Below are 72,089 nucleotides of genomic sequence, written 5' to 3'. Positions count from 1 at the left end.
CGCGACTCTACCCAACAATGAGGCCCGAAGTGTTGTTGCGTTTCTCAAGAAGAGCATTTTTACAAGGTTTGGCACTCCTCGTGCAATCATAAATGATGGGGGGTCTCATTTTTGTAATAGAGCTTTTGACACTTTGCTTGCAAAGTATGGTGTTGATAACTGCGATTTCTGCATGTTTTTTATACCCATTCTTACCTAAGCTTTGTGCATTTATTGCCATATAATAGTCCCAAAATGCTTACAAATGACACTTGATTGCAGGTTTGAGCGACAAGATGACAAATACTAAAGATCGGTTCAAAAAAGGAGTGAAATCTGCCGAGTGTCAAGAGACAACTGAAAGGGGGGATCAAAAGGCCCTGCGCGGTCCGCACTGTTCTGCCACGCGACCATGCAAGAGAGTTCAGAAGCTGGGCATATCCAAGTTCAACCTGCGCGGACCGCACTGTTTTGCCACGCGGCCGCGCAGGAAAGTTCAGAGGCCATGATATTTTTAAGATAAGCTGCGTGGTCCGCGCCTCTTCTCGCGTGGTCCGCACCCAGTTCAAACGCGGTCCGCGTCCCTTTTTGTACGGTCCGCACCTAAGAGAATCAGAGAAGCAATCACTCGAGACAAAAGCTCATGCGACCGCGTACCTAATCAGTGCGGTCCGCGTGGATGAAGTTCATGCGGCCGCACGTCACTTTTGTGCGGTCCGCGCCCCCCAGTACCAGATGCAAGTAATGAAGACCCAGAGCCCTACGCGGCCGCGCGTCATTTGTGCGCGGTCCGCGCCAGACCCTCAGGGGTATTTTTGTCCGGTTTTTCCTGTGAAGTATAAATAGAACATTTTACTTTTTAGCACGGAGTTTTTGAGGAAGGCGGTTCGAGAGTAGAGAGCAGTTGAACTCGTGTTACCCTATTATTAGCCTATTTTGGGCCATTTCTTCTAGTTTTAAAGGGGAATCAAGTAGATTAACATTGTAGTTAACTATTATGTCAATTTCATCTATTATTTCTTTGATTTTTGTTACTACTATGTCTAGCTAAACCCATTAGCTAGGGTTGTGGCTCAACTCTAGTGTGAGAAATTGATGGGTGTGATTGTTTAGTGCAAGAATGATGTTGGGTATTTGCTATTTGGATTAATTTTAAGTTTTCACTAAGATTTGGTGGTTGCAAACACTAAGTCTAGCTTAGTGGGTCTTGACTATTCTTGAGAAAGAGAGTCTATGTCCTCAAGATTAACTCCAACAAGGAATCGGGATGGACCCATGAGAATGGTAGTCCTAATTAACGGGTTAAACCTCGAGAGAGTAATTACCCAACTTGAACCATAAGTTGCTTGGGCAAATTAGCCTACCCAATTGGTCTCGAGAGAGTCAATTGGGAAAAATCACTCTCTCTACCGAGAGGTGTGAGAGTGGGTGTAAAAGGTGCAACGGTTATAGCATAAGCCCCATATTTGTCATTCTTGCATTAGGAATTTCTACCCGTTAGTGGACCACCTAGGTAAATGCTGCATCCCTAGTGCTTTTATCTATCTTGCATACAATTTAGAATCCTAATTTTAGCATAACCTAGCTTTACAACTGTAGTTGATAAATTGTAGCTCTTAAACAAAAGAAAACCAAAAATGTTAGAAGATCAATTATGAGCTAAAACACTATCCTAGACCATACAAATACTCGACTCCAATTTGAAGTTCCCTGTGGAAAATCGACCCCGATATCGCTATTGGGTAAAAGTATTAGCGCCCACTCATCCTTAGGTTGAGTCTGCTGCGATCACTTTTTGGCGCCGTTGCCGGGGAACTTTACGGTGTTGACTATCTGTGTAGCTAGTATTGTGTTTTGCTTCTCTTTCCTTCTTATTCACTAATTTTGTGTGTTGATCAATCAGGTACCATGGCTCTTAATGCAAATGACCCTCTCGGCAATGTGATAGCGGGGGAGGAGGTAGAAGATCTAGAACAAGATGAGGTCTTACCTCAACTTCCACGAAGAGGCCGGAATGTCAATATAAATGCAAATGAGAACAACAACATTCCAAACCCTCCTCCGCAACCGCCGAGAGTGGCTCCCAGAGTTCTACCAAATCAAGGATACGCTAGTGCTATTGTTCCTCCCCGAATTCGGGCGGGGAACTTTCAAATCACAAATGTTATGCTGACCTTGCTCGAGCAACGAGGTTATTTCATGGGTGCCTCCGATCAAAATGCCTACAAGCACTTGAAGGGGTTCGTGGATACTTGTTGGGGTAGCAAGCAGACAAACGTGTCCGAGGACGTGTTGAGATTGAGGCTTTTCCCATTCTCTCTTCGGGGTAAAGCATTGGATTGGTTAGAAAGGCTCCCCAATCATTCTATCATAACATGGGATGAATTGGCGGACAAATTTATTGCCAAGTTCTTCTCTCCAAGTCATATGGCGGCTCTTTGGGATGAAATTCTAGCTTTCAAGCAGGAGCCAACAGAACCTTTGCATGCAATATGGGAAAGATATAGAACAATGGTGAAGGAGTGCCCTAATAACGACATGACCGAGGCTATGATTCAACAAACTTTTTATCGGGGCATCAACACCACAAATCAATGCATTGTGAACCAATTGGCCGGAGGGAATTTTATGAAACTTTCTTACCAAGAGGCATGTGATGTACTTGATAAAATGGCCGACACCTATTCGGCATGGCAAAGCCGAGAAAACGTGCCACAAGGTGACCCCACGGTCATCCATTTGCACAAGGAATTGCACGATCATGGCCAAGCGATAGCCGAACTTACAACAACTATGAATCAATTAGCAAAGGCACAATTGCAACAAGTCCAAAACCCGCGCCAAGTCAATGCAATGGAAGGTGTTTCTATGTTGAAAAGGAGGCAAAGAGGACAACAACCTCAAGGTAATTGTGAACAATATGACAACAACAATGATGGTGGTGGGTATTCGAATGAAGGTTTTGATGACCAAAGTGAGGAAGTCCAATATGTCAACAACTACCAAGGGAATAGAGGCAACCAAGGGAATCAACAATGGAGACCCCAAGGTAATTGGGGCAATCAACAAGGCGACAATTGGAATTACAACAACAATCAAGGAGGCAATTGGGGGAACAATAATTCTGGGAATCAAGGAAATTGGAGCGGGAACAACAATTGGAACAACAACAATGGTGGTCAAGGTAATAGGGGGCAAGGCTATCAAAGGTCCCCAATGTATCAACAGCCCAATAACCCGCCTCCGTTCCAATCTCAAGGGTCGAGTTCGTCGGGCAATGACATGAGTCGAATAGAGAGAATGTTCGAACAAATAATGAAAAAAAGTCAAGATTCTGAGGCCCAATTAGCTTCGCATAACACATCTATCAGGAACTTGGAAGTGCAATTAGGCCAAATCTCTCAATCTTTAAATACTCGCCCAAAGGGTGCTTTACCAAGTGACACGGTAGTAAACCCCAAGGGAGGGTACAAAAATCATGTGATGGCAGTGACAACACGAAGTGGAAGAGGCAGTGATGTGCATGCCTCAAGAGATAACCGAGTTCCGGTAGATGAACATGAGTTGCAAAATGATGAGATTCCGTTGGTAGTTGAGGATGTTGTCGAACCAAGTGCAAATGATGATGGGAGAATTGCAATTGATGAGGGTGAGGAGGAGACTCAAGAGGCCATGAACCCGTCTAGGGAACACGTCATTGATATGCCCGAACCGGTGGTGCCAAAAGCCAAGGCACCCTTGCCTAGACCTCCCCCGCCCTACCCTTAACGGTTGGCCAAGAAAAAGGGTGACAACCAATTTAAGAAATTTATTGAAATGATGAAGAGTTTGACTATCAATGTGCCGTTGGTGGAGGCACTCGAGCAAATGCCGGGATACGCAAAGTTCATGAAAGATTTGGTTACAAAAAAGAGATCAATGGAGTGTGAGACAATCAAGATGACCCATCAAGTAAGAACAATTGTGCATTCTATGGCTTCAAAACTTGAGGATCCCGGCGCATTCACTATCCCATATACCATTGGAAGTGCCGACTTTGCAAAAGCCCTTTGCGACTTGGGGGCAAGTATCAATTTAATGCCATATTAGGTCTTCAAGACCTTGGGAATCGGACAACCTCGTCCAACTTCTATGAGGCTTCAAATGGCGGACCGATCAATGAAGCGGCCTTTGGGAATTATTGATGATGTCCTTGTTCATGTTGATAAGTTCATATTGCCAGCCGATTTCATGATCTTGGATTGTGAAGTTGATTTTGAGGTGCCTATCATTCTTGGGAGGCCCTTTCTAGCTACGGGAAAGGTCTTGGTTGATGTGGAAGCAGGAGAATTGACCTTCCGTGTTGGTGATGAAAATGTGGTGTTTCACGTATGCAAATCAATGAGGCAACCAAATAGCAACGAGGTGTGCTCGTTTGTTGACATTGTCACGGCAGTGATAGTGGATGGCAAAAGCGCTATGGCTAATGTTGAGGACCCACTTGAGGCCGTGCTATTGAAAATGGATGTTGATGATGATGCTAGATGGGTGGAGTGTGTGAATGCATTACATGGCATGGGCTCATATTCTTATGAACCGAGGAAGTTATCTCTTGATCTTGAAAATCGCAAAACTCCTCCCACCAAGCCATCTATTGAGGAGCCACCGGTGTTGGAGTTGAAACCACTTCCTCATCACCTCAGGTATGAATTTCTTGGTCCTAATTTTACTTTGTCGGTTATACTTTCTTCTTGCTTGACTAACGTGCAGGTTGAAGCCACTTTGGCGGTTCTTCAAAAGCGCAAGCGGGCAATTGGATGGACCTTGGCGGATATTCGGGGTATTAGCCCCGCGTTTTGCATGCACAAGATAATATTGGAGGATGATGCTAGGACGTCTCTTGAACATCAAAGGAGACTCAATGAATCCATGCAAGAGGTGGTTAAAAAGGAAGTTATCAAGTGGCTTGACGCCGGTGTGGTGTACCCAATTTCTGATAGTTCGTGGACTTCTCCAGTGCAATGTGTGCCAAAGAAGGGAGGAATGATTGTGGTGACTAATGACAATAATGAACTTATTTCGACTCGCACTGTGACGGGTTGGAAGGTATGCATGGACTACCGGAAGTTGAACAAGGTGACTAGAAAGGATCATTTCCCACTGCCGTTCTTGGACCAAATGCTTGATCGTCTTGCAGGCCGGGCTTTCTATTGTTTTCTGGATGGGTATTCAGGCTATAACCAAATTCTCATTGCCCCGGAAGACCAAGAAAAGACAACTTTCACATGTCCTTATGGCACATTCGCCTTCTCTCGAATGCCATTTGGGTTATGTAATGCACCGACGACTTTCCAACGATGTATGATGGCAATCTTCACCGATATGGTGGAAGACATTTTGGAGGTCTTCATGGATGATTTTAGTGTGGTCGGGGACTCTTTCGGTGATTGCTTGCAAAACTTGGATCGTGTATTGGTCCGATGCGAAGATACAAACTTGGTTCTCAATTGGGAGAAATGCCATTTTATGGTAGAAGAAGGCATTGTGTTGGGTCACAAAATTTCAAAAAGAGGGATTGAGGTTGATAAAGCGAAAATTGAGGTTATCTCGAAGCTCCCTCCCCCTACTTCTATCAAAGGGGTGAGGAGTTTTCTTGGACACGTGACTTTCTACCGAAGATTCATCAAATACTTCTCTAAGGTAGTTAACCCGTTGTGTAAATTGCTTGAGAAAGATGCCAAATATGTGTTTGATGAGAAATGTATGGAGGCTTTCGAGCTTCTAAAGCAAAAGTTTATGACTACCCCCATTATTACGCACCAAATTGGAGCTTGCCCTTTGAGCTCATGTGCGACGCTAGTGATGTTGCGATGGGGGCGGTTTTGGGCCAAAGAATCAACAAGATGTTCCATCCGGTGTACTACGCAAGTAAGACAATGAATGAAGCTCAAAGGAACTATACGGTCACCGAAAAGGAATTGCTTGCCATTGTTTTTGCCATGGAGAAGTTTCGCCCATACCTTATGGGGGCCAAAGTGATTATTCATACCGATCACGCCGCCCTTAGGTATTTGATGACGAAGAAAGATTCTAAAGCGAGGTTAATGAGATGGGTGCTTCTTCTTCAAGAATTTTATTTGGAGATCATTGATAGAAAAGGTAGTGAAAACCAAGTGGCGGACCACTTGTCTCGATTGGAGGAGGAAGGGAGGCCTTTGGACGACCTTGAGATAAATGATGCTTTTCCGGATGAACAACTCCTCTCGGTCTCAATGCTAGACATGCCATGGTTTGCCGACATTGCCAATTACCTTGTTACCGGTGTGGTTCCGTGTGAGCTCTCTTCTAACCAAAGGAAGAAGCTCAAGCGGGATTGCTTGGATTACTATTAGGATGAGCCGTATCTTTTTAAAATCTGCACCGATGGTGTAATTCGCCGGTGTGTTCCTGAAGATGAGCAACTGAGTATTGTGGAAGCTTGTCACTCTTCGCCCTATGGTGGCCATCATGGCGGGGCAAGGACGACGTCTAAAGTGTTGAGCTGTGGTTTCTATTGGCCTTCGTTGTTCAAGGATACCGGTGACTTTGTGAAAAGATGTGATGAATGCCAACGTGCCGGAGGGATTTCGAAAAAAGATGAGATGCCCCTTAACACAATTCTAGAGGTTGACATCTTTGATGTTTGGGGGATAGACTTTATGGTACCATTTGTAAGTTCCTGTGGCAACACTTACATCTTGGTAGCAGTTGACTATGTGTCGAAATGGGTTGAGGCCATAGCTTTGCCAAATAATGAAGCTCGAAGTGTGGTGGCATTTTTGAAAAAGAGTATCTTCAGGAGGTTTGGCACTCCACGTGCCATAATTAGTGACGGGGGTTCTCATTTTTGCAACCGGGATTTTGACTCTCTGCTAGCCAAGTATGGGGTAAATCACAAGGTAACCACTCCTTATCATCCTCAAGCGAGTGGCCAAGTTGAGGTGTCCAACCGTGAGATTAAGAGTATTCTATCCAAAACTGTCAATGCAAATAGGACTGACTGGTCGAAGAAGTTGGATGATGCTCTTTGGGCTTATCGTACAGCTTTCAAGATGCCGATTGGTATGTCACCGTATCGGTTGGTGTTTGGGAAGGCTTGTCATCTTCCGGTAGAATTGGAACATAAAGCTATGTGGGCGCTGAAAAAGTTGAACTTAGAATGGGATGTAGCTGCAAACCTTCGGGTGGAGCAATTGAATGAACTTGATGAGTTTAGGTTTCATGCTTACTCCAGCTCGTCCTTGTATAAGGATAAGATGAAGTACCTTCATGACAAGTATGCCAGAGGGAAGGAATTCAAAATGGGTGATATGGTTCTTCTTTTCAATTCCCGGTTGAGGTTATTTCCGGGCAAGTTGAAGTCCAAGTGGAGCGGCCCTTTTGAAGTGGTTGGGATAACTCCCTTTGGTGCCATTGATCTCAAAAATAAAAATGGTGAAGTCTTCCGAGTCAATGGGCATCGCATCAAGCATTATTTGGGAAAGATTGATGACAGCCACGTGGTGGCGCGCATTCATTTGAAATGACTGTGATGGTAACATGCATCGTGTCGCGACGTTAAATCAGGTGCTTCGTGGGAGGCAACCCATGTCTTTTTCCTTTTATTTGTTTTTCTGTTGTAGAGTAGGATTTTTGAGCTGATAATTTGTGAAGTGTTGCAGGGATTTTGTTGAACCAGTGCAAGGAAGAAGTACAAAAAAATGATCAATCCATAGAAATTGCCCCACGCGGCCGCGCATCAAAGCAGTGCGGTCCGCGTGGGCTTGAGCAGCAGTGAGTTCATCCTCAGAAAAAAAATTCAACGCGGTCCGCGTCCCTTTCTGTGCGGTCTGCGTGTGAGAAGCTGGAATTACCAAGTCTCTGATAAACTCCCACGCGGCCGCACATCAAAGCAGTGCGGTCCGCGTGGGCTGAGTAGTCAAAATGTGACTAAAAGAAACCAGTGCGGACCGCGGCCATTTTTGTGCGGCCGCGCTGGTAGGTAAGCTGAAAGCCCCAGGGTTTTTCTATAAATAGAATCCTTGGGCCTCATTTGAACCTTTTCGCAAATTTTCATCTGGAGCTCTAAATTTTCACTGTTCATCCGCACTCCCTGCTCATTTAGTCGATTTTTCACTAATCCCTGGTAACAAATCTTGTTCATTTCATGCATAGCCTAATTTTTTGTTTCTTCTCATTACTCTCTACTAGTATAACTTCTTATTTTCAGTTTTTCTTCTTAATGACTGTTAGTTTGGATTTCTATTGTTTAGTGTGACTTAGGGGCATAAATCCATGTAATTAATTGAGTAGGGACACTGAGGGGTCAAATTCCGATCAAAATGGGACTTAAAGAGAAAAAAAATTCCGCCTCAATTAAATTTTCCCTAGGCGGCCGCACAACATTTTTGCGCGGTCCGCGTGGTTTTTGTGTGTGCTATGATGAATCGCCTACATGCGGTCCGCGTGACATTTCTATAGGGTCCGCGTGAGTCCAGCGCGGCCGCGCATCAAAATAGTGCGGACCGTGTGTGAAAAGTTCAGAGAAGTCAACATTTTGGCAGTTCACCTGTGCGGTCCACGTCCATCTCTATGCGGTCCGCGTTGAAGTTACGCGGCCGCAACGCAAAACAGTGCAGACCGCGTCGGTTCATTCAGAGAAACCATTGTGTGAATCAGTAAACTGCGTGGATCGCGTGCCTTTTAGTGCGGTCCGCGTTCCTCTGTCTGTGAAACTGTGTCTGCAATTCTTTCATTCAATTAAACTGTCCATTTCATATCATGTGCTTTTACTAACAATGCTAGACATGTCCTCCTTGCAGACAATGGTTCAAAAACATATGGCTAAGAAGCGAACGGGGAAACAAATACAATCCGGGAGAGGTGGTTACTCCCGTGGGGGAAGGGGAAAAATAATTGGAAAGCTAAATCCTAAGACCAGGGAAGCAGATAAAGCTGCATCTCACTCCACGGGGAGTGAGTATGCTCCGTCACGGAGCATTACCTCGGAGTCTTCTCCAACACATATGGCCACTTCATTCCAACTCTGTGACCCTCCTTCCCCGAATCATGTTGATATAGCCTCTTCCAAGGAGCCGGTCGATGTTATCTCAGACTCGTCTGATGAGTCCGGAGCAGAAAAAGACAAGGGGAGCACTTACTTCACATCTCCCACAGCTTCAATATCAAGGGATAGTGGAGGATATGCCGAAGGGGGTGAACCACAGGTTGGAGGTATAGAGAGAACCAGGAAACCAGAAGCATGGGAGGATAGGTTTGTCAGCGAGGTCGCTTTCCACAAATTTAGGGAATGGTGGCCGAAGAGAAAGTTGATTCCGGAAAGGCGTTTTATAGACGCCGGTCTTGTCCCACTCAACCCTCACGTGCAAGCACAATTCCGCACTAGAAAGGGTTGGGGATTCTTCAAAGAGAGAGTTGAATTTGCAAACGAGCATATGGTGAAGGAGTTTTATTGCAATGTTCACCACACAGTTCAGAACTCCAAAGCAACAAAAGTGAGGGACAAGATAGTAGTCTTTGATGGGGAGTCGCTGAATGACTTTTTGGGGTTTGCAGATGAGGACGAGTCTCAATATCTTGAGAAGCTGGCATTGAAAGAAGAGGTTTGTCCGTGGTTGGCCGAGCATTTAGCAGCTCCAGGTACAGTCCTTGTGTGGTTGAAGGCACAGGAAAAGATTTTGCGGAACACCCTCAACTTTGAAGCAAAAGGGTGGTTAACCTTCGTGTGTAGCCGAATTAACCCGTCTACACACGATCACTCTGTCCCCCTTCCTCGGGCTGTCTTGGTGGCAGCTATCATGGCGGGCTTCCCTCTTAATGTGGGAAACATAATGTCGAGGGTGATTTATCAAGTCGGGAACGAAACAAAAACAAACTTCCCCTTTCCGAACACACTCTCCCTTTACTTCAGAGAGTTAAAAGTGAAGAAGAAAAGATATGATGTTACGGTACCTCCAGTGGCCCCCTACTCATGGTATGATCAGTTGGGTACGGACAACCCAAAGAGAGGACAGAAAACTCCAGCTTCTACCTCCTCCGCACCTGGCCAGTCTGAAGAGCCAGTTGCGACAGAGCAACCCTATGACCCTACTCCTGATGAGACACTTCCCCCAGGTCCTTCCTCCACAGCTGGTCCATCAGTTGCATCTGATCCGATGATTCCTTCATCAAAGACTCACCGGTTCACTGCCAACCAGCTAGCACACTCTCTTGCCAGTTTAAACAGCTGGATGTCAGTTGCGACATCCAAGTTATCTTCTTTGACCACTGTTGTGCAGGCACAAGGAGAACCAGCTACTGTAGAGATTCCCTCAGCCATTGAGGATGTTTTGAAAAAGATCCTGGCCAACCAGGAAAAGATGATGGCAACACAGGATACCTTGTCTAAGGCGGTTGGGGAACATGGAAAAGCTTTGGAAAAATTGGCTCGGGAGCACAAAAAGCTAAGGAAACAGACAGCTTCCAAGGAGTCAGTTGCACAGTTAAGAGGGGATGTGGACAAGCTGCTAGCGGATCAGATGCCATTCGACTTATTATTTGGAGATCCAGTTGGAGATCCAGCAACAGAGCAGCCACAAGCAGAGGAGGATAGGCCAAGGAAGAAGAGGAAGCTCCCGAATACAGAGGGAATAGTGATCGAGGTGGTTCCCCTGTCTAGTACAGTAGATGTTGAGCCCTCTTCAGTTCCACCAGTTAATGAGCAGGATCATGAGCAGACACTTGTCCCAGCAGCACAGCAGCAGCAGGCTGGGGACCAGTTTGATGAGGCTTGAGGGGCCGCTCTATATCCTTTGCTTATTTTTGATTTTTGATGTCTTATTTGGTAGTTAGCATTGGGGACAATGCTAGCTCTTATTCATGGGGGTGTGGCCCTACTATTTGGATTAACTGTCAGGATGACTGTATATATTATTTTACCTTCTTTTAATTTCTATACATTAGTAGTGGATAGATGGTTTGTATATAACTGTTCATTCCAGATGATCTTCAGAGTTTATGTATATATTCATTTCCCCCTGGTTGTATATTCTACTCCCCGTTTGTACATATTCATTAGGTTTTCATCTTGATTTCCTATTTTTCGTTTTATTAGTTGCAAAGTTAGGCTTGTAGCCTTTGTGTTTTGTTTTGGCGTTTGCAATAAGCCCTTGATTTTCTTAATGCCACGGTTCTTTCCAAGGGTAGATATTGTGTGAACCGGGTGGCTCTTCCCAATGATAGATAGTGTGACAACCTTCTTAAGGGTTTGAGTCCGTTTTTGATTTTTTTGATCTTCAAGTTTTTGTAGTTAAGGATACCTCAGGCAAAGCCTCACTTGGGCCTAACACATTTGCCTTTGATCTTATGGTCGAAGACATTATGTTGTGTTTAGGATGGTGAAAGTTGTGGCCTTGAGACTCTTGTGTTGACCAAATAATCATCATGTAAACATTTTGGGCCATGGGGCGCTTGAATCATATCTAAGGTTGTTGTGGGCCCTCGACTCCGTCTTAGACAACCCTTGAGTGTGTGTGGTGAGAATTCGAATTGCGAGCCCAAGTATCGAGCCGATGGTCTAGAACTTGCCCTGAATGTTTGTTGAGGCGAAATCATAGGTAGAACTTGACTTGAGACATGAGTATAGGCTATCCTTGATCCAAAATGCAAAATTTGAAAACTTTTCATGACCTACCAATGAAATAATCCCTAGTTCAACCCTTTTGAGCCTTAAATCTTTTTCGTTCATGAACCAAGCTAAAAACCTATACCCGTTCCTAACGAAACCCCCTCTTGGCACCCAAATCATCCCTTGAGTAAATGGCAAATGTCTAAGTTTGGGGGGAGAGACAGGAAGGGAATCAATGTGTAAAAAAAAGGGAAGGCAATGAAAAAGAGAAAAAGACAAAAAGAAAGACAAAAATGAATAAAAACCAAAAAGGGAATCCAAGGACGACAAAAAGAAGTGAAAAAGGTGTAGAAAAGTGATAAAAAGGAGAAAGGATTTGAATTGCAAAAGAAAGAGTGACAATGTGTCCCTCTAACCCTTTGAAAGAAGTGAACTACTCAATTGAGTGAAGAAAGTGTGCCAAAATAAATCAAAAGAAGGGCTTAAGGGAAGATTAAACCCATTTAAACAAAAACACGTCCTACCTTTACCAAAAGCCTTCAAAATGACTCCTCAAAAGCCCTATATGATCTTGAGTTGAGGGAAGCCTACATTAGTGGATATTTACATAAGGGGCAAGCATATGGTACTTAGAGCCGAACTCAGGGCCTCTTCTTTGTGAGAGACAAGAGAGAAATCCATTCATCTCGATTTGTGTGCAAATACCCTAATAGGTGAGATTCACTCAGAGAAAGTCAAGGATATGTGAGTTTGGGTTCCATGATGACCAAAGAAATTGAGAAAGGTTCCGTGATGAAATGTGTCAACTCTTGATGCTCTTGTGTCGCACTTGATCCACAAGTTTGCAAGTTTAAATATGTTGAGGATGCATTCGCATTGAGGCAATTGCTAGTCCCAATTGATGCCTGCTGAGGTTACTTTAGGATAAACAGGAATTACTTGGTTGTTTTCCATTGAGGGGTAGGTCTCATTCTATTTGCTTGAGGACAAGCAAAGGTTTAAGTTTGGGAGAGTTGATAACTGCGATTTCTGCATGTTTTTAATACCCATTCTTACCTGAGCTTTGTGCATTTATTGCCATATAATAGTCCCAAAATGCTTACAAATGACACTTGATTGCAGGTTTGAGCGACAAGATGACAAATACTAAAGATCGGTTCAAAAAAGGAGTGAAATCTGCCGAGTGTCAAGAGACAACTGAAAGGGGGGATCAAAAGGCCCTGCGCGGTCCGCATTGTTCTGCCACGCGGCCGCGCAGGAGAGTTCAGTAGCTGGGCATATCCAAGTTCAACCTGCGCGGACCGCACTGTTTTGCCATGCGGCCGCGCAGGAAAGTTCAGAGGCCATGATATTTTTAAGATAAGATGCGCGGTCCGCGCCTCTTCTCGTGCGGTCCGCACCCAGTTCCAATGCGGTCCGCATCCCTTTTTGTGCGGTCCGCACCTAAGAGAATCAGAGAAGCAATCACTCGAGACAAAAGCTCATGCGACCGCGTACCTAATCAGTGCGGTCCGCGTGGATGAAGTTCATGCGGCCGCACGTCACTTTTGTGCGGTCCGCGCCCCCCAGTACCAGATGCAAGTAATGAAGACCCAGAGCCCTACGCGGCCGCGCGTCATTTGTGTGCGGTCCGCGCCAGACCCTCAGGGGTATTTTTGTCCGGTTTTTCTTGTGAAGTATAAATAGAACATTTTACTTTTTAGCACGGAGTTTTTGAGGAAGGCGGTTCGAGAGTAGAGAGCAGCTGAACTCGTGTTGCCCTATTATTAGCCTATTTTGGGCCATTTATTCTAGTTTTAAAGGGGAATCAAGTAGATTAACATTGCAGTTAACTTTATGTCAATTTCATCTATTATTTCTTTGATTTTTGTTACTACTATGTCTAGCTAAACCCATTAGCTAGGGTTGTGGCTCAACCCTAGCGTGGGAAATTGATGGGTGTGGTTGTTTAGTGCAAGAATGATGTTGGGTGTTTGCTATTTGGATTAATCTTAAGTTTTCACTAAGATTTGGTGGTTGCAAACACTAAGTTTGGCTTAGTGGGTCTTGACTATTCTTGAGAAAGAGAGTCTATGACCTCAAGATTAACTCCAACAAGGAATCGGGATGGACCCATAAAAATGGTAGTCCCAATTAACGGGTTAAACCTCGAGAGAGTAATTACCCAACTTGAACCATAAGTTGCTTGGGCAAATTAGCCTACCCAATTGGTCTCGAGAGAGTCAATTGGGCAAAATCACTCTCTCTACCGAGAGGTGTGAGAGTGGGTGTAAAAGGTGCAACGGTTATAGCATAAGCCCCATATTCGTCATTCTTGCATTAGGAATTTCTACCCGTTAGTGGACCACCTAGGTAAATGCTGCATCCCTAGTGCTTTTATCTATCTTGCATACAATTTAGAATCCTAATTTTAGCATAACCTAGCTTTACAACTGTAGTTGATAAATTGTAGCTCTTAAACAAAAGAAAACCAAAAATGTTAGAAGATCAATTATGAGCTAAAACACTATCCTAGACCATACAAATACTCGACTCCAATTTGAAGTTCCCTGTGGAAAATCGACCCCGATATCGCTATTGGGTAAAAGTATTAGCACCCACTCATCCTTAGGTTGAGTCTGCTGTGATCAGGTATCAACCACAGAGTTTCTACTCCTTATCATCCTCAAGCGAGTGACCAAGTTGAAGTCTCAAATAGGGAAATCAAGAGTATATTGTCAAAGACGGTCAATGCAAATAGGACCGATTGGTCAAAAAAGTTGGATGATGCTCTATGGGCTTATAGGACTGCTTACAAGACTCCGATTGGTATGTCTCTGTATCGGTTGGTGTTTGGGAAAGCTTGCCATCTACCGGTTAAGTTAGACCACAAAGCCATGTGGGCTTTGAGGAAACTGAATCTTGAATGGGATGTGGCAGCAAATCTTCGTGTGGAGCAGCTTAATGAACTTGATGAATTCCAATTCCATGCCTACTCCAGTTCGTCTTTGTACAAGGACAAGATGAAGTACCTTCATGATAAATATGCTCGTAGCAAGGAGTTCAAAGTGGGTGATTTGGTTCTCTTGTTCAACTCTCGATTACGTCTGTTTCCGGGAAAGCTTAAGTCAAAATAGAGTAGACCTTTTGAAGTGGTGTTTGTGACGTTGTTTGGTGCACTTGACTTGAAGAACAAAAATAGGGAGGTATTCAGAGTGAACGGGCACAAGGTCAAGCACTACTTGGGAAAGATTGATGACAGTCACGTGGTGGCACTTCTTTATCTAAAGTGATTTGATGATAACCTGTGTCGTGCCGCGATGTTAAATTAGGCGCTTCTTGGGAGGCAACCCATGTGTCTTTCTTTTTGTTTTTCTTTGATTTTCTTTGTAGTGTAGGATTTATTTTTGGACTGACTGGTTGTGAGATGTTGTAGGATTGTGTTGATGCAGTGCAGGAACAAGTTGAAAAATGATCACTCTCTGAAATTTGCAATGCGGACCACTCTCATTTTGTGCGGCCGCAAAAGCCTTTGTGCGAGGGAAAGAAATCAATGCGGACCGCATAGTGATTTGTCAAAAGTAACGAGTCTCTGAAGTTTTCCACCGCGACCGCATTGCATTTTATGCGGTCCGCGGTGGTCCACTACGGATGCGGTGGATTTCTTGCGGTCCGCAGTGGTCAATTTCCTAGTGCTTCATGGTTTTGATCACCGTGGACCGTGGTGCCATTTTGTGCGGTCCACGGTGGGTAGGTGAGATGGGCCCCAGGTCCTTTTTCTATAAATAGGACCTGAGGCCCTCATTTAAAACTTTTTGATCTTTTTACCCTCAAAGCTTTAAAAAAGTACTGTTCATCTCTCTAATTGCACGAAATTAACTACTAAGGCTCATTAATCATCAGTGCATCTCATTTCCGGTAACTTTAACTCCTTCTCAGTTGTTTAATTTTGTTATTTTCTTTGAATTTTTGTTTTTCTTAGTTCCTTCTTCCTTCCCTTCCCGTTTTTCTTTCAACCCCGTAGCATAGGTTAGTTAAATCCCGTTTTAATTAGGACTAATTAGTTAAAAAACTGAGGCAACACCTAGGGAATCATTAATAGGTAAAAATTTGGACTAAAAATATGAAAAACATGAACCCTAGGTTGGTATTGCTCCTGGGCACTTAGTGCGGACCGCGGTGGATTTTGTGTGGTCCGCGGTGCCTTTGTTCGGTCTACAATGCTATTTTGTGCGGACCGCAGTGGACTAAGTTCTGAATACTGATATTTGGGGACCGCAGCCGCAATGAATTTTGTGCAGTCCGCGGTGCCTCAATGCGGACCGCAATGCATTTTGTGCGATCCACGATGCATAGATTCAGAGAGTGGGTAGTCTGAACCCCACCTCTGTGCGGACCGCAATAGATTTTGTGTGGTCCACGGTAGCCTCTTTGCGACCGCACCTCATTTTGTGCAGTCCGCGGTCTGCAACTTTTGACTGTCTGCAATAGTTTTCCTGCAATTGTGAACTTCATTGATTCTATTGATACTAACAAAGCAAAACTGAATGTTGCTTGCAGACAATGGTGAAATCACGAGGCAAAGGTGGTAAACAATCAGGAAAAGGAGAGTCCTCCCGGGGTAGGGGACAAGGAATGATAAGATTAACCCCACAAGCCCGGGAAAACATCAAAAATACCAGAAGGCTCATCAAAGCTACAGAGAGGGCTATTGACCAATCAAGGAGTGAGTATGAGCTTTCCCGGGAGGCATTACAGACTCCGTGCCAGAGTATGTTCCTGACTGGCCGGAGAGGAACAGGTTGAGGGATACACCTCCAGGCTCTCCCACTGCCCAAGCATCAGTGCATATATCTTCTGAGTCGTCTGAGGGCTCAGCTGCCGGCAGTGGAAATAAATATTCCACCTCTCCTACAGCTTCACTATCCGGAGAGGATCCCATATCAGAAGAAGGGGAAGAAGTAGAAGAGGGTGAGCCCCAAGTAGGTGGGGTAGAGAGGACTAGAAATCCGGAGGCATGGCAGGACCAGTTTGTGAGCGAGGTCACCTACCACAAGTTCAGAGAATGGTGGCCCGAGAGGAAATTGATACCTGAGCATAAATTCATCACCCGTGACCTTTTGCCTCACAACCCAATGTGTTGAGGCAGTTCAGAGAGAGAACTGGATGAGATTATTTCATAGGCCACGTGGAGGAGGCCAATGAGCACTTGATGAAGGAGTTCTACACAAATGTGGCCCACATCAAATAGGGCACCACAGTCACCAAAGTGCGGAACTTGAAGGTGAAATTTGATGGCAGGACCATAAATGATTACTTGGGCTTCCCAGAGGAGGATGAGTCATTGTATTTGGAGAAGATGGCATTGGGTGAGGAAGCTCATCCTTGGTTAGCAGAGTATTTGGAAATCTCAGGTACCACCCTCGATTGGTTGACTACAGGAGTGAAGATTCTTAGAAGGACACTGAACTTTGAGGCTAGAGGGTAGGAAACATTTGTGTGTAGCAGGCTAGACCCCACCACCCATGACAACTCACTCCCTATTCACGGGGCTATATTGGTGGCTTCGATCATAGAGAGGTACCCGATTAACATCGAAAATGTGATGTCCCCGGGTTATTACACAGGTGGTGAACAAAGTGACAGATCTTATCCCTTCCCCAACTTCCTGACCATGTATCTGGAGGACTTAGATGTGGATAAGTGGAAATTTGATATGAAAGTGAAGGCGAAGGCACCGTTCTCATGGTATAGCCTACAGGGTGATGACAACCCTAAGGGCAAGCACTTCAAGGGCAAAGCCACTACTTCAACTGGCCAGTCTGAAGAGCCAGTAGTGGTAGTGGCTCCTACTCAGCCTCCTTCCACCTCAGCAAACATGGCCCCAGGTCCATCCACTTCTACAGCTCCAGAGATACCCTCCTCCACTACATACTAATTGACTACCCACCGTCTGAGCCAGGCCCTCGCCAGTATCAACAACTGGATGTAGACAACTACTTCTAAGCTGTCTGTACTATCTACTACGGTGACAGCCCAGTCAGCACCTCCTCCTCCACAGGTACCACAATCTATTGAGGACACTCTCAAGGAGCTTTTGGACAACCAGAAGAAGCTCCTAGAGAACAAGAAATTGATTATGGACGTTGTTGATTCACATGGAAAGGCACTAAAGGAACTTGCTAGGGAGGCGAAAAAAATGAGAAAGACTCGGGCTTCAAAGGAGTCGGTGAAGGAGCTAAGGGTAGAGGTAGATAGGTTAAAGGTGGATCACTTGCCTTTGGACCTATTGTTGCATGACCCGGCGCCAGCAACCCAGCCCCAGCCAGAGCAGGAGTCAGAGAAGCCTCCCAAGAGGAAGAGGGTGATTCCCCGTTCTGACGATGCAGTCATACAGTTGGAGGACCCGTAGGGAGGTTCCTCCAGGCAGCCCCAGGACTCAGTCCTGGTCCAGGCCCAGGTCCCAACAAAGCCACAGATCATAGGGAGCCAGTCACAGGTTCCCGAGCAGACAGAGGACCCAGGGACTCAGACTCAGGATCCCATGCAAACGGAGGGCCCATAGTGAGTTTCTTTTTCCTCTCTTCTCTATTTTTGTGCTTATTTTGGTTAGTTGGCATTGAGGACAATACCAACTTTCATTTGAGGGGGTAGCCCTATTTGGATATTTGGATGACTGTATATATGGCAGTATTTTATGCTTTCTTTCTTTTTTATCTTTGGTATGTATATAATTTTAGCATTTCATTGCACTTTTCACACTTTTTACTTTTGGGTCTGCATATAAAGTTACATTCTTATGTATATATTCATTCTCCCTATTGTATATAAATCCCCTCTTGTACATATTTATTTTACTTTCCACATTATTTTTTCTTTCTTAGCTTTTTATTTTATGTTCGTAGCTTCTTATTTTGAGTTTTTGCAATAAGCCTTTGGTTTTCTTAATGTCACGGTTCTTTCCAAAGGTGGAATTTGTGTGAACCGGGTGGCTCTTCTCAATGATGGATGGCATGACAACCTTTTTAAGGGTTTGAGTTTGTTTTTCTTTTTGTTTTTTAGTAGTTAGTTGGTAAGGTTGCCTCAAGCAAAGCTTCACTTGGGTCTAAAACATTTGCCTTTGATCCTATGGTCAAAAACAAATCATTGTGTATAGGATGGTGAAAGTTGTAACCTTGAGACTCTTGTGTTGGCCGATAATCATCAAGTGATTTTTCGGGACCATTGTGTTGCTCAAATCATAGCTAAGGTTGTTGTGGGCCCCCAAATCTGTGTCTTTAGCAATCTCATAGCTTGTGTGGTGAGAATTTAAATTGCAAGTCCAAGTCCCGAGCCATTGGTCTAGAACTTACCCTGAATGTTTGTCTAGGAGAAATCCTAAGCGTAATTTGACTTGAGACGTAATTATAGGCTCTCCTTTACCCGAATGGTATCTTGAACACTTCCATAGCCTACCAATGATAAAATCCCTAGTCAACCCTTTTGAGCCATATACCTTTTTCTTTCAAGAACCACGATACAAGCCTTTACCCGTTTTAAAAATACCCTATCTTGACACCCGATCTTTCCTTAGCATATGGAAAAAGCATAAGTTTGGGGGGGGGAGACGAGGATTGCAACAAAGTGGTAAAAGGTACAAAACAAAGAAAAGGAAAGGCAATGAAAAAGAAAGAAAATCAAAAAGACAAAAAGAATGTTCAATGTAGAAAAAAATGAAGGGATTCAATAAAAGTAAAAATGAAAGGTGTGGAAAGTTGAGATAGGAGAAAAAGATTTGAAATGAACAAGAAAGAGTGACAGTGTGTCTCTTTAACCCCTTAGAAAGAAGTGAAATGACTTAAAAAGTCAAGTGAATGTGTGCCAAAATGAAGCAAAAGAAGTGTTAAAGGGAAGATGGAACCTACTAAGACCAAATATTTCCTACCCTGAACCAAAAACCTTCACTATGTCTCCACAAAAGCCCTATATAATCTTGAGTTGAATGAAGCTTACATTAGTGGTGACTCACATAAGGGGCAAGCATATGGTACTTAGAGCCGGACTTGTGACTTTTCTTTGAGAGAGATGAGTGTATTTCCATTAACTTCTTTCTAAGTACTACAATCCTAAAGGTGAGGTTTGCTTAGGGAGAGTTGAGGATGTGTGAGTTTGGGTTCCACAATGACCAAAGTAATAGAAAGAGTTTCTTTGATGTGTTGAGTAAACTCTTGATGCTCTTGTGTCGCACTAAATCCATGGCGTTTAAAAGAGTGAATGTTGTTAATGATTCATTTGAATTGAGGGCAATTGTTAGTCCCAATTTATGCTAGATGAGGTCACTTTAGGTCAGCTGAATTTTCTTGGATTTACTCTTAAGGGGTAAGTCTTATTTTGTTTGCTTGAAGACAAGCAAAAGCTTAAGTTTGGGGGAGTTGATAACTAGGGATTATGATGTATTTTACACTCCTTCTTACTTGAGTTTTGATTAGAAATATGTACAAAATAGTCCCAAAAGTTTACATGTTGTAATTGATTGCAGGGTTTGGTCAACAAGGTAATAATTTGTCAAAACCCACTCAAAAAGGAGTAAAACATGCACAAGTACCAAGAACAAGTCCAAGCACTGTGTAACATGACCAATGCGGCCGCACTCCATTCTGTGCGGTCCGCAAAGAGAAGGTTCAGAGAGTGCTCAATTCAGACATTCAAGCAATGCGGCCGCAAAGCATTTCATGCAAACCACATTGGCTTCATTGCGGCCGCACTCGATTTTGTGCGGTCCGCAAAGCTGGAGTTCAAAGAGTTGCTGCTTTTTGGGAATATTTCCAATGCGGTCCGCGATCCTTTTTGTGCGGACCACAATAGAAGTCACCATGGCCGCGGTGCATTTTGTGCGTCCCACAGTGGCCAAGTTCAGAAAGCAGAAGTTTCAGCCAAGAGCCTCAGTGTGGCCGCACTCGATTTTGTGAGGTCCGCACTACCTCCGCAGGGGTATTTTTGTCCAGAAAATTTGGCCTAGTATAAATAGTTTCTTTTCCCATTTTAGGTCATCAGTTGTATTCTAGACAGTAGTTGCGCTCGTGAACAGTGTTCTTTCACCATTTTGAGTAATTTTACAATAGTTTTATCATTGAATATTCAAGTTTTAGTTAGTAATTAAATATTATGGATTTTTCTTCATCTATTTCTTTGTTTTCTTCTCTTATCATGAGTAGCTAGACCCATTAGCTAAAATTGTGGCTCAACCCTAGTGTGGGTATTTGATGGGTCTTGTGTTTTAAGGCTTGAATGTCTATAAGTGTTTGATATTTGGACTAATTTATGGTTTTTAATGTTGAATTAGTAGTTGCAAACACTAGTTTATGCCTATTTGACTTGGGCTCTTCTTGAGAAAGAGAACCTAAGTCTAGGAAAATTAGTCCAACAAGGAATTGGGGCGTATTCAAGAGATTGATAGCCCCAATTAAAAGGTTAAACCTAGAGATAGTAATACCCGACTTGAACCTTAATTGCTTGCACAAATTATCATACCCAATTGGTCTTGAGAAAGTCAATTAGGGCAAAATCACTCAAACTACCGTGAGGTATAGAGTGAGAAGTATCGTGCAATGGTTATATCGTAATCCCCAAATATAACAATCTAGCCTTAGACTCGAGAACTCGTCAAGTATCCACCTAGGAGAAAGTCACTTCCCTAGTGTCTTTTAACTATTTAGACAACCTTCAATAGTTTAATCTTAGCTTAACTTAGCTTAATTTAGCATCTTAGTAGTATAAATTTAGAAGTAATATCAAAACCAATTATGAATAGAAGCGTAATTAGGAGCAATTACGCAATTCCAATTTAGATAGAAACTCAATTCCAATCTCTAGCTCCCTGTGGAAATCGATCCCGACCTTCTCGGGTAAAAGCTGCTTGGACCACGCTTGCTACTTTGTAGTAGTACAGGGTTGGCCTTGATCAGTATACACCAACGTTCGACGGTTCAAAGATATCAAATCTACCGATTGATCGAGTATATCTGACATAAGTTCACTACGAAAAGTTCAAAGGGAAACCTACTTACCCAGATGCAATTAATCCTTGATTGCGAATCACATAGTTTTTCATGTATATTTCCGTGATATAGTCATTCTCCATTTATGTGGGGGATTGTTCAGGTTTTAAATATATTAAATGCTTAAAAGAGGGTGAATGGAAAATGGAGGAAAATGAAAATTTTAAGTAAAAATTTAAGTTTCCCCCTTGATGAAGGAATATGATCCCATATTGGAAGAGGAAGAGGTTTTTGTGGGTATATAAGCAATTGCTCTTCTTCTAGATCTTAAAGAGTTGAGAAGAAGGCAAGTCTCACGCCGTCGTCGTCGCTCGGTCGCTTGGCTCTGCTTCAAATTCGGATTCGGGAAGAAGGGTAAATTGAGTCCTCGATTTATTGGGCCTTTTGAGGTGCTTCGGAGGATTGGGGAGGTGGCTTATGAGCTTGCTTTGCCATCTATCTTATCGAGTGTGCATCCGGTATTTCATGTTTCTATGCTCCGAAAGTATATTGGCAATCCGTCTCATGTTTTGGATTTCAGCATGGTTCAGTTAGATGATGATTTGACTTATGATGTGGAGTGAGTAGCTATTTTGGAGCGTCAGTTTCGAAAGTTGAGGTCAAAGGATATAACTTCAATGAAAATGCAGTGGAGAGGTCGGCCCGTGGAGGAGGCTACCTGGGAGATCGAGCAGGAGATGCGGAGCAGATATCCTCACCTATTTGAGGCTTCAGGTAAATTTCTTGATTCGTTCGAGGATGAACGTTTGTTTAAGAGGGGGAGGATGTAACGACCCGGCCGATCGTTTCATGAGTTACCGCCCTGTTTCCCCCATTTCTGCTTCTTATTGTCTTATTCAGCTGTATTATGTATTATTGGGTTGGTTGGTTCGAGTTCGGAGAGGTTTTGGAAAAAAATGAGACACTTAGTCTCTTTTGAGTAAGCTTAGGTTGGAAAAGTCAACCAGATGTTGACTTGTGTGAAAAAGGGCTGGGATGTGAATTCCGATGGTTCAGATAGCTTCGGGAGGTGATTTGGGACTTAGGAGCGTGATCGGAATAGGTGTTGGAGGTCCGAAGTAGATTTAGGCTTGAATTGGTGAAATTGCATTTTTGGCGTTTTCCGGTTGAGAGTAGAGATTTTGATATAGGGGTCGGAATGGAATTCTGGAAGTTGGAGTAGGTCTGTTGTGTCATTTTTTACGTGTAGGTCATTCGGACAAGGTTTGATAGACTTTTTGATCGAAAGCGGAATTTGAAAGTTTTTGGAATTCTTAGACTTGAATCTGATGTCAATTTGATTTTTTGATGTTGTTTTGAGCGTTCCGAAGGTTGGAATAAGTTTTAATGAGGCTATGGGATATGTTGGCATATTTGGTTGAGGTCTTGAGGGCCTCGGGTGAGTTTCGGGTGGTTGAACAGATCAAGTTCAAGTTGGAAAAGTTGCAGAAAATCAGTTGTTGGTGTTGCAGACATTTGGTCTTCGCGTTCGCGAGTGGGCTCTCGCATTCGCGAAGGGCTAGGGTGTGAGGCAGGAAGTTTGGCCTTCGCATTCGTGATGGGGGTCCCACATTCGAGAAGGGTTGGGGTCAGTGTTAATCACGTTCGCGATGGTTTTGCCATGTTCGTGTAGAGTAAAGGTGAGCAGCTGGGTCCAGGTCCAATTGTGATTCGCGTTCGCGATCTAGAGGACGCGTTCGCGATGGGTTGAGGAGCTGAAGCTTTGCGTTCGCGTACAAGGTGTCACATTCGCGATGAAGGATTAAGTGGTCAGTGGAATTTTGTGCTTCGCGAACGCGAGGCGTTGACCGCGTTCGCGAAGAAGGAATGTGAATCCGTGGGCAGAATGTTTAAAAGGCCATTGTCCGCGATTTTGGGTCTAAGCTTCACCATTTTTAGCAATTTTGGAGCTTTTTGAGAAAGATTGAAGAGGGAATAAAAGGGAAATACTTGGAAGTAAGATTTATGGACTTAATACTCGATCCTATTGTGATTTCTACCTAATTTAACATGAAATTTGTGGAATCTAAAACCTAAAATTGGGGAGTTAGGGCTTGAAATTTGAAACTTTGATTTGAGGGGTCAATTGTGGTCGGATTTTGATGTGTTTGATATGTATGAACTCGTGAGACTGTGAGGATTCTAGTTTTGTGATTTTTATCGGAATCCGAGACATAGGCCTGGGGTTCGGGTTTGGCCAATTTCGGGATTTTTTATGTAAATTGGTTATTTTCGAGTGGGCTTTGTTCCCTTAGCATATTTTGATGGTATAAATCTATTTTGGTTAGATTTGGAGCATCAGGAGGCCGATTCGAGAGGCAAAGGCATCGCGGTCTAGAGTTTGGACAGGATAGAGGTAAGTAATGATTGTAAATGCTGTCCTGAGGGTATGAAACCCCGGATTTCATATCGTTGTGCTACCTTGAGGTGACGCACACGCTAGATGACGAGCGTGGGGTCGTGCACCATTAGGAATTGTGACTTAGTCCATCCCGTATGACTGTTAAACTGCATATTTGATTGAAAACTGTTTGCTATCATTGTGTTTTGGAAAGTATTATCATGTTTTGGGCTGAATGTCATATTTGGGCCTCGTGCCAACTGTTTGGACCCTTAGGGGATTTTTACATTATTCCTCACTATTCTGACTTCATATTTGTACTCAGTCATGTTGTATTCTACTGTTTTCATAACTCAGCCATATTTACTCCATTTTGACATTTTAAATGATATTTTGGGCTGAGCATCATATTTTACTGCGTCCGAGTGCTTGAGAGATTTCTGACTGAGTGAGGCCGAGGGCCTATGTTGTGAGGATATTATGGGATCGGGCTGCGCGCCGCAACAGTGTGTACTGATTCATGATTTTGAGGCCGAGGGCCTGATTTATTACGCCACGAGGTGGCTTGTTATGAGGCTGAGGGCCAGTTTGATTATGCCGCGAGATGGCTTGATATAGCGCTTGGGCTGTAGGAGCCCCTCCGGAGTCTACACACCCCCAGTAAGTGCGGGTACCCAATGTGAGATGTAATATTGCCCGAGGGGCTATTGTTGTTTCATGTTATTGCCCGAGAGGCTAATACGAGTGATTGTGAGGTAGCCCGAGGGGCTGGTTCTGTTGGTAATTTGCCCGAGGGGCGGTTGTAGTACTTGTTTTGCCCAAGGGGCTTATTTATGTCTATACCCTTTTCTCACTATTTTCATCACTCGTTTGAACTACTGAAAAATGTTTTGAAAAGGTTTTTTTTATTGAACTAAGATGTTTTTTACGAGATTTTACCTCTTTACTGCATTGTCCTGGATTTATATTGTTTTGATGTAGCATTATGCTGTATTTTACGTATTTTCTTATCGCTCAGCTGCCTTTATATTTATTACTTACTGAGTTAGCGTACTCACATTACTCCCTGCACCTTGTGTGTAGATCCAGGAGTCTCGGGTCACACTAGCGAGTGTTGATTGTCTTCCAATAGGTTTTTGGAGTTGACTAGGTAGCTGCACGGCGTTCGCAACCCAGTGCTTCTCCTTCATATCTTTGTTTCACTTTGTACTAGCTTTGTATCAGACTATGTTATCTTTTCATACTCTTAGACGAGGTGTAGATACTCATGACGGGTGACACCCCGATGTCGGGCTGTATTTGTTTCCGCACTGTTCTATTCAACTCTATATTTTGGAATTTATAACTTATAATGATTTCAAATGGATTATTATAATTGTTTTGGTTGGTTTGGGGTTTGTGTTGGTTGGCCTAGTTTCATGATAGGTGTCATCACGACCGGATCCGTTTTAGGATCATGACAATAATTTTCATTGGGGCAGAAACAAGTAGCAAAGTAAATAGCACCCTATATTTTGATATAACAGACTTATCATTATAGCATTTCTCCTTCGAAAGCCAAGAGTTAATTATCACACTATACTAACTAAACAGAACCTTAGTATCTAAAGCTAATGATACAAATGGATATAAAGTTTACTTAGGAGCATTCTCCTTCCGCACAGGATAATATTTTCATGCATATCTGATGACTGCTTAATAGGATCTTGAAACTAACTATTTTTCGAATTGTACAATTACAAATAATTGGTAACATATAGGCCCAAAGCTAGCACGTCTCTAAGGTGAGCTTTTTGTAGTGTAACAGGAACCATGAGAGAAACATACGATATTTAAGGGAAGAACTAGAACTGATATCTTGATAATTAACTTGAAGGTAGCCTTGAGTATTTGAAAAATCCTTTGTTGCTGACCTGCAGCTCATGAAATCAGACAAGAATTGAGAAAACCACATCAATTTAGTTCATATTTGGAAATGAATAAATAATAGGGAAGGTCATTGTGTTTAAGATGCTCTATTATGCATTTTGTCAAACAGCCGGAGGACATAATCTGTGAATGTAATATCACCATTAGTATATTGTGTAATAGCATTCCCACACAACTTCCATTCACACAAATCTATCTCCAAGTGATTACAACCACAAAATAAAATCACAACATAGATTAAGCTTCAAAACCCTAAACTCCCAATTACTCTGCTATGAATACATAGGACACAAGTAATGCAATAAATAAATATGATTGAATTCCTCTTAGAAATCAAAACACTCAGCAGAAAGAAGAAAGAATTCAAATCCAATTAAGAGAGAATTTTTTTTAATCTGGAGTTATTCCAATGCGCAATAAAGAAAGAGAAGGATTAAGGGAGAAGAGAGTACAATTTATACTACTATTCTTGAAATTTCTTGAGATTCATAGTGGGACAGAGGGATTCGGATGGGATAGCAAAATTGGGGAGGGGAAAAATGAACTTGAATTGTTCTAAGAGAAATTGCGAAAATAGGTTTTGTTTTTAGGAATTTGAGAGGGAGATTTGGGTGGGAAGTTTTTGAAAATTTCTCTTTCTTTTGAAATTAGTATTTTTTTTGGCATTTGTCTATACATATCACTAATTAAATGTAGGTTTATTCTTAATTATGTGATATTTAAATCAAACGTTACAATTATTTCTGTCATTTTTCATCAAATGTTAGTATTTTTGCACATTTTTCTAATAAATGTCACTAAATGAACCTTTTTTGATATTTATTATAAATATCATTAATTAAATGTCGTTATAGGTCATACTTCCTGCAGTGACATCATCGCTAACACGGGAGGCCCTTCATATGTGAACCTCGCATCTTTCGTTGGGCATGAATTTATTTGCTCTATAGTGTTCCATCAAATCACAAGCAAGATTTTGCACGCGGAATTATCCTTGTCTAAGGGAAGTCAATTGGAACCCAGAAAAATTATACTGTATAGATGGATCAATTTATATATATATTCGATCAAATACTGTTATTTTCGATCGATTTTGGTTGTTTTTTTTCCGACCAAATACTATACATTTAGGTAGTGTGATTATGAATTTAGAATAAATCATCGACTAATCCACTTATGCTTAGTGTAATTATCAATTTATATAAGCTAATTGTTACTAATACACTTCTACGTAATGTAATTATCAATTTACGGTCGAATCAAACCTAACATTACTTAAGGATACTACTAAAAGACTTATACTTAGTGTAATGTCAATCTATAAGCTAAATACAACTAATACACTTACTAATTACTATAAGCGACAGAAAAAAATCTGTCGGTACTGCTGCGTCGGTAAACAACTATTTTTTAGTAGTGTGTAGTATATATATATATATAGTGTGTGTGTGTGTGTATATATATATATATATATATATATATATATATATATATATATAAGTATTAAATATTGTTTATTTAAAACCTCTTTATTATTTACACACACAAATATTATTAAATTTATATTTTAATTTGTATAAAAGTATTTTTCCGACTGAATTCGGTCGGAAATATTGAATTATAATTATTTCGGTTGGTTAATTAAATATATATAATTTTTGTCTTGGGCGGGAAACAAAAAAATTCAAACTTTCCGACCGAAATCGGTCGAAAATTCTGAAAAAGTTTAATATATAATTATTTTTGTACATTGTATACAAGTATGACCAAATATTTGACCAATTGGATATGAGTTTCTTGCCAAAGTATTGACACTTGTGTACATATATAAGGTTATCTATTTTAATCTTGGGACCAATAAAAATAATTCATTAGATAATTTGTCAGTTCGACATGACCCTAGATAGAAAGTTGTGGAAGTCGAGCATTAGGGTTGTAGGTTATAAGGTAGATATGCGTATTCCTACGGCGCGCCAGAGTGAGGCTAGTCTGTTAGGATTTTGTCTTTTTGCTAGTGATTAATGTTGAGTTCACATTACCCTTTTATTTCTCTTAATGTCGGGCTTTATCTACTGTTATTGTTTTATTTTTCGTCTATGTTCTTGTGATGCTATTATTTCTTTCTAAAGTTTATTGATGGTACTGATATACTGTCTCTTTTCGTCTTCTTCAGTCGAGGGACTATCGCAAATAGCCTCTCTACTCTTCGGAGTAGGGGTAAGATCTGCGTACACACTACCCTCCTCAGACCCCACTAGTAAAATTTCGCTGGGCGGTTGTTGTTGACCTAAAACCCAAGTTTGCTTTGTTGGTTTCAAAGTCAAGTTTTAAACCGCCACCTAGCAATAGCATCAACATGCTGAGTGCGTGTAGTTATTGAGTCAATGGCAGTGATTGACATGATAATACACAAGGAAATTATGGCATAATATTGATGTAATAGAAGGATAAAATTTGGGGCCCAGCCTGGTCATTTCTTCTTAATGTAAACAGATTTTTTGTTTTTTTATTCATCCTAGCCTCCGTCATTGTAGTATTACTAAATCAGCATAGAATATTATACTTTTCTGTCATATATTATACAAAACCTTTCTTTTAATTGAAACTAATATACAAGTACAAATATGGGAATTGGGACTTGTCTAGTACCCACGAAGAGAATCTAAGCTAGAACCTTTTCACAGACATATGAATATTTTATTAACTCAAGATCAAAGGTCGCTTTCATGATATATTATTTAAGTCTTTGATAAAAGGTCGCATGATAATTAAGAACCGTTCCCTAGGACGTGACTTAATTTTCTGGCAGGTGTCATGCACATGGATCTCTACTATTTGTGAAATTGCAAACCAACGAAAAGCACCACTAATATAAAAGGTGTGTTATAAACACTGCAAATGTATCCATCCACTTGCAAAGCTGAATATCTCCCCCAACAGGTTTTGGATTGATTATATATTCATAATAGGTTTTAGATTGGTTATGTATTCCAAACAAGTTTTAGATTGATTATGTATTCATAACAGGTTTTGGATTGATTTTAATTTGTAACAACGAAATGTTTCTATAAATGGGTTGACCGATGAACCTATTCCATACTCTAAAACGAAGAAATAAATCCTCTCTTCTAGTGTTGTCATTCTCTTCTATTATTAGTCCTAGTTAATTACATAGTTCTTGCTATACACATAACTCCTAGATATGTTGAGTTATTGATCTCAACCAAACGCATTCTCGACTCACTTTATGAATGGCTATTATCTCTGCATGATTTGAGGAAGTAGCAACCATAATTTGTTTTGTTGAACACCATGATATGCCAGTACCTCCACATATAAATAAATAGCCTGTTTGAGATCGACCTTTATGTGGGTCAGAGAAATATCCTGCATCTGCATAATCTATCAGTTGTGACCTAGATTCATTTGAATAAAATAATTCCATATCAATGGTCCCTCGCAGATATCTGAATAGATGCTTAATACCATTCCAATGTCTTTGTGTTGGGAAAAAACTAAATCTTGCTAACAAGCTTACAGAAAAAGCTATATCTGGTCTAGAATTATTAGAAAGGTACATTAATGCCCCAATTGCACTAAGATATAGTATTTCAGTACCTAGAAGCTCTTCATTATTTTCATGAGAACGAAATGGATCTTTATTTATATCAAGCGATCTCACAACCATCGGGGTACTCAATGGATGTGCTTTATCCATATAAAAGCGCTTCAATTTTGGTGTACATTGATTGATGGACAAATATTCCATTTTTTAAATGCTCAATTTGTAAGCCAAGACAAAAGAAATTCCTTCCAAGATCTTTCATTTCAAATTCTTTCTTCAAGTGATAATTTGGCAGATTTGTTCACTAATGCATTGCCGACATCAACATTTGAGAAGTTAAGATACAAGATTGGAATGTGTCGTCTCCGAGATATCAAATAAGTTTTTTTATCAGGGGGAGAAATACGCGTTATACTCTTTTTCCCTTAACCAAGGTTTTGTCCCATTTGGGTTTTCCTGGTAAGGTTTTTAATGAGGCAACTCTTAATGCGTATTACAAGATATGTGTACTCTTTTTCCTTCACTAAGATTTTTTCTACTTGGTTTTTCTTAGTAAGGTTTTAATGAGGCACATTATCTGTTAGTGGACATCCAAGGGGGAGTGTTATGAATACTGCAAATGGATCCATCCACTTGCAACGATGGATGTCTCCCATAGCAGGTTTTGGATTGGTTATATATCCATAAGAGGTTTTAGATTGGTTATGTATCCAAAACAGGTTTTAGATTGGTTATGTATTCATAACATGTTTTGGATTGGTTTTGTAACAACGAAATATTTCCATAAATAGGTTAACCAATGAACCTATTCCATACTCTGAAACGAAGAAATAAATCCTCTCTTCTAATGTTGTCATTCTCTTCTATTATTAGTCCTAGTTAATTATATAGTTCTTGCTATATTGCTTTTATTTTATAACAAGGTGAGCAAATTGTCTCCTTTTTCTTTCGCCCCATCAAATGGATTATTATATATTAAAATTGAGATGATGGCTAGCTTTCTTCTTGTAGAAGTCTCTACGTATTGTAAAACTAGAAAACTTTTGTCTCCAAAGAATAGTACTAGTAATAAAGCACAATCACAAATGGAACCCTAAATGAGTAAACTTTCCAGTTAGTCTCAGACGATAATTTGGAATTTTCATGTGACTGAGACTTGTATGCTTTATAAGGAAATGATCAAGAGAAAAATTAATTAACTTTCGAAGGAAATAATTTTTATAGGCAATTGGGAAGAAAATCATTTCTTCTCCCATTACACAAATTTAATTGACTTATCTAAAACTCAGATTATATTTTAGGTTAAACATTCATAATCAACAAGAGGTGTGATTGGAGGTTAGAATCCCCTAACTCTTAATCAGTGATTTAGATTAAAACTCTTTAGAATCGAGAACTTTTGATTTGGAGCATTTTAAATCCCGTGATAGACTTACTCAGACACTAGTTTGATTACAAAGTTTTAAATACCGAATGATTTTCATAGTCTTAATCACAACGACAACAATAATAAATAATCTAATATAAGAGACATACGCTTTTAATAAAAAAAAGATTTAAAGATTGGTTGATGGGTGAACCTTAGCTTTCAATTACATCAAGATTTACTGTTGAAGGACCACTTTGGGACAAGCAGTTACACGAGACCGACAGTGCAAGATGCAAAATAACCATCGGGACCAAATTGAGCTTCAACCAGGAAATAATTATTAATTAAATCTTGCATATAAAACATTAATGCATAATGCAAACACATATGAGAGTAATGTATGTATATATAAGAACACAGCGGAATTCAGTTTTGTGGTTTTCAGAACAGATGAACTGTAATTTATTTTTGACATGATAAGAAATATTATGAGGTAATCACTTGATAAACTTTTGATCAAATAATAGAAATCAATTATAATCGACGTCTTTCAAAAGTTACTACTAGTATTTAGAACGGGACTAAAAACTTAACCTCCACGAGTAACTAAATATCCGTATTTCTACGGATGACTAATTAATGACTTATAACTATATTAAGCTCTATTTTTTTACTTTACCTGAAAATCTGACATCTCGTTTAGGATGGGAGAACAAAACGGAACCTTTTGCACGCACACATTTTATGCATGTGTTTTTTAAATTTTCGACACAAGAGAAATGGGATTCCTATGTGAAGTATGAACAAACGAAATGACATTTTATTCTGGTTTGGCCACCACAAATAATTATATATGCATAAGAACATTTTGTAGTGCATGTATATAATATATTATATTTTTTTTTACTGTATCCTAAAATCTGACATAAAAGATCAAAGCTAAACCACATGCTTACACACGACTATTAAAATGCATGTTTTTGTTATTTCCACTGACACTAAAAGTGAAAAGATAAAAGGAATTGGACATTTTGTTCTGGTAGCTGTCACCGGTAGAATTGATGCATCAACTAAATCTCCATCCATGCACTTGGACTTATAATTTTGAATTGCGTTAGACACAAAATAAAACTTCTCCCTCTTTTTTGATTCATATCAATGCACCACTAATTGATACTTAGAACATTGACTAGTGGAATTCCATTTGGCCCACATAGTGAACTTACCTATACTTACAAACAATTTGATTTAAGCCAAAAGTCCCGTAAAGTATAATGACTTCTATTCTTAATTGAGAATGATAATAGTATTCTTTTCCTTTTTTTTCATTAAAATAATTTTAATTCTATTTTGTTTAAAGTATTAGAAGGTCGAAATTTGTACATGGGAGAAATTATTTAATTTTCTAACGTGAATTTACAAAATGACAAAGCATGACGTGTTCCTGCACTAGAAATTTGACCTTTTGGTCATCTGTATTTTCTAAGAATATACACATAGTTCAATTACTTTAAAAGTGACAAACAATAATTATTTGAATTTAAGATCAAAGAGTATAAAGTTTAGTGATCCTATGTAAAATGAACTCAATATTTTGTGATAAACAATATAATGTTATAGATTTACAATAAACAAATTAATTAATTAGACAATACCTGAATATATAGTACCAATAATTGATCGCTAGCTGCTCAAATGACTTAATTTTCGAAAGCGGGAGTTTGAACCTAGCATCCAGGTATTAATTTTATATGCATGAAAATTCTTAGTATGGAACCTATATTATATTAATATGTTTTAAAAAAAATATATGTGACAGTCTAACTACCTGTGCTAGAATGACGAGAACCCGGGCTTGAACAAATGCGCAAATACACATGAACTCAAAGCTACAATTTTCATTGGATCTGGTCCAAAGACACATAAAGAGTACGTAGAAGCTAATTGAAATAAGAATAATTAAATGTTATTCTTAACTTAGGCCATTGGAATTCCTAGCAATTGTTGGAGATGAAAAATCCCTTAAACTAATCATTCATTTCACATGCAATTTACAAATGACAAATGCTTCCATCAAAACGAAATAACAAAACACCTTGGGCACACTGCTCGACCCACCCTTTCCAAAGCATCAAAAAGGTGAAAACGTAAATAAAACAAGGGAATTGCCTTTATGGTTGGGTAAAAGTGAGCAAAAGGAACCCAAAAATATACTCTCTTATTCTAAAAATAAATTTTTATTTTTATTTTGTCACTTTTCGTATATCAAAATAATAATAATTTATTTTTCATATTTTATTATTAACATTAATTATTCATTCTAAATTATTTTTCAAATCCATTAAAACTATACACAAATTAATATAAATATTATGATATTATAAATTTTATTTATTATCTTTTACGGGGCGTGGAAGGTGAAAGGAGGGAGTACTAAAACTTTGACAATAAACAAACATTTCTTAAATCTCGTCGTGAAATATACGCGCCGAAAAGGGGATGCTCCTAAAAGGATCCTCCTCTAGGTGAGTGACAGCTGACCTCTTAACTCTCAAGTGTATTTATGCTATATATCTTTTGCCTTAGGTAATTAATCACCGCCATTCTCGTGTCCATCTATTTTCTTCTCAACAAACATGGGCACCAACCTAGGGGCAAAGTCATAACTGGTAAACTAATAATTAATTATGACTAAATGATCCACATTTTTATTTTTAAATAGTAAACATTAAAATAATTAGAAAGTCTAATTGAAGAAATGGGAGAAGATGAACCCGTCGAACTTAGAATGTAACGGAAATGTTTGGTTTAGTCACTTGAATGAAATACAATAAATTATTGCCAGTCGTTGGTGAAAGAGAATTAGAAGTGATATACCTTCTTATTTCGGCTCAGTTTGGTGAAAAAAGTTTGCCAAAAGAGCAAGAGGCTACCAAACTTTTCATTTTTATTTCAGATGTTAGTTTACTTGCAAAATGAGGATTCGACTACTCTCTCTGTTTTTTTTTGTAATGCTCATTTCTCTGAATTATCATTCAGCTTTATGACACCATTCGAACAAACTCATTAATTTTTGCTTAGTTTTGTATTTATATTAGAAAATTTAATAAATTAATTACAAATTCAATAACTAAAAAAGAGCTATCTATTCAATAACAAGTAAGATTCATAAACTTTAAATTGTAACTCCGCCTCTAATTACATTGTCATATGGATGACGTTTTACAAAATATAATAGAAAAGGTATTTTAGAGTTCTAATTAGAATGGGTGTTTTAAAAAATATTCTTGTTTTCCTGGTTTAAAAATATTATTCGAATGAATAAAAGGTTGTTTTAATAATATACATGTAATTACGCTAAAGAAATTAAAGAAAAAAATAAAAAGCAAGAAAACTTGACGTTTCTCTCGATCTCGCTCCTCAACTGTCATTCGGATTTATTCAATGTGTAGCGCGTAAAACGATAAGATTCGTTACAGGCGTTTGCAAATACCACTCGGGTCGGGTCGGGTCATACCAAGAAGCATGTCTGTTGTCACAGCAGCCAATAGAAAACAGCCACTCGAACAAACAAAACAAAAACAATTATATTAAGTATATATATAAATTAAAAAAGAGATATAAAAAATCACTTCTAAAATTTCTCAGCGAATAAGTGTCGGCTGCTTCTTTATTTCTTGGGTTCTGCGTTTGCGAATTCACTTCTATAAAAACCTTTTCCTTCTTACAAACAAAAAAGCTAGCATTAAGAACTTGGATCATGTATATATTTTCTTGGATTCTTTTCTCCTTTTTACATTTATAGTATATAGCTTTTAGTTTACACACCAATATTTGGTGTTGGAGCTTATTTTAGCTCCATAAATAAGAACACTGAACTGGGTTCAGCGTAAAATTTCGTTCCAAGTAATCCCATTTTGGAGATTTTCTCAATCTCTTCATTGCCATTTTCAGGTACTTTATTTTCAAATCTCGAGTTTTATTGATTCTCATAAAAGGGTTTTAGTAGTATTAGTTAATGACACTTTCTCTATCATGTTTTTTTTTCTTTTTCTGAATGGCATTAATGTTGATGCTAAGTATGGGAACACACATTTATTTGTATAAAGTTTTAATCTTTCTCTAATTGGGAAGTGTTAATACCTTAAAACTAGTACTTGTTTGTGATTATGTAATTCGCTCTGTTTTGCTGCAGCGCTTAGAATCTTGTGTATTTCGTTGATAATATTTTTGTTCAAAAAAAATGATTTGCAGAATGGTAAATGGGAGTGTGCGACAATGGATATATTCATTACTTACTATGTCGATGATTTTTAGAAATGAAGGGCTGTTTGTTAATATTACTTACCTTTTGAGTGGGGTGGCAAAAGAAGCAGGTCAGAATTTTTTGTTTTCCTTTTGGTTGCAAATTAAACAAAGACTATAAATGTGGAAATATGTTAAATATTTGATGCCATTATTGATGTGTTTGCAGTATGTTTGGATGGGAGTCCACCTGCATATCATCATGACAAAGGATTTGGTACAGGGGTTAATAGTTGGTTAATCCAAATGGAGGTTTGTACACCCACTATAATTTTGTTTCAGTTTGCACATTTTATATGACTAGAAGTTAGATAACTATTTTACTCGAACTCTCCAAAAATGTTGTCGCATTCTTGTCGGATCTTCCGAATATGCACTAATTTTGTAATATGTGTCAGGCAACCGGCATTTTTGAAGATTCTGAGCAACTTATGTCCCAATTCAATTATTGGATTTTTCACAATTAATCATCATAATAGAGTTTTTGCTAGTGATTAGTGGGAAAAAAAGGAGCAAATGATGCATACAAATCTAAGGGAATACTTATAATATGATTATGAGGTTTTATAATCTGAATAACATTTACCAACCATGTTGCTAAGGGTACAACTTTGAAGAATATTTGAAGATGATATTTTGGAGAAAAGTGTTAAAATATCTCAGTTGAATGTTGGAAGGACAAGATGTATTTGGTATCTACTTTCAACAATGAAAAATTATATTTTCAGGGAGGAGGTTGGTGCAATAATGTCACCACTTGCCTTTCTCGTAAGAATACTCGCTTGGGATCGTCCAAACAGATGGTAAAACAACTCGCTTTCTCGGGAATTCTAAGCAACAAGCCTCAGTTTAATCCAGGTAGAGTTTCACCTGTTTTTATATTGATGGCTCTCATGAATAATAATTTTCCTATCTGAAATCTTATTTGAAAATTGTAGACTTCTATAACTGGAACAGAGTAAAGGTTAGGTATTGCGATGGATCATCCTTCACTGGTGATGTTCAAGCAGTCAATCCGGTAATATTAATTTAACACTGAAACTATTGATTCGTCCAAAACTACGATTCTCTCATGATCTCATAAAAATATCGTGGAGATTAAAATCCTCCACTTGACTTTTTTTTGTGATTCTGATGAGCATATAATATCAGATTACTAATCTTCACTTCAGAGGGGCAAGAGTTTTTCTTGCTGTTATGGAGGATTTGTTGGCAAAGGGAATGAAGAACGCTGAAAATGTACAGCCTTTTCTGCCTCTTTTCTCTCTTTCTCAGATGCTTAGACAATACTCTACTGTTGTTTACTGGCTCACAAATCAAGTTCTAATGGTAGGCTATTCTGTCTGGATGTTCAGCTGGCGGATTGACTTCAATTTTACATTGTGACAGCTTCAAGGCGCTCCTACCAATGGGTGCTAAAGTAAAGTGTTTTTCAGATGCTGGTTATTTTATCAATGTGTAAGCATTCCAATAGTATGGTAATATCCTGGTGTTAGCCAGACTTTCAAGAATTTTAACTAAAATTTTCCGCTTTATTGCAGGAAAGATATTTCTGGTGCACCTCATATTGAAGAGTTCTTTGGAGATGTTGTCAGATTACATGTATGCTTCTTTTAACATAAATCTTGTGGGAACTCACTGGGTTGTTGTTGTTGTTGTTGTCGTCGTCTGTTTGGTGAATAAAAATATTGAAAATCTGTAATTTTTTATCTCATATTCAAGGAACTTCAATTTTCCAACAGTAATTGTGCCTAGAAAAAGAAGAAATAGTAAAGTCAATGGAGAAATTTACGTAAATTTCATTTTCATTTTACCTTATTTTGGCTTCAGGGTTCTGCCAAGAATCTGCCACCATCATGTACCTCAAGATTGAAACCGAATTTGGTAAGAGCAATCACTTTCATAATATTTGTTGTGCCTTTTACTTTAGTTTATGTTATGCCAATAATCCAATAATCTTGCAGTGCTTTTTCCCGCAAAATGTTGCTCAACACGTGCGGACACCACTTTTTCTAGTTAATGCAGCCTATGATTCATGGCAGGTAAGAGTATTTCTGAACTTCGCTTCTCTGCTCTATTTCAATCCTTGATTGTTTTGTAATTTTTGCCTTTTTTCTTCGTTAGAACTTGAGAACATCACCTTTCTGTGTTGTTGTGATGTATTACTGTATTAGTTAAATGATACAATACCTCACCTAAAACTGTTAAGAGGTAGATATGATGTTTGAGTAGGTCATCATGCTTTTGGACACTGATGTGGTAATTTAAAGTTCCTATGCTTGATATGGAGATTGTCCTTTCAAGACCCTGAACTGAGCAGATTGCCTCAGACATGAGACAAGATAGCTCCCTTGTACCAAAAGAATAGACCAAAACTGCTTTCCATGTGTGATTATTCTAAGACGATGGGGAAACATAAATAACAACTGAATGGAACAAGTCACATTGTAGGTAACACATTTAAGGAATGCAAACAATTTAATTGATTTGCCATTATGTACTCTTCCGCTCAAGAAATCATGTATATTGTTGGACTTTAGTATCTGCATATATCACTAAAGCTAAAAGATTTCTGATTATGGGATTTGGAATAACCTTGGAGTTCTAGCTTCCAACATAAACAGAGTGCAAAGAAAAAATTCACTTGTTCATCCGCTAACTTAGTACGACATAAATACCAGTAAATGTCAGTATAAAGCAGAGTGGAGTTACTTGCTCGTCCTGACTTAATATTGTTTGAATTCAGATAAAGAACATTTTGGCTCCTAGTGTTGCTGATCCCCGTGGGGTCTGGCGCAACTGCAAACTTGACATACTGAGATGCTCTTCCAGGCAGCTTCAAACTATGCAAGGTCAAGACTCTAAGCCCTCAATACCTCTATGCGGTCAATGCTTTCATTCTAAAATAGAAATGACACCTCATGAACTGCCGAACATTCGAAAAAATACATTTCACGAAGAGCTTTTGGTTCATGATGTCTGACAGTAAGACTCATTTCTCAGGTTTTAGATTGGGGTTTCTGAGAGCATTATATGCGCTTGGCCCTTCTTCATCAAGAGGGTATTTTATCAACTCATGCTATGCACACTGTCAAACTGAAGTTCAAGAAACATGGTTCAGGGCTGACTCTCCTAAGTTAGCTAACAAGGTAGGCAATTAACTCAACTCTAGCTTGTTCATTTCATATTCCGGTTATTGACATGTAAAAGTTCTTAGTTTTTACTTCTTGTCGGCGTAGACCATTCATTCTCAGTGTCCTATCGTGGAGAACCACTGACTGCGCTAAAAATCTCTCTTCTGCAGACAATTGCCAAAGCACTCGGAGACTGGTTCTTCGACAAAAATCCATTCCAGAAGATTGATTGCCCTTACCCTTGTGATAAAACTTGTCACAACCGTGTTTTTGATCCAAATGTTCATCCTTTTGATATTGATATGTAAATCATTGATAGAAGTAATTCTTTGAGATCATTGATGTGGAAAATCAGAAACTCCCAAAGGGAAATATAGAAAATATAGAATGAAAGAAGTTTGTATTGATTTATTAAATATTTCACAACAAGGGGAAAAAAGCTACCATAGCATAAAATTGTATGTTGCGGTGCGCTACACAGAAACTATGTATTCTTATGCAATTAGTATGCTAGTCTCAATAAAAGTGATTTTATACTTATTTGTGTTTCCAAATGGTATGTATCTATTAATTTTATCGAGTTCATAATTTTTATGCACTTTTTGAGGGCATTCTAGAAGGCACTTGGCACCTGAGTTGATTTATGCATGATGTTTCAAAATGGTCAGTCTGAAAGGATCTTTATTGATCTTGAGGGCATGTTTAGGGCATGAGCCATTGATTTAAGAGGTAATTGGGATGGGCACTTGCTTTTGATGGAATTTGCTTAGATAACAATTTTCAGGTGAGCAAATAAATGCCATCGTTAAAAACAAATTGATTACCTTATGAAGATCAAGCAATCCAACAAAGAACTAATGGCGGATCTAAAGCGGAATCTAAATGTTGATGTGAATCCAGTAACTTTTACTCATACCCTGCATATTATTAAGAAATTCATTAAATATGAACAAATATGTCATCATAAATTCCATAATTATTGTATATTAAATTGAGATGTTGTAGAAATCATAAACTGAAAATTCTATATCCGTCTAGTACAGTGAAGTCAGAGAAAGGTGCATTAGAGCCTGAAATCCGTTTTTCAATCTCGGTACTTGGTTCCAAATTAGCTCCACCTGTTCTTGCAATGTCATAAGCATATTGAAGCATCTCTATATGAGATATTTTTAGTGGGATTTCACTAGGTCGTTAATGTTGTTGTTGTCGTCGTCTATATGAGGTATTTCAAAGGCTTTCAGCTCATGTTCAAGGAGGAAAAACTTCTTAATATTCATTTGTAGTCTAGTTAATTTTTCTTGGAGTTTTTAATTTGCATGCACTCAATCTCATGATGCCGAGGTGACTCCTAGAACTACTCCACACGCTTGTGAGCTTTCTTGGGTGCTCTTAGTAAACTTTTCATGTATGTTAATTGCTTAACATATGCTTCCCCATGTTGTTTTAATTAGGTTATACATTATATTGGGAGTGTTGGAAAAATAACTCACTATATTGACAAATAACAACTAATAAAACAAATATTGTATCGTGGCAAGCCGCTGTCTTGAAAGAGATTTTAGTCCGACTAAATCGTCTAGACTGGTCGCTCTTCAAAGTCCCACAACACTCTTAAATACGTGCAGTCATGACCGAAAGTTTGGGCAAATACAATTTTTCAGAAATTGAACAAGAGAAAGAGAGAAGAATATTTTTGTATTTGATAATTCACAAAAAGCACCGCCTTTTATAGACCAAGATGTGGACTGATACAAAAAAGAATTTTAATCCAGAGCAGTTATGTTACAAGAATTTAACACAAAGAGAATGAATTTGGATATATTCAGGTAACCATATATTTAGTTGCATTCTAATAAGCTAAAAATATAAAAATAGTTTTAGCAAAATCAGACTTGAATTAGGCCTCGAGTATTGATAGTAGGCTAGAAACTCGTATTGTAGCCGTATTTTGCACTCTGCACTTTACTCGTGTTTAAGCTTAAATGATGGTGATTTGCACTTATTATGTGTTTTATGCCTTGAAGGAAATGATTTTGAGTCAAGAAGATAAATTGGAGCTAAATCGAACAATTTGGAGTTTTGAAGTCTGAGTAAAAGCCCAAGATTTAAACCAGGATCGCATTCGGGGTCGATAACCAAGTCTGGATAACAAAAAATGAGAAAAAAAATTCACTCTGACAAAAAAACACTATCGTGCCACATGGGGCGCCATGAGGCGCGATACGACAGTGCAATTGAAGATCTCTGCTAAAAACCTGCTCTCTGAACTTCTCCATTGGTGCGCCGCGTGGGGAGCCATGCCCTGCGCCGTACCTGTGCAATTTTGTCAGAGTGTTTTCCAACTTCAGCTTGGAAAGGGTAGTTCCGTGCGGACCCGCATCTACATGGCATAAATACGCCAAAAATATGATTTTGGGAGGACCTTTGACCTATGAAGAACGATTTGAGGAGCAACTAATGCAAGAAGACACGAGATTTCATCAAGATTTCAACAAACAATCAGTGCAATAGGGGAGTTTGTATCGAATCATTAACATTGACGTTTTCTATGTCTTTAAACCTTTTTAGATGACCTTTTCCATTGCTATGGAGTAGTTTTTTCTTAGGGTGTTGACAGACATGGTGTATTCATAATTTGAGTAGCGATTCGATTCTTGACAATCACTTGACTTAATAGATGGAGTTTTGAATTATATTGTGAAGTTGTTCATTATTTTGCTTAATTGAAAGAGGAGTTTGATATTGAATTTCTTTACATCATATGCTCTAGTTTAAATTTGTGATTCAATGTCATGATCCAAAATCCCACCTTAAGAATCGTGATGACACCTAGTCTCTAAGACTAGGTAAGCCTAACACATGATGAGATCAATATAATTAAACCACTTTACTATTAAAGTAAATCTGAAAAATGTCATAACAAAATCAATAGTGGAATACAATAGTCATACATCCCAAAACCGGTAGTACGGAGTCATAAGCTCTATAGAGAGTATGCTAGAAATCTCTAAAATACAATGTTGTTTGGAAATACAATAAACAGTAGCAAGGAACCATAGAAGGTGACTCCGAGACCTGTGAGCAGGACAACATGTATACCTTGAAGTCTCCGCAATTCAACTCAAACTCTAGCAACCAACATGATTTGAGGTATCTGGATCTGCACAAAAATATAAAAAGCATAGTATGAGTACATCACAATCGATACCCAATAAGTATCAAGACTAATCTTGGTGGAGTAGTAATGTGGTTCAAGTTGAGACACTCAAGATTTGATATCGTTGTTACTCTCTTGTGTTATTATTATTTACCGTTGATATTATCCGTGGCGGAATATTACTTTTTCCCAACAATTTTGACAGTCTTCACTGTAACTTAACTAACTTCATTTTTGTATTTGTCTGAAATAGCCTACTACTACGATACTCAGTGAAGGAACACGTTAATCTAAACACATTAGATTTAGCGCGTAAATCGTAAAAAGAGAACTTACTTGTTCTTCATGGCGCGGAAGCTGAAGATGGATGAACCGCAGCTGGAATCACTGGTCGGTGATGGTTTTCACATTGTGACGAAGCAACCCCTATATCACAATCTAAATCCTAACCGAAATTGAGAGAGAAGAGCTTAGAAAAATACTACGGAGAGTGTATTTTTAATGTACACACTAAGTGTACTTATATAGAAAATATTAGGATTAACTAATAACCCTGTTGGGCCTTAAATCACTCCTTATGGGTGGACCCAATTTTTCTACATCTCTGACTCACATATAATGGGAGTGCTCATTTAATCTGAGAAACATATTCTCATCTCCTCAATCATTCATACAGGGAAGTTGACCGTGCGACTAGCATACTGTGAGAGCTAAGTGCTATATATATGTTAGGAGCATATAGCCTTTCGTCGAGTGCAAACCTGCAAGTAGATCATAAAGCATGCAGTACCCTAGATCATGTAAATCACATTTAAAATAGTCTCAAAATCTCATATGTCATTATTTCTTGTATTCACAATCATAACTCATAAGTCATAATTGGCACACCAGTGAATACAAATAAATGAGATTCCATCAATGATCTTCCTTTTCTCACGATTCCCTTACCATTAGCATGACTGTTTTTCTAGTTATGCTCTGCTAGACCGAATCTGTGTTCATGGTCTTTTGAAAACACACTAAGATAGCTAACATCACACTAAGTCTCAAGTATCTTATCAGAGTCTCTAAGGGGGCAAAATGTTGAGCTATCATAAAAGCTTTGGGTCTCACATAACAATAAGTTGAGAATAGACTTATGTTAACCCAATTGATCGACATTAACACACATGGTATGAAACATGTGCTACAACATTTTCTCCCCTTTCCCAAGGAGTGTATGTTTTTATCTCATAAAGAATGCTGTACAGATGATATTTAGACACCGTAAGTATCTAAATTTGAGTTCTTTGATCTACAATATCATTTTTAACTCGCATCTGGCTCACAAAGTAGACTAGGTGAACATTTTTCAGCCTAATGACCTTATGTCATTGTTTAAGCGACATTCTGATTTTAAGCGAATAACTCTCAAATTATCTTTATGATAATTTTCTTAAAATCATGTGTCATCTCCTCATATCACTAACATAAGGAGGCAGTTTCCTGTGTGATAAGGCCAACCTCATGTCTACCCGACATACTTATAAAAAAAATGAACAAAGAATGTACATAACATTCAACAATAAAAATATGTATGTATGTAAATCAACTTTATTGATAATCAAAGAACATCAGTTTGAGAACACGGGAAAATAAATAACAAAATAAAGTATCTCAGAGTCTACGCAAGCCTTGAGACCTAGTGTGTCTCACAAATGCATCTCTAGACAAAGGCTTGGTCAATGGATCTGCTAACATATCTTTTGTAGACACATACTTCACATTCACTACCTTGCGTCTAACCATGTCTCTCGCATAGTTATACTTGATATCTATATGTTTGGTTTTATTATGAAACTTTGGGTCCTTGGTGGAGGATATTGCAGCCTCACTGTCATAGTAGACTAATATTGCTTCAATATTTTCAGCAATATCCAACAAGTGCTCCAAGAACTTTTTCAACCAAACAGCTTCTTGTGCTGCTGATGCGAGAGCCACGTATTCAACTTCCATCGTAGATAGTGATACACATGATTGTTTCTTACTACTCCATGATATGGCCCCATCACTAAGTAAGAATACATATCCTGAGGTAGACTTCCTCTCATCTAGATCTCCTCCATGGTCAGCATCACTGTATCCAACTAATCGTAGATCTTTGCCGCCTTGATAACAAAGGGCATAATCAGCAGTTCCCTTCAGATATCTCATGATCCTCTTTACTTCTTGCCAATGTGCTAAACCTGGGTCGGTCTGATATCTACTTACCAAGCCAACTGCTTGACAGATATCAGGTCTAGTGCACACTATAACATACATTAGACTTTCGACTGCGCTCCTATAAGGAACTCGACTCATTCTTTCTGTCTCTTCAGGAGTCTTAGGACACATCTGACTTCCCAAGGTATGGCCTTTACTGATAGAAGTTTCAACTGGGCTACTATTTTGCATATTAAATCGTTCAAGAATTTTTCTAATGTAATTCTCTTGTGAGAGATACAATAGTTTTTTTCGACGATCTCTTGAAATCTTAACTCCAAGAATATATGCAGCTTCACCCATATCTTTTATCTCAAATTGGGATGATAACCATGACTTTATCTCGGTTATAAACTCCTTATCATTTCCAGCTATAAGTATGTCATCTACATACAATGTTAAAATCACAAGCTTGTTTCTTAATCTCTTGGTAGAAACGCAATGGTCTTCATCCATTATGGTAAAACCATTAGATACAAGAACATTTTGAAAGCGTATATACCACTGACTTGAAGATTGTTTGAGGCTATAAATAGACTTCAAAAGTCTACAAACCTTTTGTTCGTGGCCCTTTTCAATGAAACACTCAGTTTGTTCCATATAAATTTCTTTATCTAGTTCTCCATTGAGAAAGGCAGTCTTTACATCCATATGATGTAATTCAAGATCCAGGCTTGCAACAATAGCTAGAACCAGGCGAACCGAGGTAAATCGTACAGCAGGCGAGAAAGTCTCTTCGTAGTCTATTCCTTTCTGCTGTGTATACCCTTTCGCCACCAGTCGATCCTTATATCTCTCAACTGTTCCATCAGTCTTGAGCTTAATTTTGAAATTCTATTTGCTTCCAATTGCTTTGCGTCCTTTAGGGAGGTCAACTAGTTCCCAAACTTTGTTGACTCTCATAGATTCCAATTCATCTTCCATTGTTTTTGTCCATTTATCCTTAGAAGGGCATGAGAGAGCCTCTTTAGGCTCGTTTTCTTCTTGTAGGAGCATCATAAATAGTTCTCCGCCTTCAACATCAAATCGTCGGCGGAGAATATTTTTATGAGAACCACGTCTTACTTGTGATTCATCATTGTTCCCATTTGGATCAATGTTTCTCCCACTCAGATCAAGATCATTCATCCTGCTCCCACTTGGAACAAATCTGTGACCATTTCGCTCCCACTTGGAACAAGATCCATTGGTCACTTCCACTAAAAGTAGAAGGATTACTTTCATTCACATCTGATGATGAAGAAGGTCTTTGATGAGAAACTAATTTATCATTTTTTAAAATTCTCCCACTCGAATGAAGTGATCCTTGTACTTCTTAATCCATTATCTCAAATAAGGTTAGGTCTTGACCTACCTCTCCCTTCTTAGGGAACTTATCCTCTAAGAATGTGACATCCCGTGATTCAAACTCAGTTACACTCCTAATGTCTTCCTGACCTATAAACACATAACCCTTTGAGGTTTCAGAGTATCTTATAAAGCTACTTTTCTTTCCCCTCGGGCCCAATTTTCCATATTTGTGATAGGAATCATGTATATAGGTAGCATATCCCCAAGGTTTTAATACACTTAGGTCGGGTTATCTTCTAGTCCATAACTCATATGGAGTGGTAGTAACTGATTTTGTAGGCACTCGGTTAAGTACAAAGGTGGCCGTAAGCAAAGCATCACCCCAATAACTAATTGGGAGGTTAGCTTTGTGAGCACGTGATTTTTGCTTCACGGAAACTACTCCAAAAGAAATCGAAAAAAAAAAGTAAAACAAGTTACCTTCGGGTACAATTTTGAGAATTTGCGTGACATTTTGATAATAGTTCAGTCCGTAAATGCTCGCCTTGCTATAATTATAAAAATATACAAAAGTACATGTTGCATGCATTTACGAATAAATGGTACATTTAGGAATTAATTAACCATAATTTGGTTTTAAAAGCGAAAATCACAAAAATATGCATTTTTATTCTATTTGTTGTCATGGTGATTTTATTAAATATTTTAATTCGTGTGATAATTGTTGTTAGGTGTTAATTAATATTTGTGTAGTTTAATTTTGGTTTTATTTGATTAGGAATTTTTGTTTAATTATAAGGAAAGAAAATATCGGATTTGGGCCAAAAATTCAACTGAAAATCAGGCCCAATCCGTTGCATTGGTCCAGTCCAATTGCCTGACCCCTCAGATGTATCAAACGGTGCCGTTTCGGCGCCTCAATCTAAGCCGTTGATTTGTTTCAATCAGACGGTCCAGTGCAGCCCCTGCTAAGTTGAAATGACGTCGTTTTAGGCGAGTTGATCTGAGTCGTTCATCTACATTGATCCAACGGTCCCCGACTGCCCTCATGACCCGACCCACTCCGGTTCAAACCGACCCCTGGCTAAAACCAAACGACGCCGTATTATTTAGTTCCCTTAATCCTGGTCACTGATCGTAATTGATCCAACGGCCAGGATTGAATCCCACACCCCATATAAGAACCCCCAATCCATCACCCCATGCCCCAAACCAAACCCCCCCACACACTGTTCACCTTCGTCCCCAGAAACCCCCCTTCAAACCCTAGCCGCCTTAGGATTCCCCCACCGTAAACCCGGCAACCACGACGCCTATGACCACCAAAATAACACCCCTGATGCACCCAACCACCCTGAACACGAATCTGTTAGCCTCTTGCCTCGAATCATTCTCCATCATCTCGAATCTTCGTTTGAAGGTTCGAACAAAACCAGATCTACACCCACCGACCCCAAAATCATACCACAATACCTCCTGACCTCCCTCACACCCTAAACGCCATTGGTTCCGTTCGAATCTGACCAGAGCTGAACGAATCCCAAATCGGACCACAAAGAACCCTAAAAAGTCCAAAAGTTGAGATCTGTCCAAATTAAAAGACGATGTGGGGTCTAATTGACCTTAGTCGAAGTGTTCTCAGTTGAGAACACTCGATTAAGGTCCATTCGACCCCAAAAATGGCCGAGTTCGAGTTCGAGCCTGGGTCAGTTTTTGATTTCAAATCCCTGAGGTAATTTTTCCCTTTCTTTTGTTCTCCTATGAATTCTATTTGTCTTTCATGTTTAGTTTGGTTTGTTTTGATTTTTCTATCCATGTTTGTGAATCTTGAGTTAATGTTTAGTTTGTTTTATGTGTTTTACTGATTGTTTGCTGTATATTATAGCTTGTGTAGTCGTTTAAATAAGTGTCGTCAACTGAATTCACTTGAAAAACTAGAAAATCACGAGTCTGCTCATTTTAGTGTGATTACTAGCTTGTTCCTCTTATCTATGGTGAGACTTGTATCAATAGGCCTGTTGTAGTAGTGCTTCGATCTTAGTTTGCATCCTCAACTGCCTATTGGATCAATTGGTTTTGAGTCGGTCAGGTTTGGCTCCCAATATGACCAACTCATACCATTTGATTGGCACCCCTGTTTGATTGAGTTTGAATCATTGGCTGAACTTAGGTTGAGAGTTGGGTATAGCTGCAGAAATCTAACAGACCAACCAGAAATCAGTAGTGAATTTAAGCTGATTAGCTAATAGCCAGTGATTAGTTAAATTTAGAGGGGTTTATATACTGACTATTAAGGGTTAGGGTAACACAATAATATGCAAAGGGTTAAGGGGTAATTTTGGGAGTTTAGTAGCATGTTAACAGGCTGTTAGAACTGGGGTCTGCCTAGGGGTCATTTGATAAACTTATTTTAAATGACAATGGGGAACAAAAAAACAAGCATGGGAATTAAGTGAATATTATAATAAACCCATAACTCTTGATTAAAACAAATAGGACAAGCATGGGGGACAGAATAGTTTACATCAAGAAAAGGCACTTAGGTATGGGAATTGAGGGGTATGGGCAGACCTGAGAGGCTGTGAAGTTCTAGGCAGACCTTAGGGGTCTCTTTTAGGTTATAAATAGAGCTATTTTTGGCTAAGAAGGGGCTGGACAGTTTTAAGAGAGAAAAGAAAAGCAAACACAAGGCTGGTCTTTCAACCTTTAAAGGACAGTCTGATTTCAGAGTGATATAGAGTTAAGAGTGTGCTGGATTTTGAACATAACAATCAGAGGCTACTGCTTTTCTGCATCTGTTTCCTTCTCTGCTTTGCCTGTATTTGTTTTGGGGTGCTACTGGGCTGTAAACTGGGTTCTTTGTCTTGGTGTTAAAAATCTGTCACTGGATTGTTGCTGCTGAGTGCTGTTTTCTTGTTGCTGTTGTTGCTGTGTATGCTACTGCTTACACTGATCATTCCTCTTCTTCTTTTGCTTTCCCAAATACCAGGTACACCATTGATACACTGTCAATGTAAGCTGAAAGTTGAAACATAAATACATAAATAAAGAGCTGAAGTTGTTTTTTTTTCAAATCTGTTTCAGTCTGTATATTGAACATTAAAGTTGTATATATAATAGTTCATATCTTCCATTAGGATAATGAAGGCAGTCATCATGTATAATTAGACATCACGTATGGCTACTTAGTATCACCTTATGTATGTATGTTGGTAGAGAGAAAAGAAGTGAGAATGTAGTAAACAATGTCTGGAATTTTAGTTGTGTTTGTGATTAGCATATCTTCTAACACATGTTAAGTGTTAAACTGTCCATTGCTAGTTAATCTCACTCCATTTAGCGGGCTGCCTCGCTATAACTTGCAACAATACCATTAGAATAAAATAACACTAGTTTCCATTTCAGCCTTATAAATGTTGGGCCTGAGTCGAATGGACTAACAGGCCCTTATAGGAAAAGGAATGGCCCAGGTCCAGTCCATACAGTGTGCGCTGGGCTTGGGCCCATAATATCTAAACGACTGCCCAGACACGCGTTCATGTTTCGGATTTGGGCAAATCACATTCGGAACCCGACTATAACTAACTTGTAAGCATGTAAATAAAGTTGGACCGTTCTTCTTCTTTCATTATTAGAGACAAACTCAATAGAAAACATAGCCACTATAGGACGACCTTTTAAATAAAAATGAGACGAGCCTCGCCAAATAAATCACACATCGCTGGGGCCCTCAATAAATACATAACCATTGACTAGACTTTGGATTTGGCCGTTTAGTGAATTTTTCACGGCCTTTTTCTAAAACAACAATACGTAGTTTCTTTAGGACGCGTCTTAATTAATCTTACCTTCTTAAATACGGGTGTGCATTTATGTGACCCAAATCCAAATCTCAACGGAGTCGAAATGTGTCTCTAATCACGGGTACATTGATTGTGACATGGCTCGAGATGCGTTTTCACGACGTTGCAGATTCCCCCAATAATAATAATAATAATAAATAACGAATGAGACGAGCCTCGACAAACAAGAATACCCAAAGTGCGGGCCCTCAACGGATAGTTATTTCAAGTACTTAGATTTTGGGACGGGCCGTTTAGCAAATTTCACGGCCCTACCTAAAATAATGATACGCTAGTCGCTTTAGGTGCGCATTTAATAATGTTATCTTCTTAAACTCGGGTGCACATTTATGTGACCCAAATCCAAATCTCAACAAAGTTGAAATGTGACAACAACCACGGGTGCATTGATGTGACGTGGTTCGAGACGTGTTTCCACGATGTTGCAATTCTTGATAAGAATAATAGTAATGATAAAAGCGGTTAAAAGTAAAATGCGCACATAGGTTCAACATGTATTAAATCAGATAATCAAGCCAAATATGACAGTTGAGCGATCGTGCTAGAACCACGGAACTCGGGAATGCCTAACACCTTCTCCTGGGTTAACAGAATTCCTTATCCGGATTTCTGGTTCGCAGACTGTTAAACAGAGTCATTCTTTTCCTCGATTCGGGATTAAACCGGTGACTTGGGACACCCTAAAACTCCCAAGTGGCGACTCTGAAATAAATAAACAAATCCTGTTTCGATTGTTCTTTAATTGGAAAAAACTCCTTCACCCATTCGTGGGGCGGCCAAAAGGAGGTGTGACAGCTCTGGCGACTCTGCTGGGGATAAAGAATGTTGCCCAGAATCTCTGGTTCAGGGTTCAAGAATTCGAGCTTAGAATAATTGTTGTATTTGGCTTTATTTATTATATGATTTTTATTATATGATTGGGATTAAATGTGCAAAACGTGCTTTTTACCGCTTTGATATTATTTGAACTGTATATATAAACTGTGTCGAAACCCTCTATTCTCTCTCTTGAGGAGTGCATACTGGTCGTGACTTCTTTTTGTTAGTGTCATATCCCAAAATAGAACGAGGATTCGGAGGAGTTGCAAAACCGGATGGCCCTTTGGTTACCGGTACACAGCTCCCATCCTCGGCTCGAGTTGTCCGCTCAGGTAAGCCAGGCCTAGAACAAACATCTAGGTTTTAAAACTTAGTATAACAAAGCCTCATGGTGGATCCCTAGTAGGAACGCACATCATGTGCATTTAACTTAGGGGACTCAACACAGGGGTTGAGTCCGTCTAGGAGTAGCAACCTGAAATGAAAAGACCATCCTGCTGCATCCTGTTTGCTTTATGCATTTATTTGCTTCAGACTTGCGTGCTGACCGGCTTCGAAAAATCTGAAATATTGGAAAATTGTGGAAAAAAAAGAGTGAAGTAACAGTGTAGAGAGTTAATTGCCTATTTTAGAAAAACCAATGCCCAAATACTGTCGAAATTCTGCCGAAATTTTGGGAAAATGAAAAAAGAAAAATGTTTTTTTTAATAGTTTGTTTCACTCAAAAAAGAAAAAGAAAAATAGAAAAAAGAGTCTCTTATTTTTGGTTTGGAAAATAGGTTGGTCAGTGTTTGTTACGAAAAAAGAGTCTTTGTTTTGTCTTATTTTCAAAATAGAAGAGGAAAATAGTTTGTCGTGTCATGGAAAATGAAAAAAAAGGGTATTGTTTCCAAAATTTGGTTTATGTTCTCTGCCCGAACTACGCCAGTTTGATTCTCGCAGGCTGTGAGATACGTAGGCAACCCCCATCGGGTCCAACTTTCCCTTTTGCAAAAATAGTCAAAAAATATCAAAACCTCAATTTTTCGTCATAAAGAAGTCAGGCGACTCCATTCTTGAAAATGACCGAATGTCCCTAAAAAGACGTCGGAAGGCTGTTTTTGCAAGAACGTCGCTCTTGCTCATTTTTCTCAAGAGTTTCGTCCGGTTTGTAAAACACATCCTTTAAATCTGCTTCGAAATGCTGAAAGGCCGTATTGACAAGATCGGAGTTTTATTTAAATGTGCGTCAATTTGGGTTTATTCTTTCTTTGAGTCCCACGAGTCCTAATCACCCCAAACCGACATGCAGAATGAGCACAGGTCCAAGTTTGCCGATAACAGTTAGGAGCAAGATGCCTTTGGAGTTGCGCTTGTGGTGGGAGGATTTGAAAAAGTCAGAGCAGGAGAAGATCAAACTGCATCTGGGAGGTCTGACCAGTTTGTTGAATGTCAGACCCAGATGCGATATCATAAAGGCTTTGGTTACATTTTTGGAACTGGCCCACAATGTATTCCACTTCTCGGATTTTGAACTCACCCCAACCTTAGAAGAGGTAGCAGGCTACATGGACATTACTGAGGGGTTAAGGCACAAATATCTGATTGCTCCGAGAGCCGTAAATTCGCACAAGTTCATGGATCTACTGAAGATAAGAAAGGGAGTCCCGTACTCTGAGTTGGATATGGGTTTATCTACTCTACAATTCACATACCAGCGGTACGGGCATATAGGAGGGTTCGATGATCCGAAAAGCGGTATTTGCAGCAGAGGGAATCGGACAAAGTGGGATGAACATAGGTGGTTCGCCTTCATGGTAGCGTTCTTGGGCATTGTGGTGTTTCCTCGGAAAGATAGAAATATTGATTTAAAGGTGGCTGGAATCGTCATGGTCCTGATTACCAACAACAAAAACACGCTTGCTCCTATGATAGTGTCCAAGATATACCGAGCTCTCACAGCCTGTAAAGCTGGGGCAGATTTCTTCGAAGGATGCAATTTGTTATTGCAGATGTGGATGATCGAGCACTTATGTCATCATCCTCAGTGTATGTGCTATATATCTACGAACGAAGGATGCATCGAAGGATATAACCTGAGGGTTTCAGGGCTCAGATTACTCGAAGGGTTTGAAGATTGGGTGTCCTATCTCCATGCCATCACCGCATTACAAATAGATTGGACATTGGGTTGGCTTCCTGTTGAAGAAATTGTGTATATGCCCGCCACTGGTCCTTACTTCCTCTTAATGGGACTCAGAGGTATTCAACCTTATGCACCTTACCGGGTGATGAGACAATTGGGAAGATGTCAGGTGGTACACCCAGATGAAGATCTTAGTATTTATGCAGTTGAGGTTAGCAACGACGGCCAATTTCATGAAAAGACAGTTCGTTACATATGGAGCGAATGCCAGTATTTGCCGGCAAATACTCGAGTGTGCGACCTATCCAGAGGTGAAGTCTCACCTGCTTATCTCGCTTGGCATAGAAAGAAGAGCACCGCGAAAGACGAACCAGAATGGCCAACCAAAAGACCTCACCTCCAAGATTTTGTTGAGTCATCGCAAGAACAATGGGGCTAGCTTGCGAAAGAAGAAAACTACAGGGCAGAAATAGGCCAGCTGAAACAACAGATTAGGGATCTGGAATTCGAAAACAATGTGCAAGTTGCTGCCGACAAAGGGGAAAAGAACAAGTTGGCCCAAGAAAATGGGGTGCTGAAGGCCCGAATATGACAAATAAGAAAAGAGGCTGACAACCAACAGAAAAATCGGTCCAACGAGAGGTTGATAGCAGGGCTGAGGAGTCAGGTCAGCAAAAGCCGAGAGGACTTGGAGAGATCTGAAGCTTGCATAGCGAGAATGCGGGCTAGATGGGCAAAAGGTACAATGGCACGGAGAAAGCATCTGCAACAAGTCATAAGGGATTCTGAAATAAGCATCGGACTATTAAGAGAAACAAACTCCACTCTTCAGGAGCGGATCTTTAAACAAGCCCGAGATGCCCAAGCTGACAGAAGGCGTTGTTATGATGTGATGGCCAGAATGGAAAAACAAATGGAGAGGTTCCAGGATCGACTCGCCGACAATGCTCAAGCACTGGGATTGAAAAACCAGCGAATAGAGCAATTATTCAGGGAAAGAGACAACATCCGAGGTAGGATTGACGAGATTGGGCACTACATTTACATGAGATGCTTAGCATGTGAGCAAATGCCTCGTGACACCGTACTCGCCTCTGTCATGGGCTACGTTCACCGGATCATGAATGAGTTGAAAAGCTTACAAAGGGGTCTTACACCAAAGCCCGCGGAAAGGCTGAACGACGCCTCGCGAGCGCCTAAATCCTTAATGTATCCCTAGTTCGAGTCTTGTTTGTTGACTTTATGGGTCCATTATCTCCCCTTATGTTGTTTTTTTTCTTTTTTCATCGAGTCGGGTTAAGAATTTTGGAATCTGTATGTTGCTGTTCTTTGTTTAAAATAAGTAGTTTGTAATAGCAAATTTTGGTGATGAATTGAATGATTCCAAAAGAATTTTGTGTCTTTACTTTGTGGCAGAACTACGCCCGGTCTGATTCATGCGGGGACGTGATACGTAGGCAATCCACATAAGATTTGACCGCCACTAAAAAGAAAGAAAAAGAAAAAAAAAAGAAAGAAAGAAAAAGGAAAAAAGAGAGAAGAAAAGAAAGAAGAATAATAGAGAGGAAAGTGGAGGATTCCCAAAACACTTTAAAGGCACAAATAAAGCAAGTAGGGATGACGCATGCGGTTGAAGCAAAAACATGTTAGAAATGGTTAACTGCTTAGGAGCATTGCATCCCCAACGTGCGATTACCAAATCTGTTAAACTCTAACGCTAACAAGTTTGTTGCTTTCCTATACCAGACAATTAGTTGTTAAAGCGTTCTGGCAACACATCCTTATCAAACCAGATCCAAGGGACCTGTACCAATAATCATGACTACTTCAGAAAATAGTGCCGAGGAAGAAAGTCCAGTAAGCCAGTTGCTGAAAGAGGCAATGGAGAAAATAGAGAGGATGGTATTGGAGATGAATGCGATGCAGTTAGCCTTGGCTAAAGTACAAAAGAGCCTTGAGCCACTAGGGTATATGCCGGAATACCCTCACTCTGGCCCTTCAACAAGCCTCCCGAATCACCGTTATTATCAGGAGAGAAGCACCTATGATTCCCAAGCTCCACCACCCCATCAACCTTTTCCACCACCAAATGTTCCCACTTTTATGGGACCCATGCTAGCCATGCTGCAAAGATCAACTAGTGAGCCATTGTTTCAGGCTCACGATGCGCAATATTATCCCCCTGAACCCACATTCAATGCACCAGAACCCCATACCTATAATCCACACTTGGAGGTCCCGGCGGAGATTGAAAAGCCGGTTAAGGTTCCAGAGCAGGATGAGGTAATGAGGAAGTTCAAAAGCCCGGAGTAATCCTTCAGGAGCATGCATGGATTGGGCAACCAGGTCAGCGTGGCCTACAAGGATCTGTGCCCTTTCCCGGACGTCCAACTCCTGGAAGGGTTCAAAATGCCCAAGTTTGACTTATACGAAGGGCACGGTGATCCTATGGCACATTTGCGAGGTTTTTGCAGCAAAATGAGAGGCGCAGGCGGCAAAGATGAGATATTGATAGCTTATTTTGGTCAAAGCTTAAGTGGATCGGCATTGGAATGGTATACCAGACAAGATCCCAGTAGATGGTACACTTGGGATGATCTAGCACAGGCTTTCGCAAGTCACTTCCAATATAATCTCGAGATAGTCCCTGACCGTCTCACATTACTAAGGACCGCAAAGAAGCCTGGGGAAAGCTTTCGTGAGTTTGGTTTCCGTTGGAGAGAACAGGCAGCCAGGGTTGATCCTCCCATGAGAGAGGGAGAAATGGTAGACTACTTCCTGCAAACGCTGGATCCAACTTACTTTAGTCACTTGGTGACAACAGTTGGAAAATCCTTCAACGAAGTAGTAAAGATAGGAGTTATGATAGAGGAGGGACTGAGGTCCGATAAAATCCTGAATTACTCAGTGCTCAAGGCAATGACCCAGGCTATTCGGAGCGACACGGGAGGTGCGCTGGGGAGGAAGAAGAAAGAAGAAGTCACCACGGTTGAGACAGGCGGTTGGTCCAGGTCCGGCAAACCATACTACAACCAACCCAGACCCTACAATCCAAATTATCCATACAGCCCGCCACAACACTACTATCCACCTCAAGAACCACACTTCTCTGTGCACCAAGACCAAACATACACTCAGCTTCCGGTTCGCCCGCAATGGCACGCGCCGACTCCCCAAAATGCATATCCACCTCCACAGAACACATACCCTCCACCCCAAAATTCCTACCCTCCACCAAGGGCATACAGGAACCCTCCAGGGGCGGGCTTTTGAGGATATCAAGCTGCTAGAAATGACAGGCTACAGAGACAGAGAGCTTTCACTGAGTTGGGAGAGACCTATACCGCCTTGTTCCACAAATTGAGGCAGTTAGGATTGGTGAGTCCTGTCGAGCCTAGGGGGGCAAACCCCCCACCCCAAAATTTGGACCGATCGATAAGCTGCGAGTACTGCTCAGGAATGCTTGGGCATGATACCGAAAAACGTTGGAGGTTAAGGCATGCAATACAAGATCTTATTGATGCCAACAAGATCGAGGTCCAGACGCTGGAGGCACCCAACATCAACCAGAACCCATTGCCAGTGCACCACGAAGCTCACATGATCGAGCTGGTGTACAAGGGAGGAGAGCCGAGGAAACCCTCACCGACGGTGATGATGATCCATGCCGCTCCGAAAGAAGAATCGATCGGTGGGAGACCAGGGGTAAAGTTGAAGGGGGAAGATGTCAAGCCAGTGGTGATATTAGGGAAGAATCCGTCCACCGCAACAAAGAAACCAGAGCTAGCCAAATTGGTAGTATCAGGGACATCATCCATACCCGTAGTTGTTGTGAAAGGGGTCTGCAGGGAACTGATCACCATAAAGCCGGTAGTCCAATTGCTAGTGATTGATAGCAAGGTCGTGCCTTGGAAGTACGAAAAGGCAGTGGTAATGTACAAAGGAAAGCAAGTGGAGGAGGATAGTTGTGAGGCGCAGGGACTAACTCGGTCAGGACGGTGTTTCGCTCCCGTGGAGTTGAGAAGGTCCAACCTAGCAGTAACAAAGAAACCCGTGTCAGAAGAAGAGGCAGAGGAGTTCTTGAAAAAGATGAAAATGCAGGATTACTCCGTGGTCGAACAATTGAAGAAAACACCGGCCCAAATCTCGTTGTTATCACTACTGATCCATTCGGATGAACATCGCCGGGCCCTGATGAAGATACTGAATGAAGCTCATGTGCTCAATGAAATTTCAGTAAACCACCTTGAAACGATTGCCAACAAATTTTTTGAGGTAAACAGGGTAACGTTCTCTGATGATGATCTGCCAGTGGAGGGCACAGAACATAATAAAGCTCTCTACTTGACTGTCAAATGTGAAGATTCGGCAGTTACTCGGGCGTTGGTGGATAACGGCTCAAGTGCCAATATTTGTCCATTATCCACCCTGAACCAGTTGAAGATTGACCATGGTAGAATCCGCAAGAACAACATTTGCGTCCGAGGATTTGACGGAAGTGGAACGGCCACCATGGGGGATATTATACTTGAGTTGACCATCGGCCCGGTCCAGTTTACCATGGAGTTCCAGGTATTGGATGCTGCGGTATCTTATAACCTTTTGTTGGGACGACCGTGGATCCACGCGGCCAAAGCGGTGCCATCCACCTTGCATCAAATGGTCAAGTTCGAATGGGACAGACAAGATGTCGTGCTGCATGGTGAAGACGCTGCGTGCACCATGGGAGGCGCCATTGTGCCCTTCATAGAAACCAATGATGACAAAGGTCCCTGGGTTTACCAGATTTTTGATGCAGTGTCAGCAAACAAGATTCCCGAGGGGGAAAGCATTCCACACCCCAGGGTAGCTTCCGCAACCGTCATGATGGTTTCAGAAATGCTTGGTAATGGGTTTGTGCCAGGAAAAGGCCTGGGGGATGAGCTTCAGGGGATTGTTCAACCTGTCTCCTTGCCCAAGAATTTAGAGACCTTTGGATTGGGGTTCAAACCTACTGCGGCAGATATAAAGCGAGCACGGAAAATGAAGAAGAGAGTTTGGGTTCTTCCCAAACCAATTCCGCGTCTCTCCAGGTCCTTTGTTAGAGCAAGTGCCAAGGGATCACCTGTCCCGAAAATTCTCGGACCATTGATTGGGATGGACGGGGATTTGAATCAGAGCTTCGAAAGGCTGTTCGCTGATGTCCATGTAATAGAAGTTGGAGAGGGTTCCAGCAGAGCAGGCATACAGTTTGTGGGGCCTAAGGCCAATACCAACAATTGGACGATTACTCCTCTTCCTACCCGGGGGAGTCCTGGTAGTAGGCTTTGATTTTTCTTTCTTGTTTTTCGGATTATTCTAGAGTGTAATCCAAATCTCATTTTATTTTGTAAAGTGTGAACCCTGTTATCCCGCATTTTTTATAAAATTCTCTTTTCTTGTCTCATTTTAATTTTGTTTTGTTCTTTTCTCTTTTTGAACAGTTCTCTTTTTACTGGTTCTAATGACATGTCATGCACAACGGATCTTCGACTTAGTCTAATAAATCAATCTGACTCCGACTTAATTATATAAGAGATCGGTTATGATGATGAGTCCGAATATGACGAGGATGAAGCCTTCGAAGAAATAAACCGAGAAGTGTGCCAATTCGAAGAGAAACCCAAGCCTAATCTGAATGACACCGAAGCTGTAAATCTATGGGATGCAGATAACGTCAGAGAAACCAAAATCAGCATCCACATTGAGCCAAACATCAGGGAGGCATTAATCAAAGCCCTCATTGAGTTCAAAGATGTTTTTGCATGGTCATATGATGATATGCCGGGATTAAGCACCGATCTAGTGGTTCACAAATTGCCCACTGACCCGGCATACCCTCCGGTCAAGCAAAAACTGAGGAAGTTTAAGACGGATATGAGTGTGAAGATCAAAGAAGAAGTGACCAAACAGCTGCAGGCAAAAGTTATTCGGGTCACTCGATATCCCGATTGGTTGGCCAATGTGGTACCAGTGCCGAAGAAGGATGGGAAAATCAAGGTATGTGTCGACTACCGCAATCTCAACAAGGCAAGTCCTAAGGATAATTTTCCATTGCCCAACATCCATATCTTGATTGATAATTGCGCTGGGCGCGAGATCGGATCCTTTGTGGACTACTATACAGGATATCATCAGATCTTAATGGACGAAGAAGACGCGGAAAAGACGGCTTTCATTACGTCATGGGAACTTACTGCTACCGGGTAATGCCATTCGGATTGAAGAATGCTGGGGCAACGTACATGAGAGCAATGACTACTGTGTTTCATGACATGATACACAAAGAAATTGAAGTGTACGTAGATGATGTGATCATAAAGTCTTGGCGTCAGGAAGATCATGTAGCAGACCTAAGGAGGTTCTTTCAAAGACTTCGAAGGTATGATATTAAGCTCAACCCGGCCAAATGTGCCTTCGGGGTTCCATCGGGAAAGCTGTTAGGATTTATCGTCAGTCGATGGGGTATTGAGTTGGACCCATCCAAGATTTGCCACCGCCAAAGAACAAAACGGAGGTAATGAGTCTCTTGGGAAGACTAAACTATATCAGCAGGTTCATTGCTCAACTCACGGTGACTTGTGAACCCATATTTTGGCTGCTGAAGAAAGATGCTGCGATAGACTGGACAGCGGAGTGTCAAGAAGCCTTCGACCAGATCAAAGGGTATTTGTCAAATCCACCTGTGTTGGTCCCACCTGAGCCGGGAAGACCATTAATTCTTTATTTGACGGTCCTGGAGAATTCGTTTGGCTGCGTGTTGGGGCAACACGACATTACAGGAAGGAAGGAGAAGGCCATTTATTATCTTAGCAAGAAGTTTACAGTATATGAGGTCAAGTATACTCAACTCGAGAGGACGTGTTGCGCCCTAACTTGGGTGGCTCAGAAGTTGAAGCACTATTTGTCCTCATATACTACTTATCTCATATCCCGTTTGGATCCATTAAAGTACATTTTCCAGAAACCTATGCCTACAGGGAGGTTAGCAAAATGGCAAATTTTGCTCACAGAGTTCGATATCGTCTATGTGACGAGGACGGCCATGAAAGCCCAAGCGCTGGCCGAACACTTGGCCGAGAATCCTGTTGATGAAGAATACGAGCCATTGAGGACGTATTTTCCGGACGAGGAAGTAATACATATAGGTGAGTTGGAATTACCTGAGGAACCAAGTTGGAAGCTTTTCTTTGATGGAGCCGCAAACGTGAAAGGCATTGGAATAGGAGCGGTACTCATTTCTGAAACAGGACGTCACTATCCTGTTACAGCTCAGCTACGTTTCTATTGTACCAACAACATGGCTGAGTATGAAGCATGCATTTTCGGTCTGCGACTAGCTGCAGACATGGATGTCCAGGATGTTTTGGTCTTGGGAGACTTGGACCTCCTGGTGCATCAAATACAGGGTGAATGGGAAACACGGGATTTGAAACTCATACCATATCGACAATGTTTGCACGATCTGAGCAAGCAATTTCGATCAATGGAATTCAGACACATCCCAAGAGTTCATAATAAGGTTGCCGATGCATTGGCCACCTTAGCATCAATGTTACACCACCCCGACAAAATGTATGTTGACCCCTTGCACATTCAGGTTCGCGATCAACATGCTTATTGCAACGTGGTAGAGGAGGAAGTGGATGGTGAGCCATGGTTTTATGACATAAAGGAGTACCTCAAGATGGGGATATATCCGGAGCAGGCCACCGGAGACTAAAAAGAGCCATTCGACGTTTGTCAAATGGTTTCTTCCTCAGTGGAGGAGTGTTGTACAGAAGAACCCCAGACTTGGGATTGCTAAGATGTATAGACACCGGTCAAGCTACGACAGTTATGGCAGAGGTGCATGCTGGAGTCTGTGGGTCACATATGAGCGGATATGTATTGGAAAAGAAGATTCTTCGAGCAGGGTACTATTGGCTCACTATGGAGCATGATTGTATCAATTTCGTGAGGAAATGCCATCAATGTCAGATACACGGAAATCTGATTCATTCTCCGCCGACAGAATTGCATACAATGTCAGCGCCATGGCCATTTGTCGCATGGGGCATGGATGTCATTGGGCCTATTGAGCCGGCAGTGACCAACGGCCATAGATTCATCCTGGTGACCATCGATTACTTCACCAAATGGGTGGAAGCTAAAACTTTCAAGTCGGTAACCAAGAAGGCAGTGGTGGATTTTGTTCACTCCCATATCGTCTGCAGATTTGGGGTCCCAAAAGTGATCATCACGGATAACGGTGCTAATCTTAACAGCAGTTTGATGAAAGAAGTATGTCAACAGTTCAAGATTACACATCGTAATTCCACCCCATATCGTCCCAAGGCGAATGGAGCAGTTGAAGCAGCCAATAAGAACATCAAGAAGATACTGAGGAAGATGGTAGAAGGATCTAGACAATGGCATGAGAAATTACACTTTGCTTTGTTGGGTTATCGCACTACAGTCCGAACTTTCGTTGGTGCAACTCCTTATTTGTTGGTATACGGAACTGAAGCGGTAATACCAGCAGAGGTCGAAATTCCTTCCCTCCGAATTGTCGCTGAAGCCGGGATTGACGACGATGAATGGGTCAAAGCTCGACTAGAACATTTGAACTTAATAGATGAAAAAAGATTGGCAGCAGTATGTCATGGCCAGTTGTATTAGAGGAGAATGGCAAGGGCATACAATAGGAAGGTGCGCCCCAAAAAATTTGAAGTAGGGCAGCAACTATTGAAACGGATCCTCCCACATCAGATCGAAGCAAAAGGCAAGTTTGCCCCAAATTGGCAAGGGCCTTATGTTGTGACCAGAGTGTTATCCAACGGTGCTTTATGTCTAACAGATATCGAAGGGAGATGCGTCGACATGGCTATCAATTCTGATGCAATCAAAAGATATTATGCGTAATTTCTTTGATTATGATAGTTATTGGTTCGTTTGTTTGTACTTGGTACTTATTGGATAATGAAATGACGGAGGCAATTCTTTCTTCTATGCAAACACTTTTAACCTTTGCTTCCCCCTTTGAGCCTTGTTTATTATTTTATACCCCTCTTTTGGAGTCATTAATGAAAAAATATATGAAAAAAAAAGAAAAGAAAAATGAAAACAAGATAAAGGTCATAAGAAAAACAAAGGAATCGTAGGAACTGCGTTTGACCTGATTCCTCAAAGAGGATACGTAGGCGCCTCACGGCTCGGTCATAGTGCACCGTAGTGTGCATAGTGCACCGTAGTATGCATAGTGTGCATATCTCCACATAGTGTAAATATAAAAATCCCCAAGCAAGAAAACTGGGGCAGGAGTTATGATTTTGAAGTTTCAAAAAAGGTTGATTCCAAGAGTTGTAGTGTTTCACCCGTCGAAGTTATTTTTGAATTTTTGATAGCCTTTCTTTAAACCCACACAAAACCAAACATCGATGCCCAAAAAAGACCTCCCGATCAGGATCCGAGAGGTGCCAAGTCAGGCAAATGAAAGCCGAGAGTAATACACTGATCCCCAGCAAAGAAGAGGATCATAAACTGGAAATGAATTGATAGCCGAAAAGAATCTTCAGAAGAGAGAGGCATATCGGCAACACTCCAATCCCCCGCTGAAAAAATAAAATAAAATGAGAGAGTCTTATCGGTGAAAACCTTCACAGGCACCATAAGGTGACGAAAGATGAGAGAAATAAAATGAGAGAGTCTTATCGGTGAAAACCTTCACAGGAACCATAAGGCGACGGGAGCTGAGAGAAAGGAGAGAGTCTTATTAGTGAAAACTCCTCGAAGGGCACTATAAGGCGACAAGATAGATTGGCAAAAAGGATCTGCATTTGCGAAGAGATGGGCACCTATTTATCCCCAGCAAGTGAGGCCATCAGGAAGATTGATTGATAGACTGGGCCGATTAATCCGTAATGCACGACATGATCGTTGAGACCAGTCATACCGTCCAGATATGTTCTTTCCTTTTCTTCTCCCCCAACATTTGTTCAGAAAGATTTTTCTCTTTTTCTATCTTTTCATTTCTTTGTCTAAAAAGACTTTTTCCAGAAATTTGTTTCGAGAAGGATTTTTCAGAGTTTACTACCAGGGGCCAAAATGGTACAAAGCAAAATGCGAAGGGGACAGGACAAAGTCAAGGCAATAAGACAAAAGGCATTTGTTGCAAAACCAAATGACAAACTGGCCTAGAAAGTTAAGGGGAACATGAAGAAAAGCGGGAAACGACGGTTGAGGGACTTATGGACCAAGTTCCAAGAAGATCCCCAGCAGAACTTCGATAGATCACTGACCAAGGTCCAAGGTGGTCAGACACCATAGAAAGGGGGAAGGAGGAAGAGAGAATTGATCCGCAGTAAGATAACCCCAACAGTCCTATCCTCCATAACGTTATACCCAGGTGATAACATTTTATGCCCTGCAGTGCTGGGAGAAAATAAACTTTTAAGGGAGTAGTTTTGGAGTTGAAGAGGACTCCCACAGCATGTTTTTAAACAAGAGAACGGGGAAGGGATAAATGGAAAACCATCCCCAGCAGAAATACCATCCCCAAACAGACATATCATCCCCAGCAAGCAACTTTATCCCCAACCAGTTTCGGGAGCACAGAGCAAGGGAAAGGGAAAGGAAAATCATCCCTCAGCAGGAGTGACACGATCACTCACCATGTTAAAACTAACAAAATTCTCTTTGATTTCTACAGGAAAGACACGCCACAAGGAAGGTCACCAAAACCGGGGCAGAAAATTTTCTGCCGTTATCAAAAATTTTTCTCGGAGGAACGAGGAAACAAATTCAAATATTTTTATGTCTTAGTTGAACAGGTGCCCACCTGATTACCGAGAGGAATACTTTTCAGTCTTTACATTTCATGTCCTAGGTCGCCCACCAGTATAACGAGAGAATACATTTCTGTTTTTCATTTCATGTCCTAGGTCGCCCACCAGTATAACGAGGGAATACATTTCTGTTTTCATGAACGGAATACATTTCTGTTTTTCATTTCATGTCCTAGGTCACCCACCAGTATAACGAGGGAATACATTTCTGTTTTTCATTTCATGTCCTAGGTCGCCTACCAGTATAACGAGGGAATACATTTCTGTTTTTCATTTCATGTCCTAGGTCGCCCACCAGTATAATGAGGGAATACATTTCTGTTTTTCATTTCATGTCCTAGGTCGCCCACCAGTATAACGAGGGAATACATTTCTGTTTTTCATTTCCTAGGTCGCCCACCAATATAACGAGGAAATACATTTCATACTTTTGCATTCAGTCGCCCACCTGTATAACGAGAGGAATACTTTTCAGTCTTATACTTCAGGTCTTGAAATCAGTAACCCACCGGAAGGCAGAAGGTTACAAAAAAAAATCCCCGGCTTGACAAATTTTGATGAAGAGAGCCGTATCCCCGGAGGAACCATCGAAAAGCTTAATGAAGGAAGCCATGTTCCCAGCGGACCGAACTAGACAGTGAGAATTGGTATTCAGAGTAGCAAAAGGTTGGTGTCACCCCCATCAGTTTTTGGAAGAAAGCAGCACCGGAATAGACGCAAGCCGACGAGAAAGCAAGGCGTCCAGAACAAATGGAAGATGGATGGGATCTTGTAATCCGTTATCTAGCCTAGCTTCGTGATTTTTCTTTTAAGCACGATGTAATAAGGAGATCGGTAAGCAGTAGTAACAACAAATCGCAGTCCTATGGTAGTCCCAGCTACCAACACTTCCCGAACTACATTAACCTGATTCCCTTCTAGCCAGGGATATGTAGGAAACCTTTGAAGCAAAGGTTCAGTTAAATCACTTTCAAAAAAAAATGCTTCACACTGAGTGTTCCAACGGGCAAAAATTGCTCGTATCCGCTCACTTTATCTTTGCACGAAAACTCTTTGTGTTTTCGGAGAAAGAGGGGCAGCTGTGAGCATGTGATTTTTGCTTCATGGAAACTACTCCAAAAGAAGTCGAAAAAAAGTAAAACAAGTTACCTTCGGGTACAATTTTGAGAATTTGCGTGACATTTTGATAATGGTTCTGTCCGTAAATGCTCGCCTTGCTATAGTTAAAAAAATATACAAAAGTACATGTTGCATGCATTTACGAATAAATGGTACATTTAGGAATTAATTAACCATAATTTGGTTTTAAAAGCGAAAATCACAAAAAATATGCATTTTTATTCTATTTGTTTCATGGTGATTTTATTAAATATTTTAATTCGTGTGATAATTGTTGTTAGGTATTAATTAATATTTGTGTAGTTTAATTTTGGTTTTATTTGATTAGGAATTTTTGTTTAATTATAAGGAAAGAAAATATCGGATTTGGGCCAAAAATTCAATTGAAAATCAGGCCCAATCCTTTGCATTGGTCCAGTCCAATTGCCTGACCCCTCAGATGCATCAAACGGTGCCGTTTCGGTGCCTCAATCTGAGTCGTTGATTTGTTTCAATCAGACGGTCCAGTGCAGCCCCTGCTAAGTTGAAATGACGCCGTTTTAGGCGAGTTGATCTGAGTCGTTCATCTACATTGATCCAACGGTCCCCGGCTTCCCTCATGACCAGACTCACTCCGGTTCAAACCGACCCCTGTCTAAAACCAAACGACGCCGTATTATTTAGTTCCCTTAATCCTGGCCACTGATCGTAATTGATCCAACGGCCAGGTTTGAATCCCCCTCCCCGTATAAGAACCCCCAATCCATCACCCCACGCCCCAAACCAAACCCCCCTCACACACTGTTCACCTTCGTCCCCAGAAACCCCCCTTCAAACCCTAGCCGCCTTAGGATTCCCCCACCGTAAACCCGACAACCACGATGCCGATGACCACCAAAATAACACCCCTGATGCACCCAACCACCCTGAACACGAATCGGTTAGCCTCTTGCCTCGAATCATTCTCCATCGTCTCGAATCTTCGTTTGAAGGTTCGAACAAAAACCAAATCTACACCCACCAACCCCAAAATCATACCACAACACCTCCTGACCTCCCTCACACCCTAAACGCCATTGGTTCCGTTCGAATCTGACCAGAGCTGAACGAATCCCAAATCGGACCACAAAGAACCCTAAAAAGTCCAAAAGTTGAGATCTATCCGAATTAAAAGACGATGTGGGGTCTAATTGACCTTAGTCGAAGTGTTCTCAGTTGAGAACACTCGATTAAGGTCCATTCGACCCCAAAAATGGCCGAGTCCGAGTTCGAGCCTGGGTCAGTTTTTGATTTCAAATCCCTGAGGTAATTTTTCCCTTTCTTTTGTTCTCCTATGAATTCTATCTGTCGTTCATGTTTAGTTTGGTTTGTTTTGATTTTTCTGTCCATGTCTGTGAATCTTGAGTTAATGTTTAGTTTGTTTTATGTGTTTTACTAATTGTTTGCTGTATATTATAGCTTGTGTAGTCGTTTAAATAAGTGTCGTCATTTGAATTCACTTGAAAAACTAGAAAATCATGAGTCTGCTCATTTCAGTGTGATTACTAGCATGTTCCTCTTATCTATGGTGAGACTTGTATCAATAGGCCTGTTGTAGTAGTGCTTCGATCTTAGTTTGCATCCTCAACTGCCTATTGGATCAATTGGTTTTGAGTTGGTCAGGTTTGGCTCCCAATATGACCAACTCATACCATTTGATTGGCACCCCTGTTTGATTGAGTTTGAATCATTGGCTGAACTTAGGTTGAGAGTTGGGTATAGCTGCAGAAATCTAACAGACCAACCTGAAATCAGTATTGAATTTAAGCTGATTAGCTAATAGACAGTGATTAGTTGAATTTAGAGGGGTTTATATACTGACTATTAAGGGTTAGGGTAACACAGTAATATGCAAAGGGTTAAGGGGTAATTTTGGGAGTTTAGTAGCATGTTAACAGGTTGTTAGAGCTGGGGTCTGCCTAGGGGTCATTTGATAAACTTATTTTAAATGACAATGGGGAACAAAACAACATGCATGGGAATTAAGTGAATATTATAATAAACCCATAACTCTTGATTAAAACAAATAGGACAAGCATGGGGGACAGAATAGTTTACATCAAGAAAAGGCACTTAGGCATGGGAATTGAGGGGTATGGGCAGACCTGAGAGGCTGTGAAGTTCTAGGCAGACCTTAGGGGTCTCTTTCAGGTTATAAATAGAGCTATTTTTGGCTAAGAAGGGGCTGGACAATTTTAAGAGAGAAAAGAAAAGCAAACACAAGGCTAGTCTTTCAACCTTTAAAGGACAGTCTGTTTTCAGAGTGATATAGAGTTAAGAGTGTGCTGGATTTTGAACATAACAATCAGAGGCTACTGCTTTTCTGCATCTGTTTCCTTCTCTGTTTTGCCTGTATTTGTTTTGGGGTGCTGCTGGGCTGCAAACTGGGTTCTTTGTCTTGGTGTTAAAAATTTGTCACTGGATTGTTGCTACTGAGTGCTATTTTCTTTTTGCTGCTGTTGCTGTGTATGCTACTGCTTCCACTGATCATTCCTCTTCTTCTTTTGCTTTCCCAAATACCAGGTACACCACTGATACACTGTCAATGTAAGCTGAAAGTTGAAACATGAATACAGAAATGAAGAGCTGAAGTTGTTTTTTTTTCGAATCTATTTCAGTCTGTATATTGAACATTAAAGTTGTATATATAATAGTTCATATCTTCCATTAGGATAATGAAGGCAGTCATCATGTATAATTAGACATCACGTATGGCTACTTAGTATCACCTTATGTATGTATGTTGGTAGATAGAAAAGAAGTGAGAATGTAGTAAACAATATCTGGAATTTTAGCTGTGTTTGTGATTAGCATATCTTCTAACGCATGTTAAGTGTTAAACTGTCCATTGCTAGTTAATCTCACTCCATTTAGCGGGCTGCCTCGCTATAACTTGCAACAATACCATTAGAATAAAATAACACCAGTTTCCATTTCAGCCTTATAAATGTTGGGCTTGAGTCGAATGGACTAACATGCCCTTATATGAAAAGGAATGGCCCAGGTCCAGTCCATACAGTGTGCGCTGGGCTTGGGCCCATAATATATAAACGACTGCCCAGACACGCGTTCATGTTTCGGATTTAGGCAAATCACATTCGGAACCCGACTATAACTAACTTGTAAGCATGTAAATAAAGTTGGACCGTTCTTCTTCTTTCATTATTAGAGACAAACTCAATAGAAAACATAGCCACTATAGGACGACCTTTTAAATAAAAATGAGACAAGCCTCGCCAAATAAATCATATATCGCTGGGGCCCTCAATAAATACATAACCATTGACTAGACTTTGGATTTGGCCGCTTAGTGAATTTTTCACGGCCTTTTTCTAAAACAACAATACGTAGTTTCTTTAGGACACGTCTTAATTAATCTTACCTTCTTAAATATGGGTGTGCATTTATGTGACCCAAATCCAAATCTCAACAGAGTCGAAATGTGTCTCTAATCACGGGTACATTGATTGTGATGTGGCTCGAGATGCGTTTTCACAACGTTGCAAATTCCCCCAATAATAATAATAATAATAATTCCCCCAATAATAATAATAATAATAATAAATAACAAATGAGACGAGCCTCGACAAACAAGAATACCCAAAGTGCGGGGCCCTCAACGGATAGTTATTTCGAGTACTTAGATTCCGGGATGGGTCATTTAGCAAATTTCACGGCCCTACACAAAATAATGATGCGCTAGTCGCTTTAGGCGCGTATTTAATAATGTTATCTTCTTAAAATCGGGTACACATTTATGTGACCCAAATCCAAAAGTCAACAGAGTTGAAATGTGCCAACAACCACGGGTGCATTGATGTGACGTGGTTCGAGACGTGTTTCCACGATGTTGCAATTCTTGATAAGAATAATAGTAATGATAAAAGTGGTTAAAAGTAAAATTCGCACATAGGTTCAACATGTATTAAATCAGATAATCAAGACAAATATGACAGTTGAGCGACCGTGCTAGAACCACGGAACTCGGGAATGCCTAACACCTTCTCCCGGGTTAACAGAATTCCTTATCCGGATTTCTGGTTCACGGACTGTTAAACAGAGTCATTCTTTTCCTCGATTCGGGATTAAACCGGTGACATGGGACACCCTAAAACTCCCAAGTGGCGACTCTGAAATAAATAAACAAATCCCGTTTCGATTGTCCTTTAATTGGAAAAAACTCCTTCACCCATTCGCGGGGCGGCCAAAAGGAGGTGTGACAAGTTTGTGCCATCATTGACCTAACAATTTCTAGGAGCGTTCTATTTCTTTTCTCCGCAACACCATTTTGTTGTGGAGTATTTGGGATAGCCAACTGATGAACTATTCCCTTTTTATCACATAAATTATTAAACTGAGTTGATAAATATTCACGACCACGATCAATTCGAAGAGCTTTTATCTTCTTGTCTAATTGATTTTCTACTAAGCTCATATAGCTTTTGAAGCAACTTATTGCTTCTGATTTGTGGGAAATCAAATAGACATAACTGAAACGGGTAAAGTCATTAATAAATGTGATGAAATAACTTTCTCCATGCCTAGCCCTAACATTTATAGGCCCATAGATGTCCGAATGGACTAATTGCAAAGGATATTCGGCTCTAGTCGCCTGACCAAAAGGTTTTCTTGCAGATTTTCCAGCTAGACAATTTTCACAAGTAGACAATTCCACATGTTCAATGCTGGAAAGCAAACCTTGTTTTGCTAACCTTTGTATTCTTTGTTGGCCAATACGACCAAGTCTAGCATGCCATATGTTTTCATCACTATCATATTTATGTGAAGAAACAAACATAGAAAAACTAGAATTATTATTTAATGAATCATAATCCAAATCTATAATAATTAAACATCTGGTCACATCACCAAAACCAAATAAAGTTGAACCAAAAGTCTACTTGGCATAATTGCCATGACAAAACAAGTCAAATCCTAACTTAAGCAAAACTAAAACTCAAATAACATTCCGGCGAATTGTTGGTGCAAAGAGAACGTCGTGTAGTATTAGGTCTCGACCACCACGCAAGACTAACTTGCATGTACCGATCCCTTCAACAACAACTTTATTGTTGTTGCCTACATATATCCACTTTGCTCCACGTGGAACTCGCCGAAATTCAACAAAGGCATTGCGTTCCCAAGCTATGTGGTCTGTTGCTCCTAAGTCTATAATCCAAAAAGGATTAGATTCAGTTAGAAAAATAGAACTAGAAACACAAAGTTCACTAATTGGAGCATCGTGAAATACCTTTCTAGGAGGCTCAGAGCAATCTCTAGCATAGTGACCCTACTTGTCACAATTATAGCATTTCACTTTATCAACTTTCACACGTTTGGGACGCTTGTTCTTGCCTTTTTCAGTCTTTGCTCTTTTAGCAGGCTGAACTTGAGGTGACCCTCTATTTTTTCCCCAGTTCCTTTTCTTTGAATCACTCTTGGTTTGGAGGTTGTTTCCATGTGCAACTCATCTATTGGCTTTGCAGCCTCAAGTCGTTCCTCCTCTAACTCAAGGTGTCTCCGGACATCTTCTAGAGTTGTGATTCGCTCATTATGGGTCAAATGCATTTTCATATGATCCCAAGAACTAGGCAAAAAGCGTATGATAGCTTGGATTTGTTGTTCGTCAATCAACACATGACCAACATCTTTCAACTCCCCGATCATATTTTTCATTTGCCTCACATGTGTTTTCATTGAATGTTCCGGGCATTTCTTATATAAGTCAAATTTGATCGTTAAGGATCTTAGCCTTGCAATGGAACATGTACCAAACCTTTTCCTCAAAGCATTCCAAAGATCCATAGCTCTTTGGTGATCCTTAAACTCCCTTAGAATGTCATCATCTAAGGTGCTCAACAACATAATGCGAGCAATGGAATTCCTTTTCTTCCAACTATCATAGGCTTCATGCTCACGCCTATGCTGAGCAGTGTTGCCTTCCTCAGGCTCATTGATGACATTGTTGATGGCCTCCAGAGCCTCTTGCTCCTCTAGCACATACTAGACTTTCAAGCTCCAGGTTTCATAATTGTCACTATTGAGTTTCAACCCTTTGTTGAGCTCAGCAACAATGTTTTTCGAAGCAATAGTCATTCTTTGACAAAATAAAAATAAAATGAGGATCATTAAAAAAAATAACGCAAGGCACGATGTTCTATATACATACATATTATGACACTAAAGCATCAATTGATTGAGTTAATAAACACATATATTAATCAAGGAGTCGAAAGTTCACTATATTCCCAATCATCGTCCAAAAATTAAAATATTATGAAAATTACCTATTCAATTTTCTAGCTAAGCGTCTTAATCATGTTTAAGATAACATAATTATCTAATCATGATTTTACAATTTCATGTGGATTATAAGTTAACAAATAACTTATATTAGCATGCAAATAAAATTAATGTCAAACTAATTAACATATATTACATGCTATACAAATTCACATAAAATTTACTTTAAGGTTTAACTAATTAACATATTATACATGTTAAACAAATTAACAAGTATTGTTAATATTAAACTAATTAATATTGATTTCATGCTAAATAAATTAACATAAAGCATGTGTTAAACTAATTAACCAAAGTAATGTTAAAACAATTAACATTTCAAGCATGTTAAATAAATTAACATATAAATTTAATGTTAAACAAATTAACATTTTTTAGTGTGTTAAACAAATTAACAAATAAAATATAATATTAAACAAGTTAACAAAAAAATTTAATGTTAAACTAATTAATATTTCAAGCAATTTGGGATAATAAAATAATTATAGTTTTCTTAAAAAATATAAATACTAAATTTATATTCTAAAAATTAAGTTCATATGACTATTTTAATAATCTGAAATTTATTTTTAAAAAGATAAAACCTATTTTGGTAGCTTTTAATAGGCCATTAGCCCATAATAGACGGACAAAGCAATTTCGTTTTGGGAGTCTTGTTTCAAAAGCTGACAGAAGGAAGAAGCCTATGACTTCTTTACCCAATTTCATCAAAATAATTTCTGAAACCCCATCTATTGTAGTGAAAACTTAGCCGAACTAAAGATGGTCCAAGTTTTTCAATTGGGCCATAAGCCCATTTATTCTGCCGATCTTCATTTATAGCCCATCGGGCAAAACAAATTTCATCTGGTAGCCCACAAATTAACCCATATATGTCATACCCTAAAATTAAAACAAGTGCTAGCCGGAAACTTTACTAATTCCCTCGCCGGAAATCCAGCCAGCCAACTTTGACCATGACTGCTCCTCTCGCTTTCCTCTTCTTCCTTACTAGTCACATCAATTTCCCAAGCAATGATTTAATCCTTGAAACAAATTTCACCAACAAATGCAAAAGTCACAGGCTCAAAGTAAGTGGATTTTGAATTTTACTCGTCAATTCCGCCCAATTTATCAAATCACTATTAATAGTATTTCAATTCAACGGAACAATTTCAAATCTTACTTTTCAGTAACAAACAAACATTAACAGAAGTTCCAAACCCAGACATGAGTTTCTTTTTTCGATTCAAAGTGCAGAATCAATGACACCAATAAGAGCAGCAGTGGAATTTCTTTTTTAATAGTCTGATTTTGAGTTTTGTGGCGACGGGTAAAAGTCCAGATCTTCTTATTTCGGTAGTGGTGTAGCATAAGGCTCAACCTTGTCTTCTTCTCTGATTTTCTCTTATAGTTTCTGTGAATATGTAGATAATATTTTGAAGATCTTTGGCTAAAAGTTTAAAACTCAGGCGATCTTGTTACCATTTTCGGCGATTGTGAGGCCTTGGACGCTGGTGGCTGATTTCTCAATGAGAGGAAGAACAGAGGAGATGATTATGCATAAAGTTGAAATATCTACAAAACATACTGTTATTATACAAAAATTATACAAAATAGACTATCACTATACAATTTATATACAAATAGACTGTCACTATATAATTTATATACAAATAGAGTGTCACTATACAAAATATATACAAAAATTGAATGCCATTATGCAAAAAATATACTAAATAGTCTGTCATTATATAAAATATGTACAAAATAGACTATCACTATATAAAAATATACTAAATAGATTGCCACTATACAATTTATATACAATTAGCTCTCACTATATAAAATATATACAAAATAGACAGTCACAATACAAAATAGACTGTTACTATACAAAAAATATACAAAATTGACTGTCACTATACAAAATAGACTGTTACTATACAAAATATACAAAATAGACTCTCACTATGCAAAAAATATACAAAATAATCTGTTATTATACAAACAATATACAAAAATACTTATAAGATCCAGAAGTACATTTAAAAAGGCAAAAAAGGGTTGCTCTATCGCGCCAGGTGAGGG

General features: G+C 40.0%; 1 protein-coding gene across 1 annotated transcript; it reads left to right on the top strand.

Annotated features, from left to right (window-relative positions):
* The first annotated feature begins 34,428 nt into the window (after positions 1-34,428).
* LOC107792267 (pectin acetylesterase 8) lies at positions 34,429-38,780 on the top strand. The gene is made up of 13 exons (XM_016614462.2): positions 34,429-34,755; positions 35,056-35,177; positions 35,276-35,358; positions 35,835-35,964; positions 36,045-36,124; positions 36,259-36,345; positions 36,440-36,564; positions 36,648-36,708; positions 36,937-36,990; positions 37,071-37,148; positions 37,853-37,958; positions 38,110-38,255; positions 38,411-38,780. The coding sequence occupies exons 2-13, from the start codon at positions 35,057-35,059 to the stop codon at positions 38,546-38,548; spliced, it is 1,209 nt and encodes a 402-aa protein (XP_016469948.1). The 5' UTR covers positions 34,429-34,755; position 35,056; the 3' UTR covers positions 38,549-38,780.
* The last annotated feature ends 33,309 nt before the right edge of the window (positions 38,781-72,089 follow it).

Source organism: Nicotiana tabacum, chromosome 1 (genome assembly GCF_000715075.1).
Source record: "Nicotiana tabacum cultivar K326 chromosome 1, ASM71507v2, whole genome shotgun sequence".
Taxonomy (NCBI): domain Eukaryota; kingdom Viridiplantae; phylum Streptophyta; class Magnoliopsida; order Solanales; family Solanaceae; genus Nicotiana; species Nicotiana tabacum.
This window is presented reverse-complemented; position numbering and strand designations above follow the sequence as displayed.

Bases quoted from the DNA above. Each gene is read 5' to 3' on its own strand.
- LOC107792267 (XM_016614462.2), top strand. From the start codon at position 35,057: ATGGTAAATGGGAGTGTGCGACAATGGATATATTCATTACTTACTATG. The intron at 35,965-36,044 runs GTAGAGTTTCAC...TGAAAATTGTAG, and splicing joins CAAGCCTCAGTTTAATCCAG to ACTTCTATAACTGGAACAGA. The intron at 36,346-36,439 runs GTACAGCCTTTT...TTCTAATGGTAG, and splicing joins GAATGAAGAACGCTGAAAAT to GCTATTCTGTCTGGATGTTC.